Below are 72,089 nucleotides of genomic sequence, written 5' to 3'. Positions count from 1 at the left end.
TTCTATAAAAAATTTTAAATTCCATCTTGGGATTTGCTGCCGTCCAAAGAGACTAAACTCTCTGTCAACCATTTGATATTGTCCAATCAGATACTGACAAATCTGGGCTGACGTGGGCTATCCAACTCTGCACATTTTGGGGCTGTCCACCCGAGACGATCCATCCAACGAACCAAAAAACACCACAGCACAAGGAACCGAGTTTTTTCCTTATTTATCATTTTTTATAATATAGATATTAAATAATATTTTTTTACAAAACTAATTCTTAAATTGACACGTGGAAAATCTCGCTACTCCACGGTGGCTACGAACCACGGTGTCGGGGGTTCGAATCCCTCCTCGCCCACAACCAGCCTAAAGGGGAAGGACCTTTCCCTCTGGGGGTAGGAAAATCATGATCGGAATAGCGGACCCGAAGCTATGGAACTTGGGTATGGGTCTTTTGTCGAAATGGGAAATGGAATGGCCTTACTTTTTTTCTTTTGATTTCTTATTTATCTTATTATTGATCTTATCGTGAATGATGGAATCATTATATTTAATATAGTATGCACGGGCCAATCCGCATATTTTTTTTGTTTTACGCCTCGTAACTCTTCCTCAACCAGGCTTGGGCTGAATAGCGGAGCAAGTACAAGTATTAGTATAAAAAATGCGTCCTTTGTCATTAATATGCTTGCTCACAGTAATTGTGGCCTCTCGGGAGAATCGATGACTGCATCTTTATTTATCATTTTTGGGACTGTCCACCCAAGACGATCCATCCAACGAACCAAAAAACACCATAGCACAAGGAACCGAGTTTTTTCTTTATTTATCATTTTTTAAAATATAGATATTAAATAATATTTTTTTTACAAAACTAATTCTTAAATTGACACATGGAAAATCTCGCTACTCCAAGTAGCGAGATTTGTTTTTAGAAAAATAATTCTCCAGTTGACACGTGGTAAATCTCGCTACTACAAATATCGCTACTTGGAGTAGCAAGATTATATCAGGATCATTTTAGGAAATACTTCCCAGAATGAGGTATTATTTAATATATTCTTTTAAAAAAAAGTTAAAACGGGAAAAAACTCCATACGCAGGGGGCTTTTTGAGAATAGAAGACATGCTGCTATCATGCTTCCTTGAGAAGCCAACTAAATAATAATAAAAGAATACCTTTCCAAGGCATGGGCCCCACAAGGAGGGACTACCCAACGGGAACATAGGCTTCACTACTATACATGCATGGTTACAGAACGAGCTAGGTTATGAGTTCGATAAGCTAGTGCATGAAAATTGGAAGTGAAATTTGCATGGCCTTACAAAGACATGATGCAAATCACTTCATCCAGCACCTTCAACCACCCATACACCTTTGCAGGGTTGCTACTCTTCTGCTAATGCAACCAACATATTTTTCCAGCACCAGGTCAAATGAATGTATGCAACCCAAAGACTTTTTAAAGCTAAAAGGTAAATATAATAATGATCAATCTTATTTTATATGGTGATTAAAATTCTAATAATCTGCAATCCAAAATCTACAGCCAAGCATCCACTTTATGATTCGATGAGAGGGCCAAAAGAATCATTAGTCAATCTTTGGAAGAAATTTTTTTAGTTTGAAGCTCAGTTTCTACCTTTAAAAAGGAAATAATTGGTTTATTCATAAGAGGGTTATTTCACCCAAGAAATACATTAATTGTGTACATGCCATGTGCACAAAACTAATTGGTTAGACATAGTGGCAATTTGCCAAGGGGCTTTTTGCAACAAGAAAGATGGTTACATTTGTAGTAGAAAATAGTGGATGCATGTGTAATTTACATAATGTGGTTTTCAAAATCAAATTTCACCATTACTGAGATGATGTGAAAGGAGTCTGAAAAAATTCTAGCAAGGAAAAAAACTAACAATGAAAGAGAAGAAAAAAAGGGGGGTGGGGGGAGGGGAATATGAGAAGTAGAACAGGAAATACTGATCAAGTTGTTGGAACGCGAAATTTGAGAATTATGAATATGAAAATGTTCATAGAGTTTCTTCAATAACTAAATTAAAGAAACTCAAAGAAAAGAAATGAGAAGACTATGGAGCAACAAAAAACAGTTAGAAATCAATCTGCTGCAGAGCAAGAGGCCGTCCAAGGCTCTTCCCCCTAAAGTGTTCTTTATGTTTTGACAGTTAAAAGACTCCGCTTTCCATCTCTGTCTACATTGTTCTTAGGTGAGTGTATGGAGTCGATTATCTAGATTATTTGAACAAAATTGGGCTTCTTGGAATAAGAGCTTTTGGCAAATTTTTTTATAATAGTGCTTGGGAGCATAGAATTGTGCCTTGTATTCAAATTTATATGGATTTGAATGAAACTCAATATAGTTTTTACTACATATAGTTCAAATCAATACAAATCCAAATCCAAGGTATGAAATCTAAGTTCCGAAGGCAGGGTAAAGGATTTGGAAGGAATAAAGATGCCATGATTTGTGAATGAGTGTGGTTTTGTGGGCGATTTGGTTGGAAGCAAAAGCAAATATTTTCACTGGCAGGAGGACAATTGTTATGGGATAAAATACTATATACGGCTTTGTTTCAAATTTTCAGCAGAATTGGCAGGCATTATTAGTTAGAGTTTGTGAAATTTTCTTCTTGTAAAAAAAAAAAAAATACATTTCTTTTTCCTAATCAGCAAAAGGAGGCATCCACTATCAGCACTCAGCAGCATCCCCCCTCCCAAAAAACAAAAACAAAGAATAAGAAAAATTGCAAATAAAAAGCAGAAACTATGATTTCCCATGTGCATGCTAGTAAAATTTCTGAAAAGCAAGAAAGAAAATTCATGAAACTTCTTTAGGAGTGCACAATTTTCCTTTTTTTTGGGGGGGGGGGGGGGGGGAATTGGAATAACTTCCACTTTTGCATAAGTGACTTATTTCTAAATTATCACACTATACATAACTTACAATACATTTTCATCAAATAGGTATAACAAGAACGGAAGGTAACCTAAAATCCAATAGCAAGCAAGTGGAGCTCCACAACTAATATGTCACCAAGTGATGACTTCAGTGCTTAGATGGCTCCCAATTACTACTTTGCATATAGGGCATCAATTTGGAAGAAAATTCCCTCACTTCGTAAGAAAATTAATGGACAAAATCTTGCCTAAGAGGCCTTCCATCAGAGAAAAATTTAAGTCCTCCCAAGGACCAGCGTGGTCATATGGTCAGACCCTCCCGTATAATGAAATCATTCCAAACAAGTCTCACTGATCTACACGTAGATTGTACTAAGTGGAACCAGCACAGGACCCACCAATTGAAGTGACTTCATTGATTGGGAGGACTTGACCGGAGGACTGCACTGGTCTTTCAGGAGGACCTAATTTTTTTCCCATCCAAATAGAGACTCCTTAGATGAGACCAGTGGTCTCCAAATGAACTAGTAAGGACAACTCAATCTCTTCTTCGACAAATGCTAGATAGAGGCTCTGATAGAAAATCCACCATCCCTCGAGGCATTCCATTGAAATCACACATCATCTTCCTCAATGCAATTTGATGAAGAAGCTTCACGAACTCTGATATTGCCTCCATTTACCAGTACTATTAAAAATGAGGGTTCATTTCCGCTTAGCATGGTCAAAACACCGGAGCATCTTTATCAACAACAGTGAAGGGATTCTGAACGACCCTTTTTTGAGGCTCCTCCGTAACCAATCTTCCAACCATAACCAAATTCTATTCCCATTACCAGCCATAAAACTGAAGTTCTTATGCCTATCCACCCCCCTCTTCTCTCCCTACCCTATTCTCTTCTGGGGCCAAACAAAAGGATGACTAATTTTAGGAGTAATAATATAGCTCTAAACACTGTTCATCTCCATTGTGGATCTCCATGATTACTTTCTCCTCGGTGCCTTACCAAAGACCCTAACCTGAGAATCCCCAAGACTCTCATTTCTTTCTTGGCTTAAATTCCTCTTTATAGTTTGAACTTCTCTCCTTGCCCACCCCAAAGAAAATCCTTTTTATTTTTTATTATTATTTTTGAAATATATCTGCAACAGAAGCTGGAATAGTATAAATAGGTATGAAAACTGGTATTGCATCAGAACTCATTCTAAAATGATTCTATTTAGAGCTGTTAGACAACTGCCGACAAGGAAACTTTTTTTAAAAAAGAGGGAAGCATTTGGCCAGGTGCCAAGGGTTACCAAACACCCTTAGCACCAGACACTACTGTTGGCATTTAGCCAAGTGCAACTACCCAAAGCTGCCTCAAATCACCAACCACCGATCAAATGTCACTAAATAAGACCGAGGGACCCTACTATGACAATACAGACATTCACCACTTTCCCTCTTTCAACAAGTGGCATATTCCTTTCTTCGAACAGAAGTGATAATATTCTTTTCAATGTCCAGTTTGCACAAGACACCCCAAAAATTACCCCACTTCTAAGACTAGAATCATCACTCCATGCTACCAACATTGCACTTCCTTCAACCAAAGCACTTTGTGAGTTTGATACAACCTTCCATGTTACATCTTTAACCACTAGGCGTCTTAGCCCACTAGCTTGTGAATTCCTACCAAGCTACATAATCTCTAGTCTTTCAAGTGTTCCAGGTTTGGTTGATATATTTGTCATGACTAAAATTAACTTTAATTTTGAACTATAAAGGTAAATCAGTTTTTTAAAATAAAACATATTAAAAAAACCATTGAAGTACATCATAAACCTTGGTCACAACTCACAAGTCAAAACCTCTCTCGCTTTCTTTTTTTAATCATTCATATACACATCTAGTATATAAAAAACACATACCCAAGATGCCCAGGCAAAGCCATAGAACAAAGCCTGTACAGAAAAGCATTGGTCAATGATTATAATTGTAGTGGATGAATATTTAGTGATTAAAATGTATTACTCAAGTCAACTTACATAAGCTATTGATGCAAGCAACGCAGCACAAACATCTAACAGATTGACTAGTGGAAGCACCAACATCTAGAAAAGCACAAAAATACACATTACAGATATAACTTAAAAACTCTCTTAAACCACAATTATAATTTCAGTACATAACACAGATGGTTTTGAACTAGAACAATTTTCATGTGTACAATTCTCTCGACTTCTAAAATCACATAAAGAGAGGATGCATTTGTTTTTAACATCTATTTTCTGTTCTTTGAAGTGTGAAGAAAGCTTTTGCTACAACATAAATTACAAATCAAACCACGCATATCAGAATATCATAACGAAGTTGAACTAAAACACCCTTAAAAAAATATTAAACTAAAAATGTGAAACAATCAAGACAGATTAAGTTCCTATCTATTTTTTCTTCCAACTTCTCAGTAGACAAAGAATCAGTGAGGAGAAAAGTAAAATATTAACAACATACATTCAGGAAATTTGTGCTTATGTGGTTTCTCTTCATTAAAGTGAACTTAGTCTGAGACAATCATTCATTCTTTCAGTACAGATCTATCAGGTTTTCTATAGTAAAGAGCAGGAAAAGAAGAGCTCCAGAATTAAATACCAGAGAAACAATTGAGCCTATTCCCACCATCATCAGAATTTCTGATAACTGATTTTTAGTGAAACCAAAAACTGCCTTCAGATTATTGTTACAGGATTTGGATGAAACTCCATGTAGTTTTATAATGCATATTGTTCAAATCAATACAAATCCAAATCCAAGGCATGAAATCCAAGTTCCGAAGGCAGGGTAAAGGATTTGGTAGGAGTAAAGATGCCATGATTTGTGGATGGGTATGGTTTTGTGGGAAATTTGGTTGGAACCAAAAGCACATATTTTCACTGGCAAGAGGAAAATTGTTATGAGAAAAAAATACTATATACGGCTTTGCTTCAAATTTCAGCAGGATTGGCAGGCAGAGTTTGTAAAATTTTCTCTTCTTGTAAAAAAAAAAAAAAAATACACATCATATCTTCTTTTTCCTTATCAGCAAAAGGAGGCATCCATTATCAGCAGCATCCCCACTCCAAAAAAACAAAAACAAAAACAAAGAACAAGAACACTTGCAAATAAAAAGCAGAAACGATGATTCCCCATGTGTATACTTAGCATTTAGCAAAAATACTGAAAAGCGGACATTCAAAAAAGAAAATTCGTAACACTTCTTTCTCTAGGAGTATACAATTTTTTTTTTTTGGGGGGGGGGGGGGGGAATTTATTTTACTTCTCAATTCCATGTTAAATGGCACAACTTTCACTTTTGCATAAGTGACTTATTTCTAAATTATTACACCCTACATCACTGACATTACATTCTCATTGTATTCCATCCAGTTCAAATAGGTATACCAAGAATGAAACATAACCTAAAATCCAATAGCAAACAAGTAGAGCTCCACAACTAATATGTTGCCAAGTAATGACCTCAGTGTTAGATGACTCCCAATTACTATTTTGCATATAGCACCAATTTGGAAGAATATTCGCTCTCTTCGTAAGATAATTAATGGCCAAAATCTTGCCTAAGAGGCCTTCCATCTGAGAAAAATTTAAGTCCTCCCAAAGGATCAGCATGGTCATACAGTCAGACCCTCCCGTCTAATGAAATCATTACAAACAAGGTTTCACGGATGTACATGTCGACTGTACTGGGTGGAACCTGCACAGGACCCACCAATTGAAGTAATTTCATTGATTGGGAAGACTTGACTGGAGGACTACCCTGGTCTTTCAGGAGGACCTAATTTTTTTCCCATCCAAGTAGAGACACCTTAAATGAGACCATTGGTCTCCAAATGAACTAGTAAGGACAACTCTTATCTCCTCTTTGACAAATGCTAGATAGAGGCTCAGATAGAAAATCCACCATCCCTCAAGGCATTCCATTGAAATCATGCATCATCTTCCTCAATGCACTTTGATAAAGAAGCTTCACGAACTCTTATATTGCCTCCATTTACCAATACTATTAAAAATGAGGGTTTCACTTAGCATGGTCAAACACCAGAGCATCTTTATCAAACAACAGTGTAAGGATTCTAAATGAACCTTCTTAAAGGCTCCTCCCGGCTCCTCCCTAAGCAAACTTCAAACCAGAACCAAATTCTATTCCCATTACCAACCATAAAACTGAAGTGCTTATGCCAATCCACCTCCCTCCTCCCTCCTACACCTATTCTCTTTTCAGGCCCAACAAAAGGATGACAAAATTTGGGAGTAATAACATTGCTCCAAACACTGTTCATGTCTATTGTGGATCTCCATGATTACTCTCTATGGTGCCTTACTAAAGACCCTAGCCTGGGAATCCCCAAGACACCATTTCTTTCTTGGCTTAAATTCCTCTTTATAGTTTGAACTTCTCTCCTTATCCACCCCAAAGGAAATCTTTTTTATTTTTTATTTTTTGCAATATATCTGCAACAGAAGCTGGAATAGTACGAAGAGGCATGAAAACACAAATTGCATCAAAACTCATTATAAAATGATTCTAATTAGAGCTGTTAGACAACTTCTGACAAGGAAACATTTTTTAAAAAGAGAGAAGCATTTGGCCAGGTGCTAAGGGTTACCAAACACCCAAGACACTGTTGTAGGCATTTAGCCAAGTGCAACTACCCAAAGCTGCCTCAAATCACTAAACACCAATCAAATGTCGCTAAATAAGACTGAGGGACCCTACTATGGCAATACAGACATTCTCCACTTTCCCTCTTTCAATAAGTGGCATATTCCTTTCTTCAGATAGAAGTGATAATATTCTTATTCAATGTCCAGTTCGCACAAGACACCCCAAAAAATACCACTTCTAAGACTAGAATCATCACACTCCATGCTACCAACATTGCAAAAAAATTGTGCCTTTCTTCAACCAAAGCACTTTGTGTGTTTGATACAACCTTCCATGTTACATCTTTAACCATTAGCCACCTTAACCCACTAACTTGTGAATTCCTACCAGGCTACTTGAGCTCTAGTCTTTCATGTGTACCAAGTTTGTCCTCTTAGGATTAAAGCCAAAAGGAAGCATTCAAACTCCTCTGAGCAATCCTTAATTCAAAAAGTCAAAAGAGTCTTGAAGCATCTCCCCTCGCACTTCTAATGAAGTGCCACAGTCATTGCATCTCAACCCGAGGCTTTATCCTTGTTCAGCTCTTCCCAAGGGTGCCATGAAGCAAATCAAGCTCCAACCCATCCAATCTCGGTCTTCCATTCTTCCCCTCTGCATTCAGAGTTTCTACAAAAGTGGACAATCTTCTTGGTCTCTTACTCTTTAATCTTCCATTCTCCCTCAATTTTTACCCACCTCATGTGAGTGCACCTCATGTGAGAGTTGCCAAGCCTTTGAAAGAAAAATAGGAGTTCCTCTCGCCTTCAATGCAGCATAATGCTCTGAATTTCTTCAAATTTCCCTCCAACTCTGCAGGTACCCCACAAATTTCTAGGTTCCAATCTGCTACTTCATTGGGCGAGCGAAAGGCCCTCTCAATCTTTTTGATCAAGACAAATGATTCTCTTGATAAGAGATCTACACGCCCGTCCTCAACAAAATGATGCCAAAAATCCTTGTCATCCCATCCTTTTGACTCCCCTAGTAAAATTGAAATGGGAGGCAACTGGGTGAGGGAAGAAAAAACAACATATTTGAGAAGTGCTCTTCCCAGCATTCCAGAACCAGAAGTCTACAATCCTCAATTTCTCCCTTGCTCCTCCCATCCCCCCTCCACCACTTCCCACCCCCAAAAAGCTAATAATAAAAAAAAATAAACAAATAAACCACAAAAAAGCAATAAGGTACTCCCCATGGCCTCCAAGCAAATACAACACATCCCCCCAACACACCTTTTCTCACTGCATTTCTGTAGATCCTTGAAATACAGGACAGAGAACCACAAGTTTCATCTCAAAATAAACAAGAAATAAAAAAAATGCTCCACCTTCTAACCAGTTAGCATCCTTTATATAGAAGACTTTGTTTTTAAAGGCATTTGCAAGGTGCACCTCAAGGTGAGGAAGAGCAAAAAAGCATTGAGGCGTTCCTTAAGATGGTTCTTCCCAAATGGTATATGCATACTTGGACCAAGGTCTAAAATTTTGATTTCGACTCAAATTTCAAAGCTCTAAAAGTACAGAAATTTCGATGTCAATTTCAATTTCAATTTAAAAAAATAACGGAAATTAGTAGTAAAGCATGGAATTCTTTATGAAACTTTAGAAATGGTTAAGTGACATAATTATGTAAGTTTTTGGACTAATATATTACAAGTTAAATACATCTATGTTGTGTATGAGGTGGAAAAGTTGTAATATAGTATGTGTAACAAACATATTTGTAAAATAATGTACATTAAATATATTCATTTAATACAAATGAAATTCATAAATCATTTAAATATTATTTATTATACAAATAATGATAATTTAGCCATGAATGGTTAAATAAAATGCTACTGTAAGTTTATTTTTTTCATATAATTTCAAAAGCACTTGTAATAATCTTTTGTTTCAATAAAAATAAATAAAATCATTTAAGGGAGAAATTTCATTTCACTCCTAAATCTCTCATTTGAATCCTGAGGAAATTTCATAACATAGTTAAAATTTCGACAAGTTTTGCTAAAATATCAAGATTTCAATAAATTTTGGATGATTCATTGAGATTTCAACGGAAATCATGCAAGATGGAAATCGATTGCCGTTTCGATTTCGAGGGTGACAGAAACCAAAAATTTTGACAGAAATTGCAACAATTTCATGGAAATTTATGACCATGACTTGGACAAGGTGTGCATATGCTAGTGTCACGGGCCGATTATTTTCACACCTTTGTGATAGGGTCGTGCAGCGCTAGCTAAAGCACTGTTGCTTAACTAGCCAACCTATTGTTTACCAACATTCATCCACGAAACACTTTCATTAGCATTCAATCAAATAGCAGCGGAAGTCATAAGCAATCATGAAAGCAGTGACAAGCAAGCAGTAAACATTGAATCTACGCAATTCATTAACACCACTTCTGTTGACAATGTGTGTTTAGCAAGGGAGACAGGTAGACTAAACACGTTGACAATAGCTAGTGAGTTTTACAATGACTGATGAACACTCACCCTCCCCTAAAGAGGTTTTCATGTAATTATCATCCTGGCACTAGGAAATCAAAGTGACCGAGGAGTCATACTGCCTTATTTGGCATACAAATAAACTACTAGCAGAAAATAACCCTACACTAGTATTTACATGATGGAAACCCATCCCAAGTACACAAGACAAGCAGTCACAAGCAAGCATAATGCCCTGAACAAGCTTAGCTTGTGACACTCCCCCACTTATGTGATCGACGTCCTCGTAGACTTTGGCACTAGGTACACTTAAACTTTGTCCACGAACGGTTGCATATCTTTTGCAGAAATACAATCGATTTCCTCATCACCGAGGCGTTTCCACTTTACTAGGAACTTCTGCCGCTTCTTTCTTGAGGATATGAACTTTCCGTCTGCAAGGATCTCTTCAACTTCACGTCTGTCAGGTTGCACTGTCTTCAACTCTGCTCCGTTGAACTGACTTCTACTCGGGTCATTGGTGTCGATGTTGAACGGCTTGAGGCAGCTGACATGAAATTGCGGTCTTCTCCCCTGATCTGCCCACTTCTTCATTTGCTTAGAAGCTTTCTCCAGATAGGCTCAAGCAAACTTTGCATTCTATCTTCATTCCTTGGTGAAGATGTACACCCTGGGACTCTTTCGTCCGTACGGCTCATCCACTATGTGAGGTAACAGCGGTTGCTGGCTTGTAACAAGCTCAAAAGAGCTTGTGTTGGTTGTTGAGCTCCTTTGGGCATTGCTACAAAACGGAGCCACATCAAGTAGTTGCACCCCATTCTTCTGGTTATCGTTGACAAAATGGTGCAAGTACTCTTCTAGTAGCTCTCTGAATCTCTTCATTTGTCCGTCTGTCTGTAATGATAACTCGAAGAGATGTCCAGATGTGAACTGAGAAACTTGAAAATTTTTGTCAAGAAGTTGCAGTGAATAATAAGTCTCAGCCACAAACACTATCTTGGGGAACACCCCAATATCTCACAACAGTCACAAGGAACAATTGTGTCATCTCCTTTGCCGAACAGTACTTTAGTGCAGCCATGAACATACCATACTTCCTCCGCTCCCCCTTGTCTTGTTGGCTATTGAGACAAGTCTGGGTATAATCAACCACATCATCACACATGTGCATCCAGCAATACCTCTTCTTCAGTAGTTCTATCATTGGAGTCATTCTCCCCAAATACCCCTCAACAAACTTCCTGTAATAGCTAGTAAGGCCAAGAAAGGAACGCAACTCCTTCATTGTCGTGGGGATCTTCTGTTCTTGAATCATCCTTACTTTCTCCATACCCCTCCGAATACGACCTTGTTCAACCACATGATCAAGGAATTTGTTGCTCCACTGAGCGAAAGAGCACTTCTCTTTCTTCATATACAGACTGTTTCCCCTCAGCCTGTTGAACACCTTCCGTAGATGCTCTTCATGTTTCCTCTGAAACAACATCGATGCTCCTAACAGTGCTTTGGAAGGGCAAACACATCTTGCTTCCAATTCATCAAGCTATTATCCCAACTCTGCTATCTCTGGAGGCACCATCCGACATGGCCCTTTTGCACGTAGTTCCACTCCTGGCAACAACTCGATCCCATGCTTCACAGTCCGTCGTGAAGGCAAATTGTGAGTCCAACACTGCTTGGTTGGTCGTAGGCACCAGCTCTTGGCCTACTTGTTCATCTACCACCACCGTGGCTAGATGTGTCTGCTCACCCTTTCTCAATCCCTCATTGAGTTGTATGGCTGAAAGGGACTTCCTGTCGTCTCCTTTCGTTGCAACGACTAGCACCATGCACAAGCGATCTCCCATCAGACACAAGGAACCAGCCGAAGGCATCAGCACTGCCTTCATCCCCCTTAGGAGCTCCATTCCCAAAATGACTGGAAAGTCATCCAATGGCACTACTATGAAATTCACATGACCTTCCCGCTGTCCAAGCTTCACAGTCACTTGCTTAGCTACTCCCAGAGTAGGTTGGGCTATAGAATTAACTGCTTTCATGCGTCCTATATCCTTCTCTAAAGATAAGTTGAGTCTCTATGCTTCCAACTGCAAAACAAAATTATGAGTAGCCCCGGTATCTACCATAGTGCTAGTACTCTTCCCATTGATCCTCAAGTCCACAAACATCAATCCTTTTGCTCGTGTAACTTCCGATGCTTTTGTCTGCTTTTCCGATGAATTCGCCTGCCGCATTGCACCCACCCTCAAGGCATCATCCTCTTCCCCCTCGCTTTCCACCACTTGTCCCGAAGTGGAAGCTTGTAAGGCATTGAGCAAGCTCTTGTGTTGACACTCACTCACTCTATGAGGTCCTTCACACAAGTAGCACGATATTTTACTCTTTCCCTTTCCATTGGGTGTGTTGATTCCTTTAGACGACGAAGCTTCCTTTGAGGTTGATGCTTTCTATTCGGCTCCCCCACTCTTGGGTTTGCCATTCTTGACAGACTTTCCATTGTTTCCCTCTTCGCCAAACTGTTTGGACGAAGCGGTATTATCACTAGCGTAGTCAGTCAAGCGTTCTGCAGCAGCTTGTGCCGTACACAAGTCTTAAACTCTTTGTCTATGAAGTTCAGTTCTTGCCCACGGTTTCATCCCTTCTAGAAAATAGAACAACTTGTCCTTCTTCGACATGTCCCGGATATCCAACATTAAAGCAGAAAATTGTTTCACATATTCCCTGATCGGCACAATATGCTTGAGATCTATCCGCTTTTTCCTAGCATTATATTCAACATTCTCTAGAAAGAATTGGGCATTGAGCTCTCTCTTCAAGTCTACCCATTTATCCACTACACAACGTCCAGTTTCAATTTCATTGTACTAGGTAGATCACCACAATTTGGCGTCACCAACCAAGTACATGGTCGCAGTATCCACCTTCACCTGTTCTAAGACCATCCTCACAGCGCGAAAGTACTGCTCCATATTAAACAAAAAGTTCTCCAACTCCCTGGCATCATGGGCACCCCCATACATCCTGGGTTCTGGTATCTTGGTCTTGCTAACTCCCGAAGTGTTGGAGCTCCCCATAGCAAGAACCATCAGATTCATCTTTGCATCTAGATCCACCATCCGAGATTGCAAAGTTTCCACTGTATGGTGAAAGTCCTTTGACATGTCGCCTATCAAACTTGCTTGATGCTTTTGTGATCCCATCACTTCATCAACAAGTTCCCTCATCTGGGCCGCCTCAGCCTATGCTTCCAGCACGCTGATCCTCTCAGCATTGTTTGGTGCCATGGTCACTTACCAAAGCTTTCCAAATCCAACAACGAAGGCAATCAAATTCACGTAGCAACCTTTGCTCTGATACCAAGTGTCACGGGCTGACTATTTTCACACCTTTGTGAAAGGGCCGTGTAGCGCTAGCTAAAGCATTGCCGCTTAACTAGCCAGTCTATCATTTACCAACATTCATCCACGAAACACTTTCATTAGCATCCAATCAAATAGCAGCGGAAGTCATAAGCAATCATGAAAGCAGTGGCAAGCAAGTAGTAAACATTGAATCTACGCAATTCATTACCAACACCTCTGTTGACAATGTGTGTTTAGCGAGTGAGGCAAGTACGCTAAACACGTTGACAATAGCTAGTGAGTTTTACAATAACTGATGAACACTCACCCTCCCCTAAAGAGGTTTTTATGTAATTATCATCAAAGTGACCGAGGAGTCATACTACCTTATTTGACATACAAATAAATTACTAGCAGAAAATAACCCTACACTAGTATTTACATGATGGAAACCCATCCCAAGTACATGAGACAAGCGGTCACAGGCAAGCATAATGCCTTGAACAAGCTTAGCTCATGACACTAGGGATGACTTTTTGGGTTGATTTTTTAAAATCTTTACACAATTAAATTACGGCTTAATCTGCAAAAATCATGATGAAAACCAGAAGGGACTGGCCAGTCTGGTTAACATTCAAGAAACAAAAATGATGCAAACCAAGATCGACCAAGCTAACTTGGTCTGAACTGGGGTCACAGGGAATCTGAAGTGAAAATTTCTGAGGTTGCTACTGCTGCTACTTGAAAGTCAGAACCCAGTGGAGATATGGCAGTGGCTACTAGTAGATATTGATTTGTTTACCTCGTAAATAATATATGTAAACGGAAGAAAATACACGTAAGGAGACGCTACACACACACACCAACTTAAGTAAATTTTTAATTGAATCGAGGACCTTTCTTCCCCAAGTCATAATAATAATAGTAGTAGTAATAAGAAAGTACAAATTATATCTAGATGAGCAATTTGACCAACATCTTAGTAAATATTATATGGGACCAGACATTAAACATACATAGAAATAATAAATATATTATGATATCATGTTTCATATCACTGCAGGTCCACCAAACTGATTGCTCAACTGACCTGGTGGTGTCACCAGGTTGGTCACCAGTTTGGGTTTTTAAACCATGGTAAAATGTCCGAGGACCCTTCACTAATTTAAGCTGACTTGATGCTTGCAAAAATTAAGTTTATGAAGAAATATATAGTTTCCTTTGATCATTCAGATCGACGACAAAATTAAAATTGCAAAGCTTTGGCCTCGTTCCCCATTATACTGTTTGTTTGAGGGTTTGAGCTTTGAAATACTAAAACAATGTGAACTTTGGTTTAGAAATTGCAGCTTATGATTATATTTTGACATGCTTTATTTTAGTTTTGAGCTTAAAATGACCTAAAAGTGACTTAGGAATGTGTCTGTGGGTGTGGGTGTGTGTGTGCGTGTGTTCTATTTAATTTTGCACGATTCTAACTATTTTTCCATGTTTACTATATACATATTCATTTTTTATATATTTTAGAATAAAAATATAATTTCCTAAAAAGGCGAATACCTTAACACATTAAAGCTTATGCCTTGCCTCATGGTAAAATACCTCGCTTTATACCTTCACCTTTTAAAACACTCATCCCAACAGCTACCCACCTTGGCTTCTAGAAAACCAAAATCAACAGATCAGCTATCCTGTCCCTAACAATATCCCTAGAAATATGGAGGAAGAGCAAGATCATTGAAATCCTTTTTACTATAAGGCAAGTTTCCATGCCCCAAAACGGTTAATAAATATTGAACTTATTTTTTTTGGACAATAATCAACCCATCTTCAACATAAGCAACCGAAGTTTGAGGAAGAGAAATAGTAGAGCTCTATTTTTATTTTTATTTTTTTTTTATATTGTTATAAAAAAATAAAAAAATAAATAATCAGGGAGAAGAAAGAAAGATGAAATGAATAATCCTTGGCCTTCCACGAGGCAACATTGGCATCTTATCCATTGTCTTGCAATCCAAATTTTCTCTTCAGCATTTTGTGCCAAAGAGAATTAGTTTCCAAGGAAGAACACCATAACCATTTTCCACAAAAATGTTCTTAAAAACCAAATTACCAAGGCTCAGCTTCCCTACTACCTGAACCCTAAATTAACAACGCCCCAACCCACTAAATGATCCCTCCTCTCATCAATACCTAACCCAGGAAACTTTCTAACTGTCCGCTCCAACTTCACAGCAACCCCGTCAAATATCTTAAAGAAAGATGAAAAAATAAAGAGGATCCAAGATATACAAAGCCTGCATAGGAGCGACAGACCCAGCCACAGTTTTTTTTTTGGTGAAAAAACACCCTTCCAGCTATGAAGACATTTATAAACCTTGTCTCTCACTTGGTGAAGAACAAAAGGGTGTGCCAACACTAAAGATGGTTATAGATAAGTTGTAGTTGAATTACTTGATAAAATTGGCAACAGCATCACTGATAATCTTATAACTGTGAGAAGGAAGCTAGGGGATTTGTGTCTATTGAGAGTAGGTCATTCAATCTGGCACTAGAAGGAGAAACTGAATACATGTCTCACATCTTGGAGTATGGAAAAAAAGAGTTTCTCTTTACCTGAAGGTATAAGAGTTCAGATGGCTTTTACAGACATGGGAAGGGCAGTGACAGCACAAGGGCAAGGGAGCTTCGTTTAGGAAGGTTTGATGCAAACATAACTCATTTTCTCATAATAAGAAAAGCTGGAAAGGTAGATTCTTGGAACTAATGGAGATTAACAAAGTGAGATTGAGCATGGTGATATTCCGGAAAGCTCCAAATCAAAAGGGTGGAGACGAATCTCTGAAAGCATAGAGGAACAAGGAAGGTTTGCTGATTCTTCAAAGGGCAAATGTTGTTTGAAGGAGAATGGAAAAAAAAAAAGAGTTAGTTTCCCTAGATGTGGGTGTTATCTAGGACTGAAAGGAGGAGGTAATATTCACAAATATGATATGAGACTGTACACTAGGATTTCAGGCCAGTGCCAATATAAGAAAGGAGAAAGTGTGTGTGTTAGGTGCAAGGAGTGCTGCTTGAAACCGCGCATGGTCCAGTCAACTGATTTTTTTCAAACGTGAACCTTAAGGGTATGAGCCGGATGAAGCCCAAAATAGAAGGATAATAGAAAGGCATAAAAACAAGTAACTGGAATTTTGAGCCCATTTAGAACAGCAGCAGATTCAAACCCAATAACTGTGCTCAACGGAAGTGAGTACCAACAGACATGGCAATTTCAACTCTTAAGGAAATGAACCAATCCAGATTTCAGAATCTATTGGAGAAGGAAGCAGCAGAGGAGGGAAGATGGGCAATGCAATGATATCGAGGAACGTAGACAATGAAGGATGACATATATGGTCGGAATAATTGTCAGGATATTACGATGTGGCAGATTCACAATTCAATTCATATGATTTGCATCAATTCACACGGAATTGATTTGGATCTTACTATAGAATTGAAAAACTGAATCATTGCCGAATCAACCCCCTGAATCTAACGAATCAATTTGAATTCAATGATTCACACAATTTTGAGCCAATCATATAATTTCAGGCCCGAAAACCCTCAAAATAACCTTTCTATATTTTTTTATTTTTATTATTTTTTTGTAAAATTGCCTTCTGTTCATTATCTGCATCAGTTCTGTTCTGAAAAAAGTGGAGAAAGCATAAATTTTTAGCTGCCATCTTGCCTTCACAAAACCATTCTTCACTCTTGGAGTATAGTGTTTTGCCATCACAAAGAAGGGGCAAAACACTCATCGGCTAAGGTGGTACTTACATTTTGTTCTGTTATTACTTACAAAGATTCAAATGTTGCTTTTTTTTAGTAGTTCGCCAATTATTTATGGGTTCTGTTCTTTTCTTCTTCTTTTTTTCAATTTAATTAGAGATAGCATAGGATGAAATAAGAATTTTTTTGATTGTTGATAAACACAAAAAATTCAATTTATTTATTTTTTCTTGACTCGTTCCCTCAAACAAAATCAAGTTCATTTTTTATAATTTTTTCTCGACTCTTTCCCTTACTTTTTATTGTTTAAGGAAAGCATAGACATGAAATATGATTTTTTACTGTTAAAATATATGTATTTACCATTTTTTTTTTTTTTGCTATTCAGTTTATGCAAGTCATTTAGAATCGGTTTTGGAAATTTGTATCAAATATTACGATTCAATTAAATTCTCGATTCTCCATTCCTAAAAGTGGGATTTCGATTCACAATTTAAAATTTGAGTTGACAACTATAGGTCAGATTACAGCCAACAAAAGGAAGAAGTACAAGCAGAGGACCTAGTGTTTTGCAACCACACCCAGAGAACTTGATTAAAGGGCTGGATTAAAGGAAAAGAGTGGGCTGTGGGTAATTGTGAAGTGCATGACTGCAAGCTTCTGGAGATGGTTCTGGCAACGAATTTAGTTACTGTGGAGAGGATCCTTAAGAAGGGAGGAGAGCTTTCTTGCACAAAAGCAATGGATCTTATGCGGGGTCCCAAAGAGGAGACTCATGCAATTGCTACGAAGCTCAAGCACGAATTGGGGCAAGTGAAGGTATTCTTATGGCTGAAGTGATTTCCTGAAACAGTGGAAATACAAAGTGAAGAGATTAGAGAGAGAGAGAGAGAGAGGGCTAAGTTGCTTAAGTGTCAAAAAAAAACCCCTTGAAGAATAATCGGGATTGTTCATGAGAGAGAGGCAAAATGGTGCAATATGTCATCCTCCAATAATAGAGTCAGATCTCAATTAATGAAAAGACAAATTTTTTAGTGAAGTTGGTTATGACAAATGGTGAGGATGACAAAAAATAAAAGGAAAAAGGTGCCACAAATGACACACAGATGCTTGAGCAGCTTAAGAAAAAGCTAAGGGGTAGGGACTCCCTCTAGCGAACCCTGATTCAAGCCAGAACATCCCAATATTGTGATTGGTAGAGACCCCACCACGTGTGTCTATATCCAATCCTATTCCTTGTGTGCACCACCAATCTTGACCTCTTGTAAGAATGCAAACGTAATTATTAATTTAAAATTGTGCACCTACAGAGTTGATCTAGATCTCCAATTTCATAATCTAGAGCATAGTGGTAATTTTACGCATTCACAGTTATTGACCACAGCTATGAAGGCTTTGAAGACCAGATCTTGTGGGGTACTTAAAAAGGTCAGATCAATAGGTAAGATCCTGGAATACCATTGGTTTAGGAGTGAGGGCTGTTAAAACTATTTGAAAATATAGAGAAGAGAAGGATAGTGAAAATAAGAAAGAATGCTAGCAGAAGTTGGAGAGAAAGAGGAACTTAAGAGATTAGAATGCACTATTAATTATAAAGTGGGCGATGAAACGGCAAGTTGAAGAGAGAAAATAATTTTTGGGGTATTAGGGCATAGAGACTGCAACTTCCTTTTATTTCAGGCTCTACTGGAACGACTGGTGGAGTACGTGCGTGGTGGGAATTTTGGTTGTTGATCTGCAGGACTCCTTCAAGGAGAGTTCTGTGTTTCATGTTTGTTTAGAAGAAAAACAAAGGGAATGAGTGGCTGTTTCACAGGAGTGCATGGTCCCAGTGTCAAGGGAAAAAGTACAGCAGTGTAATGAGCTGCTTTCAGACAACATTGGAATAGGGGCCTTGGGTGCTGGGCAATGATTTCGATATTGCTCCACCCACCTGAAAGGACAGGTGATAGGAGAGAGATTTCAGACATGGAGTTTGTTTTGGTAAATTCCTTGATCAATCTACCTACATCTGGAGGCTCATTCACTTTATCAAAAAGGAGAGTTCCCACAGAGTCTCAGATTGATCAGTTCTTGATTCCTGTTGGGTGGGAGAATCATTTCCCAAGTGGCCAAGTGCAGTTCAATAGCTTTTCCCAAGGCTGCTGATCCTATTCTGGAGGAAATGGGGAGGGCAAACACCCTTTAGCTTCAAGAAACAGGTTGTTTAGAGTGGAAGGCTTTTCAAGGATTCAGTAAAGAAGCAGTGGCAAGCAGTAAAGTAGAAGATTGTGCAAGTTATGTTATTTCCTCAAACTGAAGAACTTAAAAAATTGAGTTAAAGAAATGGAATAAAGAGGTCTTTGGAAATATAAAAGGAAGTAAGGAGGAAATTATTTGGGAAATTAATGAGGTGGATATAACAGGCAGCAAGGGGATAAATTTTGAAGATAGGAAGCCATGATGCTAGGTCAAAAGAGAGCTGGTCAATGTTACAAGGATGGATAGGATCTCGTGGAAAAACAAAAGTCAAGAGTTCTTTGGCTTAGGGAAGGGAACGAAAATAGACAAGAGTTTTCAAATAAAAAGTTGCAAATATGCATAGTAAATGTAATCTAATTAGCAAGGTGAAGGTAGAAGGAAAAGTGTACGAAGAAGAAAGTGAGATAAAGGAAGCTATTTGCAACTTTGAAAAAAAAAAAAAAAAATCTTTAGTGTGAGATCGATTGGCTGGAAGCACCTTTCAAGAAGAGATTGTGACAACCCTTGAGAGATTGTAACACGAATAAAGTGGCAGCCCTGATGGGTTTAGCATTGGCCCGTTGCTTGCCTTTAAGAAAATTGAGATGTTGTAAAGAGTAATACTCTCAAAGTGTTCATTGGCTTCCCTGAAAGAGGGAACATAGTGAATTTTTTAAACAAAATTTTTACGGCCTTGTTACTAAAAAAAGTAGTAGCTACAAACTTCAAAGATTTTTGGTCAATTAGCCTAGTGGGCTGTATTTATAAATCACTTACGGAGGTCTTGACAAGAAGATTAAGGGAAGTAGAGGGAAAGGTGGTGGGACATTTCCAAAATTTTGTGGAGGTATGTCAGATTCTTGATGCCACATTAACTGCAAATGTAGTTGAAAGAAAATTAAAAGAAGGAAGCAAGGGAGTCAAATTGGATATAGAGAAAAGTTATGACGATTGCAGGAAGTTTCTCATCTACCTCGTGGAGAAAATGGGTTTTGGGAAAAGTGGAGGAGGTGGATTTGGAGGTGCATTTCTTCTCCAAGCTACTCCATTCTTATCAATGGTGTACCTTCTAGATTTTCCCAATCCTCTAGAGGATTAAGGCAAGGCAATCCTATTTCCCAATTTTTTTTTTCATTGTGATGACCCTCCCCTTACACTCACGAAGCGGGAAGCCTTATGGCCCGAGGACGCCCTTTTTTTGTTATGGAGGTTTAAAGCAAAGATGTTTTGTTGGGCAATATATTGTGTGCTGATTACTTGATTCTTGGAGGAGAGACATATGTGAGATAAAAGGGTCATCTCGCATCTCTTATTTTCAGATAATCCTACTATCTTCTGTAGATCTTGATGAAATGTTGAATTTGAGTGCTCCATTATAAATTTAAGCAAATTTGAGTATAAGCACCACATCGAAGGTGGAGAAGCTGCTTTTGGCTTGTGCTCAGGGGTATAAAGTAGGAAGACCCCTGTTTTCCTAATTGGGACTGCCAATTGGAGTAAAATTTAAGAACAAGAGAGTTTGGAAACTGGTGGTAAAAAGGTTTGAAAGAAAACTGGCAGGGTGGAAAAAAGGGATTATCTATCAAAAGGGGAGGCTTGCTCTATTAAAGAGTATGTATCCCAATTTACCAGTTAACTTTTTAATATAAAAAGAAGAAATTTTGTTGCAGAAGAGAGAATATACAAAAAAAAAAATTACCATTTCACTTTATGTCCCATTTTTCCATACTAAGATTGGTGGTGAGGAGATACTAAAATATTCAGAAGAGATTCATTCAAGCAGCATGGGGGAGGAATTTAAGTAACAGTTTATGAGATACTGAATGGTGAAACAACCCTTCATAGGATAAGTTCAAGAACTAAAAGCCTACAGGATTTCAACAAGGCATTGTTGGGCAATGGCTTTGGAGGCTCATGGTAAAATGGAGTTTTGGAGAGGTAACGGTGACAAAGTATCGATGGGAGTGTAATAGGTGGGCAACCAGGGAAACAAGACACTCGTATGGTGTGGGGGTCTGGAAATACATAAGAAAGGGTTGGAAGAAATTCTTTCAGCATATTATATTTTAAACTGGAAGAGAAGATACCGTCCTGGTCCCACATGTCATGTGTTGAGCATTACCTTTGAAAAACCAGTCCCTAGATCTATTCTTGCTGGCCAGACACAAGAACATTTTGGTGAGCTCTTGTTTTGTGAATTCAGGAGGGGTGGTGCAGGAAGTGCCATTTATAAGTAATGGTCAGGATTTGGAGTGGAAAAAGCTTGGCAAATTTTTAGCCAATAATCCCCACAAAGCAAAAAGTAAGAAATAGAAAATCTCAAGGGAAGGCTGCTTTAAGATTAAATATTCTTTTCAGGATTATTAGGAGAAAGGATCTCTTCCTTCCAACAGGAAGCCATTTGGAAAAAAGAAGCATTCAATAACCCCCTTTTTTCTTTCTGCTCAATAAGCTTATGGGCCCCTATACAAGCTGCAGATAAGGGGCATCACGGAAGCAAACAGGCGTTTTCTATACAAAAAAGAGGTTTGAGCCAGTGTATCATAGTTTAATTAAGTTATAACTGGATCAGAAATCCTTGAACTGCTCTGATAATACCGGGAATTCTCTGAGAAACAGCAGGCTCAGTTTTGGAAGAAATGCGGGCATGGAAGGGCATTCAAACAGACAGACAGAAATAGTGAATGAGCTAATCCCCCTAACCATCATTTGGATGGTCTAGAGAGAAAGGAATCGTGAAGTTATAGGAACTTCTATTAATAGTGTAAATGTGGATGGTTTCAAACTTTGTACTTTTGGTTTAGTATTTCCATAATGAGCAGCACTTTGTTAATGCTCAGGTTGCCCTAGTTCTTTTTCTTTTTTAAATTCTTTTCCTCTGTAAATATTGATTTTCTACAGGGGCAGTGCCTTTTGGTGACCTTGGTGGTCTCTCTTTTGCTAATCTCAATCTACCAAATCTCTTTCTTCTATTCTGTTTCTCTTCTCCTTCTCTTCCCTTCCCCTCTTATTTCTAATTCTTTCCCATAACCCACTCTCTCTCTCTCTGATTTCTGATACTCTCTCTTTATTATCTTTCTTTCTCCTCTGTTGTACAAAATCTGTTTCTGCTTTATCGCCTTCTTCTTCTCCTCGTTGCCGTCAGACCAAGCGTGTGATCAGCTGAAAGCCCTTTCAAAACTTCAACCTCCTGTTATAGCATATCTTCGCCTGAAATCTCATTGCCAGAGGACCCTCACTGGAGGCTCATGCAATGTGCACGAGGAACTTTGCTACTCCATTCTGCAATTTCCTGTCGAAATTGTCCCAGTCACAATATTTTGACCTGGAACAAGATATTTTTATTACGGACATCATATTAACGAAACAGGAGTGATAATTTGCTACGATCAGTGAGAAATTGTCGCTGCCAGCACTAAAATCAGGTTCTATTGCTGCATTTTTTAAATTTTTGAAGTGAATTTGTTTCATTTCAGCATGACAATGAAGATCTAAGGTAAATTGAAGATAGTTCATGAAAATTTGGAGACAACTTTATGGTTTTGCCTGATTAGATTGAGAACTGTGGGCAAGTGTGTCAAGGCCTAACAGTGATATATAGTTGCAGTGTATATATGTATAAATCCAGCAATATGGTGATAAATTATTGGAAAAAGGAACATCATTTGTCATATTTGGGTACAATTTTTTCACACCTTCCTCAAATGTTCGCAAAATCATCATTAATGGAAGATGCCCAATGAATGCAGTTTCCATAAATAGGGTCACTGGAATGCAACTTCATCTAGAACCTCCACTACCTTATATGTTGGTAAAAGACGCTTGGTTCCTGTGACCTAACTTGAAGATAGGTCTCTCCCTCGATTTATAATACAAATTTTAATACATTCTAATGACAATAATACCCTTACTAACTCTCACTAATTAACATACTAACACACTCAATAGTAATAATACTAAAAGACATGTAACAACACTCACCCTCAAGCTGGAGCATAAATGTCATAAGCTCCTAGCTTGTTACAAATGATCTAACATGAGCACCCCACTAACGTTTTTGGTAAACAAATCAGCAAGCAGCTTGTCCAACTTCACATAACAAAGTGGCAATCAACTTTAATGTTCTTTGTCCGCTCATGAAAAACCAGGTTGGATGCAATATGAAAGCCAGCTTGATTATCACACATTAACTTCATAGGCTGAGAATGTGGAAGACCCAATTCTTTCAACATATTCTTTAACAAGATAAGCTCACAGGTAGCGTGAGTCATAGCTCTATATTCTGATTCAACACTTGACCTTACCACCACAGTTTGTTTCTTACTTTTCCAAGAAATCAAATTACCACCAACCAAGATACGGTACCCAATGATGGATCTCTAGTCAAAAGGCGATCCAACCCAATTTGCATCTATATATCCATGGATGTAAGTGTGACCCTAATCACGATATAAAAGACCTCTCCCAAGTGCACCTTTGAGATATCTCAAGATGCGAATTACTGCGTCCCAATGATTTGCCCTCGAAGAATCTAGAAATTGACTCACAACACTTGTCGCAAAAGATATATCCGGTCGAGTAACTGTGAGATAATTCAACTTTCCAACAAGTCTCCGGTATTGTCCAGGATTAGGTAGCAAATCACCCATATCTGGCATTAACTTGCTGTTAGGATCCATGGGTGTATCAACCGGTTTAGATCCCACCAAGCCAGTTTCATCTAACAGATCAATAACATACTTCCTTTGTGACACAAAAGTTCCAATACGAGATCTCAATACTTCTATACCCAAGAATTAAGAGTTGCAATCACCCTCCCTAACTCATTTGAATCTTGCCTCCTGCCTCCAACTTCCCACTTTCCTAAAGATTGACTCCTCTAACCTATGTTTCAACAACACCCTATCAAACCTTTCACCCTCCAAAAGGATCCCTTATTCCTTTGTGGCTCTTTCATTTCAAACAGATGGAGCTTTCCTAAAATATTTGTCTTCTTTGCCCTAATACCCCTAAAAACTTCAGCATTTCACTTCCTCACACCTCTTTAAGACACTCAAGTGGTTTCATAAACCAAAAACCCTTCCTATCCCTCTCTACATCCTCACACGAGGTTCTTCTAACCAAAGAATAAAAAACGGCTGATCCTCACATGTTCACAGACCTAAATGGAGTAGACTCCACCCAACCTCACTGAATTCTTAACAAAATAGGAAAATGAGTCGACACTGGTCTCTATAAAACCAGTAGAGAAAGCAAAGAAAACTCATCTTCCCACTCACTAAATAACAAGAACCTCTCTAAATGACTGGCAACCGCTCTCTCCCCACCCAATGACCAAAAAATAAAGCATTATCAGTATGAAAATCACTCAACCCACACTGCCTAATAAACCAATGAAAATTTTGCATATTCAAAGAAATCCTACCCAACGCCCCCCACCCCCTCTTTTTTTCTCCAAGAAACATCACCACAAGAAGATCTTCCCCTAGTAACAACCTAGGATTACAACCTATACACTGCAAGTAACTCATCCCAAAATACAACCTAAGAGCAGGCCTAGTTGCCAGGCCATTAACAGAAGTGACCAACCACTAACCCCTACACCTAACATCTAACAAAACTAAAAAGGGGAAAAACTACAGGACTATCAAACCTACAAACACAATGAGCATCCCACATAATCAAAATCCTTATTCCCCCCCCCCCCCCCAACCGCCCCCTGAGAGCGAGGAGCCACTCCTTGCACAATAAAATTTTCCCCTAATAACCACCTAAGATAACACCCCACACACCACAAATAACTCATCCCAAAATACAACCTAATAGCTGGGCTAGTGGTACAGCCATATACAAATGTGACCCACCACTAAACCGTACCTTTTAACATCCAACAAAACCAAAAGGGAAACCCCCCCCCCCCCCACCCAAAAAAAAAAAAAATCCCCCAGTGCACACTTTCAAGTTTAGTTTCTCAAAGAAGAACAACATCATGGGAATTTTAACACAACTTCCTTGGTCAACCCCTTCTTTCTCAAATCTCCTATTTATTTACTTTTACCCCCCCCCCCCCCCCCCACCCCTCCACACCCAAAAAAAAATCCCCCAATGCACGCTTTCAAGTTTAGTTTCTCAAAGAAAAACAACATAATGGGAACTTTTAACACAACTTCCTTGGTCAACCCCTTCTTTCTCACATCTCCTATTTATTTACTTTAAACCGCCACCACCCCCCCGCCCCCAAAAAAAAAAATCCTACACCACATACCAAAACTAGCTAATATTTAACTCTTTTTGCACCCTCTTAGCAACCACTTTCAACTCCTGTCCTAAAGGACTTACAAACTTAATACCCAAGCCCTCAGGAGCCTCTGTGGATCACAATTGTCTCTCCCAAACCCCAGATGGATTAATGGTTTTCTCCCTCATTAAGACCCCTCCCCTTGACACAATGGAATATTGGTAATCCTCCACCCTGAGTTCATACACAAGCACTATCCCCCTCCTTTTCCAAGGCAGATTTGTTTAAGACATCACTAGAACAACCCTTGATATGCAGAATAATGGCCAAAGACCCCTTATCATTTTACTTCCCCGCTTGATCGTACGAATTTTTCAAATGCCAAAGCCAAACACCAACCTGTACCTCAGAGGAGCTCCTAGGAGCATCAACCCCCACTTCCTTCTGCCCAAACAACGAACATTCACCAAATGCTGTACAATCTATGGCCCCACATAATCTTTCTGTGGAGGTAGGAGAGTATCAAGCTTGTTCTCCACCCCGTCTTGTGCCATGAACTGATCCAACAAAAATCCAACACTAAGGTTTAGTTTAGCCAACATGTGGACCTGTGGCTTATGAAAATGAACTTCTAAAAAGAAGCTAATAATGGAGCTGGTTGATGTTGTAACAGAAATTGTTACAGCCCCTGTAAAGGAGTTGTTAGAAATAATATTTAAAAGGTGAAGGCATAAGGCGAAGGCGTTTTACCCTTGAGAAGGCAAGGAGTAAGCCTTGAGGCTTAGAGAGAATATGTAAAAATAAATTGTACATGCTAAAAATTATATGAATTTTATCAAGAATAGTTAAAATGAAACCTATTATGTAAGAAAATCTGAAGAGTCTAAACTCAAGAAGTCAAGCTGCCAATGGGGGTACCTGCCATACTACACTTGCCTTTCCTGTTACAAAGGGCACAAATAAAAACATTTGTTCAAACCTGCAAACAATACTTCCCCCGTTCCCCTATTCAGCTAATCTCAACACATTGCACTGTTCTCACTCACTGCTGCAAACATTCAGCAAACCAAAGTCTCAACTTCAAAATCTTTTCCCTGCTCCCCTCTTCAACTCATCTTCCCTTTTGTTGTCGGACATCCTCTTCAAAGCTGTAACTTCCACCACCTTGACAGATCTTTTTCTTCAGGAACTCTAATGGAGCGAATTGGACCTTTCTCCCTAACTTTCTCTGAGATAAGAGATGACATCCCTGATTAACAAGCAATCTCAAAAGTAGAGAATCCTCCGACGGCCCTCCATATCAAGCCCCTTGAACCCTTACCTAACCTGACAGACCAAAACTCAACCACCTGTAAGACCGTGCATTGAAATCCCTTAATTTTAACCAGAAGAAATGAACTGCATCTTCCTGCAAAGTCACAGATTTGAACTGAATCTTCCTCAAATCTATCCAAATTAAATATCTTTCTATCTGCTTTAAAGGAACGGTGATTGTTAGATTACCACTTTACCTAAAGGCTTAAGCTGTTAAGTTTTGGGCCTTAACACTCCCCTGCACATGCAACCTAACAACACATGGAAAGATAAACAAAGAATAAATTTACACTCAATAGGGGGAATACAATAATTCTTTAAACACCATACAATAAATGCAGGGAACAAGACTAAAACCTAGGACCTATTGGCAACCATGGCTCTGATACCGCGTTAGATTACGACTTTACCTAAAAGCTTAAGCTGTTAGGTAGTGGGCCAAAAATATATATCAGGCCTTAACAGTGATAACCTAATGAATCCCTCCCCACTTGTCACTTGAGCTTCAGAAATAACTCTGGTGCAACCTTTGCAAGCGAGAATAGAACCCTAAAATTCGAAATGGCTCATCAGAAAAGGTAGCCTCTGGTAAGAAGTTAAGGCCCCTTGCATTCTTTCATAAAGTCAGAATATCAGTTGGCCGATCAAGAACTACTCAGGGTCAAATTCAAAGACATCAAAACACTGCAATAGAAATCACAAAACGCTTAATTTCAAGTGTATGTCTTGTTCAAGTATTGGGTAAAACGGAAGACCTAATCACAACAGTAGGTCTCTCCCTAAGTAGAGTGCATACCAGAGATCATAATACCCTTACTGACTCACGCTTACAATATAACACTAGCACACAATCAATGCTACACACCTAAATAACCATTGACACCACGACACCCCCACCCCTTTAACAAGAGCATCCCCCAAAGCTTTAGTGAATAACTCAACAAGCTACAATTCAGACTTCACCTAAGTGGTTGTAAGGAGCTTCTGCACATGAATCTCGTAAACAAAGTGGCAAACAGCTTCAGTGTGCGTTGTCCTATGGAAGACCAGGTTCAAGGCAACATTAATACCAGCTTAATTATCACCACATCAAATCCATAGACTGAGAATGTGGAAAATCCCATTCTTCCAACATATTCTTCAACCAAACAAATTCACATGAAGTGTGATCCATGGCCCTATACTATGACGCAGCACTTGATCTGACCACCAGAGTTTGTTTCTTACTCCTCCAGAAAACAAAATTACTCCAACAAATATTCAGTACACAATTGTTGATGTTAAGGTGACTCAGCCCAATCCACATCTATATATCCCTGAATATAAACGCGACCTTGATCCTAATATAAGACACATCACCCAAGTGCACATTGAGATATCTCAACATGAAAATTACTGCAATCCAACAACTTGTTCTTGAAGAATTAAGAAACTGACTCACAAAATTTTTTGCAAAATATATATCTAGTCAAGTGAAAATGAGATAATTCAACTATCCACCATCCTAGGTTGGGCAAAAAATCACCCATATTTGGCACTAACTTACAATTAGGATAAATTGGTGTATCAACGGTTTTCGATCCCAACAGCCCAATCTCATCTAAAAGATCAAGAACATACTTAGTTTCGTACGATATCTAGATACCTCCATACCCAAGTATTTCAATAGTCCCATCTTCTAGCTAAAACTTAGTTTGTAGAAAATGCTTTAGACCCTAGATACCTTGATCATCATCAACAGTAATCACTATATCATCCACATACATGGTAAGCAGAATCCTACCTAATGGAGTGAAGATTAAAACTATAGTGATTTACCACACACAGTCGCTCACAAACTCAGGTACTACGCCACTGAATCAACCAAATCATGCTCCATACAGATAGTTGATTTAAGGCATATAATGATTTCTTGAACCGACAAACTAAGCCTGACTTCCTCAAGCAACAAACCCAGATTGTTGCTCCATACAAACCTCCTCTTGAAGATCACCATGTAGGAAGACATTCATATACCTAGTGCAGAAGCTAGTGACAAGTGGAGGCAAAAGAGATGAATAAAAGGAAAGTTTGGCAACCGGGGAGGATGTGTCTAAATAATCTGAACCAGTGTTTTAAAAGGCAAAGGCATAAGGCAAGGTGTTTTACCATCCGCGAGGTGAGGCGTAAGCTTCAAGGCGTTGAGGCGTAAGCATTTTGAGATTATATTTTTTAAAATAATTAATAAATAAAAACAATTTATATATAATTAAAAAAATATAAAAAATTTTAAAATAATAGAAAAAAATATAAAAACATAATTTTTAAATATCTTATAGGCCAATTTTAAGTTTTAAGTAACACACACAAACAATATATGTTAAAAAAATAAGTATGAGCCATAAGAAAAAGCCAAATTAAATATGTCTAGATTCTAATTTCTAAAAGCCAGCTGCAGCCAACAGTGGCAGAGAGAACAAGAGGGTTGCGGACAGAGGCGAGAGACTGCAGCGGGACGCTGCAGAGAGACGACAGCTCTGAAGGGTTTGTAGAAGGGAAAAAATACGTCAGAAGGAGTCACCAGAGGCAGATCAGAGTTGGAAGGGAATGTCGACTTGTCGGATAGAGAGCAGAAGCTTCATCGAGGTTTCAGAGAGAGAGAGCAGAGGCTTCGTCAAGGCTTCGAAGGGAGAGCAGAGGCTTCGTCGAGGCTTCGAAGGGAGAACAGAGGCATCGTTGATGTTCAAAGAGAGAGCAGAGGCTTCGTTGATGTTCGAAGAGAGAGCAGAGGAGAAGAGTTTCAATGCGTTCTGGGTTATATCCTTTTAAATGTGTTTTAAAACAGGAATCCCAAAAGGCGTACGCCTTGAATCTGAAGTGTAAAAAGGCGAGTATTTTTGCCTGAGGTGTACGCTTGTGCGCCTGAGGCGTACGCCGTTGTGGACTTACGCATTTTCACTAACGCCTTGGTGCGTTTTAGGCCTAAAACGCCTTGAGGCGCACCTCAATTATGCCTTTGAAATCACTGATCTGAACCACACATGGTACACCATGGGTATATCTCTAAGCAACAAGATGGGCCTTCAAACGAGCCACAGAACCATCAAGATTGATTTTCACTATATATACGCTGGGACAACAAATGACAGCTTTATAAAGAGGAAGAGATACCAATTCCAAATTATCATTTTCATGTTATGCATGCATCTCTTTAACAATTGTAATCCTCCATTCAGAATGGGTTAAGGCTTCAAAAATAGATCTAGGAAAGAGCAACAAAATATTTACTAACAAAACAAAAATACAAGGGCGACAATAAGTCATGGCAAACAAAGTTAGCGATGGGATGATGTGTCTAAGTGCATTTACCTTTTCAGACAACAATGAGTGGGTCAACATCATAAAAAAAATAAAAAAATCATTATACAAAGAAACCCAAAGCATAGCAATAGAAGTAGGAAGGGACTCACCTCCCTTGAGGAGCCATCGTGAATACACCTGCAAATTAGGATGATCAAGGTGACAAGAAAAACTCAACCTACATAGAGACACAGATAGATGACTGGGCAGAGATATTGTTGACTTTTTGAATCCGATCCCTAATTTTGATAATGACAAACCGCATGTTACTAATGTGTGCCTAAGTACTTGAACAAATTAATCATTCAAAACACACACATGAAAGTGAAGTGGATGTCAGAAAGACCTTAAAGAGCACATATTCCTGGTATATTCAATAGGAAAATGAAGAGCAAAAGAAGAAGACATGTTGTGCCCCACTGTATTGCATTTCAGCTTATTTTGGGTCTGTAATATTAATATGGTCTGTAATAATGCATCTGCATGCATGATAGGATTATATGCTCAAGACCATAGATTGACCTTAGGGATTCATCTTCGGTTGACCGATGCCGGATTTTTTTGGTTAGCTCAAATGACCTTAGATTGATCCTAGGTCCTTACACATTACTTGGAAAATCCCCTCTATCTTACAAATCATAACTATGCAAACAGGGATAAACTATACTCAAAATTAGGACAAATTTTTAAGTTTGAAAGGCCTTCGGGCGACCGAATAGGTAAAAAGTCAAAAAGGTTGACTTAGCTCGGGCGACTAAACCCAAAATGAACGCACTGTTCACGGTCGACCGAACCATGAATGCTGACTTTTTCACCTTCCCCGAATGCCCGAACTTTAACTGACAAGTTCGGCAGACCAAACCGTTCACCGGGCAACCGAACCTTGAACGTTCGTAAAATTGCCTTGGCTCAACCACCCGAACCTTTCCCTGGACACCCGAAGCTGAAAATTCAACTTTTCCACTTGTGAGTGTTCGGACAACCAACCCTAAGGACCTAGCGACCGAATCTCTCAGGTTGTCATATTTTAACTGCGGTAATTTTTAATTAAACAAAACTAAAAATCCCTAATTTGTCCCTAATGGTCAATTTTCCCTCAAACTCTATATATACCCCTCCATTACTATATTTTAAGCAATGAGATTAGATTGAAAATCCTCCAAAATATTTTTGAGCTTTATTTTCAAAATCAAGTAAAAGGCTTTATACTCTCTTACTTTATTCATTTGAAAATTTGTTTTGAGAGTTTTGATTTGTTCTTTTACACTCTTCATTAGCAAATCCATTGCTATTGTGGATTGTTTAAAGAATCATCTATTTGGGTATATATATTTTAATATTCAAAGTATTTTCACTCTAATTTAAGCGTTATTTATTGAAAATCATTTTGGAGAGTTGTTCTTGAATTATTCCCATATTATTTTCCTTGATAAAATATTTGTTTGGGAAAACTCCTTTTAGCTTGTGAGCCTTTGCATTATCATTGCAAGACTCAAAGGCTTACACTGAATTTATTTCATAAATATTTTTGTAAGCACATTCTCAAATATCTCGTACACTTAACTTTGCAAAATATTTTAGAAGATATTATTTGGGTTTTAGATCTTTGAAAAACACCTATTGAATATCTTGTATTTAGATCAAAGATCATCATTATTATTTTCTCTCACATTTTTACATAAAAATATCTTTGAGAGAAAATCACACATACCCACTTGAGTTTATATTCATATCATACTTGAGTGCATTGACTGATTGTGCATAGTTATACATATGTGCTTGTATTAGGAGCAATCTGGTTGTACAAAATATTTCATTTGAATATCTGTTGTATTTCCGACGTATGATCGAAAGAGGGAGACTAGCCCTGTGAATAGTCCCGGACTTGCTCAAACCCGGTTAGGAGAGCGCCGAACTAGTTCAGACCCAGTTAAGAGAACTAGGTACACCATCCTGTGCCGCTCCACCCGCAAATGAGCATTCATAGTGGAATCCTCTTATTGTGAGCTTGAGGTGGGGGGCGTAGGCAGTATTGGCTGAACCCCAATAACATATCGTGTGTCTACTTCTAATTTCCAGCACTTTATATTCCTACACATGTATGTTATATTCAATATAGTGTGAATGCTACACATGATTTAATTTCTGCATAATAATTTTATCTACGCAATTGGTATATGCTTAGAAAAACCCTAAGTTGTGTATTATTGTTGCTGGTTTAATTGAACATAAGAGATAATTTTTTAAATACCCAATTCACCCCCTCTCTTGGGAATACACCAATTCCAACAGATAGTACGGTGTAGACTGAAAGAAGGTGACATCTGAGACAAAAAAAAAAAAGTACCTCCGCCTCGGTACAGGTGGTCTCAGGTTCGAGACTTGGGAGCGGCCTCTCCAAAAATGGGGGTAAGGCTTGCCGACATCCACCTCTCCTAGACCCCACTCAAAGCGGGAGCATTGTGCACTGGGTAGGGCCTTTATCTAAAACAATGATATCCCTTATAAGTGCAAGAGTAGCCCAGAAAAGACAATTTTGTAGCATAAGGATCCAACTTATCCACCTCGGGCATTAACTAAGAACAAAGGACACGCACTCGAATATACAAGAAGGCAAAGAGAACAAAGGCACATTTTGGAAAAGAATGAAGTAGGAAATTTTACCACTAAGAACAGAGCATTATATTTTGTTAAGTCATATAAGTAGTGAACAGGCAAATTAAATTAGTATTTATTTCATAATAGAAGACACAAAAGACATAAAAAACTCAAGAAATATCTTTTATTAAATGAGGCCAAGTCATCCTTGAATAATCATCAACAAAATTACCAAGCATTAGAAACCCAACTTGGATACACCCCGACTAGGACCCAAAACATGGAATGGAAACATGGAAGGGCTTGTTACCTTTTTATTAACTCGAGAAGCAAATGGAACACAATGATGTTTTCCCAACTAACAAGAGACACACTCAAGATTAGACACAAAACTCAAAGTAGGAACTCGTCATTCTAACTTTTCTAATGAAAGATGACCAAGGTGGTAAAGTCCACAAACTTCACGTCCTCTGTCAATTGTCTCCCTCATCTTCAAATCCTAAATGATCAAAGAATCAAAAGGAATGTTACAGAACAAATCATGGATTTTGTAATCTTGTTGACATAAGATCGAAGGGAAACTTGGAATATACAAAACAGAAGAAAGAGAAACAGAGGAAGTGAGATTTACGGCTCCTATTCCCTTCACGAATAGTAGACCCATCAAAAGGGTAACAAGAGGTAAGCTTTTGAAAATACTAGAGAGAAGAAAAAGGAATCTGGTATGCTTGTCATGTGACAAGCAGTGGCTGAATCTAGAATCCAAGGACTAGGGCAAGAAATACTATAGGACAGGAAAGCTGTGGGGTTGGCTGTCTAAGCAAGATACGCATGGGGGAAGAGAAGTTTGCTAAGATGCTTGATATTGCTTGAATTTAGAATAATCTAACATAGATAGAGTAGGTTGCTCCCTACTTGAGCCCAAAACAGTGGAAACTGTGGTGACTGAAATGGTGATGCAAGGTGGTTTACTGTGAAGATTCCAACACTGCTCAATTGTATGAACTCCTCACCCACAATGAGTGCACTTACAAGGAGGGCCTCTACCTTGTCCACCTCCACCACAACCACTTGAACAACCTCAAGAACTTCCGCAACTTCTTGGTTGAAAACTAGAATGTCCTAGTGCAACGAAAGCAGTGCTCTCAAAGCCATCAATTGAAGATGCAGAGGCTAGGGATTAGGGAATGTGTTAAGAGAAAGCATGAAGAATGTGAGCATAAACTTAACAAAGGCTGGCAACTCTGCATTACCAAGAATCTAAACAGAATTGCCTCAAACCCAAGTTTCATACTTGGTAGAACCCAAAAAACTATCATCTGCACCCTCTGCTGCTCTTGCATCTTGCGAACATCAGTGGTTATAGATTGCACGATGTTAAGTTCCTAATGGATATGCTCATCTTTGCAAAGTACTCTATGACACTAATGTCTCCCTATTGTAACTGAAAGTGCTCTAGGCATAGATCGTACATACGTATAATGTTACTAGAATAAAGAAGCCTGACATAATCACAAATCTCCTTGCATACATCAGGATGCATGCACATATAATCTGGGGTCTAGTGAATTCAACAAGAGGGAGACAATCATGTGTCTTCCTAAATCCACACTTTTTTCCTTTTATCATCACAGGTCCCAGATAAAGCGTTCAGATTTACCTAAGCATATCAAATAGATCCATACAACCTTAGACCACTGAACGTAATTATTTCCATCCAACTTTTGGGTTGCTATCTACGATAAACATGAAGGAAACACACTTTTGGTATTCATCGATTCCATCCCAACACTCACAAACGAGACAAATAACAAAACAAGGTGAACAGCTGGAAAAGTCTAAAAGCCCCAAAATACTAACATACAAACACTGCCACCAGCTGGAAAAGTCTAAAAGCCCCAAAATACTAACATACAAACACTGCCACTGCAAACACCAATTTCAAATTTGAAGAGGAATTAATCAAAGGAAGCAAAAGGAGATCAGCACTACGTCACCACTCTCCATATTAACCATAAATTATAAAAATAAAATAAAAAACAGACAAAACAAAACAATAACAGAGCACCGAAACATTTTATGCAGTCAAAGACAAACCTATCAGTGTCCCCCCTCTTAATTCTCCACATCATCATGCTCTCTAATTAACCCAGAATAAGCTCTTTATTTTTCCAAAACATAAAATGTATGCTGCCATAGCACGAAATTATCATCGATTAAAAATCCAAAACCATAAGCAAGTTCTATGCATAAAGTTTCAATGACCAATTTCAAAATTTCAGAAGCTTCTTTTTTATATATCAAAAGAAATTTATTAAGAAAGAGGAGAGAATACAACCAAAAAGAGGATGGGAAAACAAAAAATAGAAAAAATAACATCAAAACTGTTTTCTTTCTTCACAAAACATAAAATGACACCGCTTCACAACACTCCTAACACTGCCCTGCATCATACTGCCCATCACCCTTCATTGGTGGCCGGCCCAGAGAATTGCTAAAATTGATATCTATAGTGGTATTATCGTAACACTCAAAAGTAAAACTAAAGCAAAAACAACACAAAATTTGTTCAGCAAACAAAAAGTACAACAGGAGTCACTGTACTACCCATTGCTGCTTCAAAACTCATGTGATTATTCAAACATTTTCCAGCACTGGCACCCTAAATGAGATTCCCCAAACCATCAAAACACAAAGATAAATAGCAAATCAGAACCAGCAGTCCAGGCAACATATTTTTTGATGCATCAATTAAAGGAAATTCAACATATCAGTATTGAAGCATAATAACAATATATTTTAAACAAGCATATAGAAATTACGAAAAATAAAATACATCAGTATTGAAACATAAAGCCAAGATACAAAACAAATACCTGCCCCATTGAAATCATCAATTTCACATTTTCCTGTTATAAACATAAGAACAATAATAATGGGATGCAGTGAGACAAACATATGCCGGCCATCCTCCACAAAGCCAAACTGCAAGACAGAAGAACATGGGAAAACCAAATATGACATATATTTCCCAAAAAATTAACCAGCTAACACGAAATGAAGCAGCAGCACCACCATGCACAACCGTGACACATGGAGAATCAAGATTCATTAGTCACAGGAATAAAGAGAATAATTTGCAAACACTATTAGATGACAATTTCTCACTCAGCTTGCCAATGGTACAGAATACTGGTAAGCTCACTTGATACAAATGTCCGCTAATGCACCCTTCAGACTTCATTAGTCACAACAAAAGCCACTGGAGAGTCAAAAATCGGATGACAGTTTGAACCACAAGATTATATCATAAAACTGACCCATATTAAATAATAAGAAGAAGAAAATGCAACTTAGGTGCTTCAGATTTGCCATAAGCATAAAAATTAATGTCAGCTTCATTTGCAGGATTTAAAATCTAAAGTGTCTAAACAATTCCCGAATAATTATATTGCCAACGCATCACAACATCCTTCGAATACGATTGCTCAATGAATAAAATAGATAAATTGTTAATAGGAAGGATTGAAAAAAAAAAAAACCTTTAGAAGCTACCAGTGCACAAGCCTGAAGTACTATTAACCAGCTAGGACAATAGTTTTAAATTTGAGGCAATTATATAAAGTTATATTACATCCGCTCCATATTATAAAAATCTCCTAAAAACATCAATGAGCAGCTATGAAGCAACTGAAATTAAAACCAAGGAAAGAACCAAGAAGTATAATAGTAGTAAAAATAATTTTAGATCAGTCCAAGGCACCTTTTCTCTGTAGGAACAGATGTGTCCAAAGTAAGGGCCAACAGGAATCTATTCTTTTGTAGAACCAACCAGTGCACATATTATTGATGCTTCAAATATAAAAAGAAAATGCACCTGAAAGCATTTGATTGCAATTCAACGTACCAACATGCTAGTAGCAATATAGTTTTCGCATCAACCAAGACCATCATATAACATGATACTCAGACACATCTAAAATACAGGGTGGCACATTAAGGCTTCAAACTTTTATTTCAAAAGCGGGAGGAACATTTAGATTGCATAGAATATAGAAGCTAAAATGTACAACAATCTAGGTGCCAAGGAAGCAATCCAAACATGGAATGATGCAAACAAAATAAGGCACTTGAAAACCACTACAAGTAGTTACAAGGAAATCAATCTATGGATCAAAATGATTCTTCAATGACTTCTTTAAAGCTTTAAAGTATACAAAAAGAATGGCCATAATTACACGTTCAAATTTGCCCAAAACATAAGCTGATTGTCCCCCCCCCCCTCTCCAAAACAGCACTATCATTCACATCTAAACAGCTCATGAATGTACAGTCTACTGTCTTTACATAAGCATATTTAACTCAGATAAGTCATCCATAGGTATTTCTAGGCCCATTGAATCATGGTCTTGCAAACCATCCTCGTCAAAATTCAACCAAGAACTGAGATCTTGATGCCCACTAAGGTCATTGCTTACACCTAGTTCTTCTATTGAGTCCAATTCATGCAGCTGCAAGTTTGCGAAGTCCACGGGTTCCTTGATCTCCTTAGATGAATCCTGGGGAATGTTACCAGGGGATGTCAATCCAATTTCGTGTTTTTTATTGCTACTATTAGTAAATGATTCACTGGAACCACTAGCAGAAGGATGCACGGAATGCGCTGTCTCAGTAAACCGGCTAGCAAATCCATTTCCTGAAGTTGATAGCTGAGCTGTCTTCTGCTGCTTGGGTTTTGATTTTGTTTTACGCTCACCTCTAAAGTTACCAACTGTGGGACGGCCAGCTTTGGCAACAGAATTTCTGGTTAGCATATCCTTATCCCTATCTCTTTCACTTCTCTTTCCCTTAGCTCCACCGGATAGCGTGCTACCAAGAGCTGATGTGGTCCTCAAGGCAGCACTGGCACCAACATCATCAAGAAGGACTTCCTTCTTTTTCCCCCTGTTAGATATGGGCCCATTTTTGGCAAAAACCTGGTCAGATGGGCTGGCAAGACTCTCAAATGCATCTAATGAACCCCTGTCAGTTTGATCATTATGAAGATCATGCCTGTCTGCACCAGAGAAAAGGGGACCTGTAACAATAGATAACCTATTATTAAACAAATTAAACAACAAAAAAATGAATTTCTTAAATCAATTTTTTTTCATAAGCCATAGTGCCTGTAGCATAACTCCACATCATGTGCAAATAGAATATAAATTTTATTGACTTTTGCTTATATAAACGGCCCATTGCAAACATATCCACTACTCCACCATTTAGTTTCTAACAGAACTTGGTGTGGTCTCAAGCGAACATCGTAAGAACATGAACCATTGGTCTATAAGGACATTCCTCAACATCAGAATAACATTTAAATAACAAACCTGAGGTCCTGAGCTCTCGTTGAGACTTCAGTGTTACAGGACGCAGATCAGTAGCAACTGCTAAGCCAACACAATTCAAAGATTCTGCATCATTGGCCCTGGGAGGAGCAGAAAAAAGGAGATCCCGAAGGGGCAGCTCACTAAAGCAACTTTTGCCAGACTCTTCAAATTTTTTACACCTAGCAAGAGTCCTCTTGACAAAACCCAATGCAACATGTCTTGAGACCTTACTGATCCCACTTTTAGAAGCATTACTTCCTCGAGTGGCCTGTAAAAAATGATCAAAGAAGTTTAATAGCCACATGCAGCCAAGTTGTTTTATCTAAAATTCGTACTTAAAAAACTAGTTGCATAATGTAGTTACAAACATATATGCAGGTCCTCTTCATCCACCAAAATAGACATTTAATCCAGATAGCCTCATTTATGGATATTAATGTTTAATCACACTCAAATATGGTGGTTAGGACAATAATTGCCTTGATTACACCATCTTATAATACATATGGAATCACTAGTAACTACACTCCATCCACAAGGAAAACGTAATAAATCAATAACAGAATCTATTTATGCCCATTATAATTAAAAACAAATGAAGTTCAAAGCGCAAAATTACAGAAGTCCGCTTACAACATATTTCAACAGTTAATGCTACTTCAAGACCATTTCTCAACCAGAAAGCTAGATGTCAAGAAAAGAAACAATGAACGCAAAAGGAGAGCTGAACATAACATTTTGTGTTCCTTTTTTATTCCAAGGAAACAAGCAATCCTCTGTGCATGTGTGTGTATATAATACGGTAGTACTGAAGACTAAGGCATCAAGAGGCTACCACCTACACAGAATATTAAACGTTGTGTAAGCATACTTATGAAGTGAGCCTTCATAGGGAAGCATGTTGACAAGCTTCCATCTAATAAACATGTTAAATGTATTTTAAATGGTCAGAATCTTTCAGGGACCGGCAATACCATATAGGATACATAAAATTAGAGAATTCTAAATTTACTTCTTTTAGCACACCAATCTCAGAAAATGAATAGCTAGCAATTTTATTTAGTTGAATTCATCTCATCCACACCAATCTTTACACTATCAAAATTCAATATGTCAGCCACTTCGCTGGAAATTTCCAAATTAGAGAGAAAAGAAACAATCTAATAAGCACAAGAATAGATATCATAATCTTTGTTTGACACTTTTGAGCACTAGCAACAGAAAATTATTGGCAAGCAATGTTCCTTCATTTAGTTTACCTCTTACAAAGTAATAATCTACGGTGAATAAAAATGTTTCCATAAATAGAAAATAAAAACAACCCATTCATTGCATGGGTCTGCAACTAGTTTAGAAAAATAAGTAAAAGCCTACAACTACGGATGAGACTGCCTTCAAAATAAGAGCACATAATGAACCAAGGCAATACAAGACCAAACCAACAAGAAAAGAACTTTGAAATGCTGCCAGACTCCAAAATCATCAAATCACAATAAATCTTAAGCCATTAAGCTGTAGACCAACAATGTAAATCAAGCCCTTAACATTCCTCTGCAAGTGTCTATCCAAAATGCACGTAGAGATAAACAATTAATAACACCATAAGGGGAATAATGACTGAAACATCCAACTAGTGCAATTTAACTTGTAGAAAACAAACATGGACAACAAGAAGTAAACCAAAGAGCTCCAGCCTACTGTGGCTTTATTTGATACCATATTAAGTCACAACGTGACATAAAGCTCAAGCTGTTCATATCAAGGCTTCAATAGGCATAGATCGACACCAAATTTATATGGTACTTAATAAGAGATTCATATGTTTCACATTATTAAACCTAAAACTCAATCAGCACCAGAAAGCTATGAGATAATGATACAAAAATAACACATGAACTTGCAAAAATTTTATTTAAAATAACTTTTTCAAAAGGGAAATGATATAGGGCAGGTATAGAAACAGAAATGGAGAGGAAGAGAGTCGAGGGAGAAAATCAGAAAGAATAGAGAGCAAAATGAAGATGAAAAAAGAAGGGAGGAGGATGAAGAAGGAAGATGAAGAAACAGCAGTATGGAACTGCCCAAGGGGAACATACTTGAAGAAAGAGAAGTAAGGAGAGAAGAAAAAGGGAGAACAAAGAAGGGGGGAGGGAGGGAGACTCCACAAAACAGAGAGGGTGGTACCAAGTTTGAAATCTGAATCCAAATATGTAACTATTCAATAGAATACAGAAATTACTTATACACCCAACATTATAACTAAAACAAATAACTACGAAATAACCAAAAAATACTCACAGCCTCGTTCACTTGTGGAAAATAGTTTTATTTTCCATTTCCAGTTTTTCAAATAACTACAGAAAGGCCACCTTGTCCTACAGTTTACAAATTTCTAGAGGAAAGTTGGAGAAGCTTTTTTAATTGTTTTCTAGATTTCTTTATAAATTTTGGAAAACTACAAAACAAAGTGGCATTTTTTGTATTTACTGGAAATCTAGATGAATAACGAAAACTGTTTTCCACAACTAAACAGGTCCTAAAATACACTAAATATCCCTAAAGTAACTAAATTTCAAAACGACAAAAATTTCCCGAAGTAAGACAAAATTCTTAATTTCTAAATCTATAGCTACAAAATCTCTACTGTTATTTAAGGGAAGCCTAAGTGGTTTCAATCATCTTTTTCCTTTTTTTCCTAAACCATATTTCCAAAATTCCCTCATTTTACAAGTTAGCTTACAATTACAATACTTACAAATCATGAGTACATAAGTAAATTTAATAAATTATTTTTTTTATTTTAAAAGTTAACAAAATCTTTATAACTTCACATTAAATTCTTAAATCCCCATTGTCCATAAAAAAAATAAATTTTAAAAATGTGAAAAAAATTAAACAAATCTATATAACTTCCCATTGTCTTCTTAGCTCCCCTAATTATCTTGAAAAGATAGTAAATTGAAAAGTGCTAGGCCTAAAAACTAGAAAACATCTAAAACTCTCCACCTCCATCAAAATCCCTTTTTAGAGAAAACTCGACCTCAAGTTTTACAATTGTCCAAAAAAAGCAAGCAATATACCCATGAGTTATTCAACCTGTAAGTTCATATCGTCTATTCTCATGTGACATGAAAATATCATCAACAAATTACTCATACTCTCCTCGAGATTCCCCATCCAATAAAGTTAGGTGGAGAGTATCACACTTCATAAGATAATTCAAGGCTTGGGACCTATATGTCACAAACCTATCAGAAGATTGAACAATTTTGTATTCTAAAAAGCCCTTGGTGAGAATTAAATTCAAATTCTAGTATTGGACTATTCTATGACTTGAACACTTTGTTCCATTGTATTTTCTTGATCTTCAAAGATTCATGTGGTCTTCCAACCACAAAATCAATGGAGCTTTGAATTCCACATTGATAATCCATGACAACTGTAAATTAATGTTAACTTTCAATTTCCTCCCATGTGATCACGAGTCGTCCATTGCAACAACAATTTTTGTTTATCTTGAATATGCTGTTCTGGATCTTGTCATAACGGAGAAGGGAAAATTATGATATTAATAAACTTTTCATTCTAAACCAAACGAAGGTTTGAATAAATCATGTTGTTTCACGAAGTATTGTACTCCATATAATCATTCAGCCGCATAGCCCACAAGAGTATAAGATGTAAATCGTGTCTTTGTTTCCGGTATCTCATTGTCATCCCATCACTCAGCCGCATAGCCCACAAGAGTATAAAATGCAAATCGTGTCCTTGTTTCCAGTATTTCATTGTATTCAAAATACAGATCAAGATAAACAGCCAATATATGAAGTTTCTCTTGGAAAAATTAACATTAAAACAAGTGGGAGAAAAAGCATAGAAACCCATGTAACATTTCCCAAATTCATATCTAGCAAAGTACTAAAAATGTTAGCTTCACAGTTCTAGGTTCTCCAATTTCTCAAACAAATTCGGCATATCTTGAATAAATTCCAAAAAATTCAGAATTGAACCTGACCTTGGTGCTAACAGCGCTGAATATATAGTTATATGTGTGTGTGTCTATATATATACTGAACACTCAAAGTTCAATTTCTTCATATCAGTAAACATCACAGTAAATATCAAAATATTGCAGTGAGTACAATCTGGATGCTGGCAGACTTATTTCATCCTCCAAAACTCTGAAATTTGTATTGACAGTCTAATATCTTACAGTATAGGCCAAACTATCACACATCAAAGTCAAACATATTGCAAAAATCCAAAATATCATGGCTAAAACCAATTTCTCGTGATTCTTGAAGTTGTAGAAGCCACTGGCAGTTTTTCTCGTAAGTGTTGCCAGCACATAGGGCATCTCACCAGAAAAGGAACTCCAGCAATGATATGCAGGTTGGCAGTAGATCAAGGTGGTGATTCCAGTGGTGATGTCAGTGGGAAGAGAACAAACCAGGAAGTTTAGAATTTTGATTGGGCATCAGACAGAAAAGCTTCAAGTGGCACATGGGGCTACACCCCATGTGCGACGGATGAAATTTGGGGGAGGGGCTTTTCGGATGTCTGCCTTCAATGGTGATGGTGTGCTGCAAAATCTTCCAACCTAGTTGTTCAAAAATGAGTGGTACGAAAGCAATTTACAATACCCTGATTTTACAATTTTCCTTGATTACTTGGTGTAACCAGTGGAAATTCTCTGTTTTGAAACAATGTTGGCGAGGATACAAGTTAATTGAAGGGGCTTTGGCTAATTGGTTTTAAATCGCGGTAGCCGGTAGCATAACATAAAGGTAACAGGTGTAACAGGAAGCGGCAGTAGCATATGTTACATAATGGGAAGTGGGTGTAACGGTTATGAATTTTTTTCAAGCACACATAACCTTGTGCATATTAGCGTACCTACATGTTTTAAGCTTTTAACCTTTCTTAGAAAGAGTTTTTGTATATTTTGGATCCTTTAGTTTGACTAAGTAAGTTATTTGGTAGGGGCAACAAGTTTACATTTGTTTTAAACCACCATTGATAGAAAAATTACGTGTGCGCGTATTTATATTTCTCATTGTTCTTATGTGATAAATTCTTATGTGCGCTAAATTAATTAATAAAACAAAATACATTATACACTCCATTAATCTATTATACACATAAGACATACGAATAATACAAATATAAAATAACTAGAAAAGAAGAAGGTTGAAGTTGAAAAATATAGAACATAAATATCAAATTACTAATATTATCAAAATAAAGTATTTCCCTAACAAGTTAATATTTTCAAATTGTTAATTAATGCATCTCTTGTGAATATTTAAAGAAATAATAAATTTTGTATCATTATCATCCTCACTATAATCTTTTCCCCCTCTCACCACATGGTATATTGAGAATGATTTATGAAAGAGAGGGAAAAAGTGAGAAGTAAAAAATTAAATAATTTTTTTAGTATAACAGTCCTATAGCGGTTACGTAACAGCCGTAGCAGCCTTTACATAATGATCGCGGTCCGTAACAGCCGCTACAGCTGGGATTTTTCTTCCCACCGATTTCTCTGTATGTACCGGTATCGGTAACTCAAAAAACCGTTACGTAACGGTCGTGGCCGTTCTTTAAAACCATGATTGGCTTTCAAGAATGACTGATGGCCAATCAGTTACGGAAGATAATAGAGGAAGATAGCAAGGAGTGGGGCTTGCTTTGATATAATATTTATGTAAACCAGAATGAAACACAGGGAGAGCAAGAGCGAGAGCGAGAGCGAGAGAGAGAGAGAGAGAGAGAGAGTAGAGGAAGGAAAGGGAAAGAAGAAGATGATGATGAAAGAAGGGAGACCGAAGAAGGAAGAAGATGGAAGAAGAAACAGCAGTAAGGGTGAAGTGTAAACAGCAGTAAAGGTTACTGCCAAATATAAAGGGAGAAATAGAGGAAAGGAGAGAGAAGAAGAAGATGACCAAGGGGGGAGAAAGAGTGTGCGACAGGCTGTACAGGAGAGACAGGGAAACAAGCCTGAAATCTGAATTCAAATCTGATGACTGTCTAACAAAATCACAGACAAGGCACTAATACACCCAATCTTACAGCTACAACAAACAATAATAAAACCCCCAAAATACTTAAAATGCACAAAATATCCTTAAATTAACTAAAAACTTCTAAAAAACCAAAATTTTCCAAACTAAAATAAAATCCTAAATTCTAAAATTATAGCTATCAATATAAACATCTAAGAGTCAATAACATTTTCCATTTTCTATTGTTTATTTTTCAAAATATTATAAAAATTTCAGTTTATTTTTTAATTTTTCAGGGTTCATATTAAGAAGGTAGAAAACGAAGAGTTTGTTTAGTTTTGCAAAAAAACTTTTAATTTTCATTTTCAGATATCAAAATAATTACAAAAAAGACAACTTGTTTATTAATTTTCCAAAAAATATATAAGGTAGTATTTAAAATCATGGATTTTGGAACTTAAATTTGGATTTGCACGAATTTGGAAAAAAAACTCAATACTGTTTTTCACTATATTTTGTCATAACCCACACAAATCCAAATCAAAGATCAGAATTCCATGCTCTCAGACACAAAGGAAGAAATCAGAAATTTAGAAAAGAATAAAAAGATGTTTTCCAACTTTTCTACACCAATATAGAAAATTGGAAAACAAGGTGGCTTTTTTCTTAATTTGAAAAATTGGAAATGAAAAGTATAACTATTTCCACAAGCAAATAGTGCCAAAACTTTTTATTGTTCTTCATTTCCAAAATTAAACAGGCCCTAAAGTTCTCCATTAGTGGTCCTTCATCACTGAATCTTCGAAAATGAATTCCCAAATCATGGTACGGATAAAACATGTTAGTTTGACAACTACTTCTCTGAACCATGTTGAAACCTTAAAATAATGTCCTTAACTTCATCACAATTGAAAGTTTAGTAGCTACATAACCAACTAAGCAAATTAAAGGCAGACTGATTACATGAGTCCCACATTTTCCTCACACCTCAGTAATAACCTCATGTTGTTGCTTATGTGATATCTACAACATTGTTTCCATAACAAACAGGATATCACATAAGAATTAGACATCAAAACTAACAGCAACTCAACAAGCATAAAAAACACAAACAAAGAATTAGCCAAGGAAAAGAAATATACCAATAGCTTTTTGCAAGCCAACTCAAGAAGTCTGTCCATCGCAACCTGCTCAAGGTCCCTGCACATTAAACAGAGCATACCAATTTCAACAAGGTTCAAGCATATAATGAAGATTAGCTTTCCTATCAATTCATCAAAAAGGTTAAAAGCCTGATTCAAGAACATATACAATATCACTCATTATCATACCGTTCTTCCACCTCCTTCTCTTCCTGAATGGTCCGAAATAATTTAATTAAGTGTGCCTTCTTTTTACCCATCTATATAATTCAAAAACAACAAATAAGTACATTTAAAAAAATATGAAATTAGAAACTAAATAAATGAAGGCTTGCACAAACAAGATTCCAATTTGTAACAAAATATTTGCAAGCAAATCAAGTTAGTGAGGAAATCCTTCAAAATTCTGCCAAACATAGTGATACATAAGTGTTGAAAGCAAATATGCTTTAAGAAAGGAAGCATGAAATGTAGCATAACCTCTTGTAACAGCTTCTTCTTTAGTTTAACAATCTCCTGGTTAATCACCTCATCGTCTCCCTCAGCCAGATCGGGCTGTAGTAATGCACAAAAAATAGATGTTGGTGGGGCCAAAAAAAGATACAAGAACAAATGACGTTGAAATAAAAACAATGCAGTCACAAATGTGCAACAATAAAAGACTGTGGCCCTAACGAGAATTAAGTAAAGCTTAAAAAGAACAATTAGATTTAACCAAAATAGAGTAAACAGGAAAAACGTAAGAAACTAAATAAGACCTTTTATTATTAAAAAAAATGAAAATAAAAAAATCATTTTCCATATATTTTGTAGATAGGAAAAAAGAAACTGCATGGACAAACAGAATAGAGAACTTCTCACTCAAGGATAAAAGAAAATAAAACTACATTAAAGTAAAAGCCTACCACTGTCTCTGGATATAGGCCGATACTTTGTAGCTCTAGCAAGATCTTTTCATCCAGAGGCATCTGCTCATATTGGCAATCAAATGGAGAGCCGCCAGAAATGTTGGCATGTACATCATTTAAACCATTCTGAGAATATTCATTGAATACCCTGATGTCTGAATGAACAAAACCCTGTTCCCCTTGCAACAGTTCATCATAACATGAAGGACTGCAAATGCTTTGGCTTTTATTTAACCCAGTAACCCCATTACAAGAAAATCTGTCAACAGTACATTGCTTCTGATCCGCCTGGCCCAAAATAGAGTCATACTCAAACTCCATCTTGTCCCTCTTTCCAGGTTCTACAGCATTATGAAGACACATACCACAAGCAGAGTCATCTCTAGAGCATTGAGACAACCCATTTCTTCCCATATTAATTTCTTCAAATCCTTCAATTTCATCTTCTACAATCAGAGCGGACAATACTCTCTGATACAGAGGAGCATTGAAGTCGCAGCTTTCTGAGTCTAATCTACCACATAAATCAATATCCTGCAGTTGATCAACCAAATCCAAAGACATTGCAGACCCAACTTGATTCGATAAGCTTTCTCCAGAAATTAAAGTTTGAGATGGAGAAATTTCCTCACGTGCAGGATCACACTGAGAAAGCAAAACAAACGTTAGTACTACAAGAGTGAAAAAACTCCACAAACCATATAAACAAATAAAGTCATTAATTTGCAAATGTATCTATTTTCTTTTAAGGCAACGGAGGGGAGGATGCTCTCGTTGTGTCCTATTTTTTTCCCCCACAATTCGATGAATTTGGATCACAATGGTGAAAACTTTTTCTGTTCTACCTCTCCTATCGTGGGTTTTCTAGCCACACATTGGTGTTCAGGAAAAGGTTTTTTTGGAGGAGTTTCTTTATCTGAATGCAAAGAGGTTGGAAGAGCTCTATTTCACTAGCTTTTTTTTGTGATGTTAAGCCTAAAGTCTTTTTTTTCTGTTTACTTGAGGATGCCTCATCCTCTTTCATATCAATAGAAAATAATGAAACAAAAGAAAGAAAAGAAAAACATTGCCCGCCAAGCATGAGAAGCCCACAATATATCAAATTCACCGAGGATGTCTTAAATGAATTATAAAAAGAAGCCAGTCAAAAGAACAATATGGCCAAAATGAACACATTAAAAGAAGAGCAATTGTAAACTACGAGAACTGATTCATATTCAAAACATAAAGGAAGAATGACGGTGACACTAAGACATGAGCTAATGTAAATTGAAGGCATCAAAATTTATAGCCAGGGACTGAATAGATGGATAGGCAGAACAAATGTAAATTCCATACCCTACCCAAAATAACAGCTCTAAAAAGAACCAAAATGTTGAAAAGGATCTGTGTTCCATAGAGCAGAGACATACTTACATCCCACAGAAATCACATAGCAGTGTTTTAGACAGAGATGAGATGTCATAGTTCCCATCTTTCAAAACACTTTGGATACGAAACAAAAGTGATTTCGAATAATAAAATACTGCAACAAATCCATTTTTTCTGCTACGGGCTCCTTAATGTATGGTTTGCCACCACATGCATCAGAAAACAAAGTGAGACAATAGAGGAATACAGCCTCAACTTTGCCCTCTCAAAAGTAGTGAAGCGAAAAATATTTGTTCAAGCATAACTAAGCATATATTGCAAATTAAATTACCAAAGTGTTACTGTCATGCCCAAAAATCTTGGATTGGCCTTTAGGAAGCTCCTCTGCAATTTTCAGCTGATTTAATATTGCAACAGAGAAAAAGAGAAAGAACTTGTAAGTAACCATATAAAAAGAAATAAAAATATTACAGAAAATACTACTGAAATCATCTTTACACTTAATAATTTTCCCTACACCTGTTGCTTCAAAAAAGATATGTCCTCCATGCAAGAAGCAAAATATGGTTCCATTTTCTTCCAGAAAGGACCAGAACATGCAGCATCTGCAAAATATGAATTATTCTTATCCAAAAGCACACCCATATATCATTTGCATGAAAAAAAAACTAATTTTCTAAGACACATACATCTAGCACTAGAAGCATATTTTGCAGCAGCTAAGAGTTCTTCGCGATCGTCATCCGATTCTCCTGGAACACCATATGCTTTGAATATTAATGCTTCACATTATAAATAATTCTCAGCAAAACAAAAAATGTTCTTATATCTCTTCCATCCTTTTTTTTCTTTTCTTCACCAATAGAAGAATAAAAGAAATAGTAACTACACATTTTTTGTTAAAAAATAGGAAATGTGTATTAGAAATAAGAAAAACCTAATAAATAATTCTCAGCAAAACAAAAAGTGTTCTTATATCTCTTCCATCTTTTTTTTATTTTCTTCTCCAATAGAAGAATAAAAGAAATAGTAACTACACAGTTTTGTTAAAAAATAGGAAATAAGGAAAACCTAAGTGTGTCCACACCTGTGAAACAGAGGAAGGGAGTGAGAGCTCAGAAACCCCAGGGATTACTGAAGTTCTCTCAAGTTACAACAGAAACCTTACACAAATTTACTCATATCAACTATGTGGAGTTAAATTTGAAGGATTGTGTATATACCTGTGAAATCTGGAGATCCATTATTTGGTGGATGCCCATGACGACTAAAGGCCTTACGATCAGACAGCTTTTTCAAAGGAGGACGGCCTGACTTACTATAAAATATTAAGAAGTTTTGATTAACAAAATATAGAAGCTAGCAATAACTGGTACAATCAAAAATTGTGAGGGAAGGCATCAACACCTTCCATTCTTATCAGTACTGGGTCTTGTGCTTCGAAGTGGTTTCATTGTGGCTGGAGTCTCCAACTTCTCCCTCATTGGTGAAATGCTAGCCCTAGAAAATGATGAGCCCCTTCCAGTCCGTCCTTGTCTTCGCACACCATCCCCAGTTTCTTCCTTGCTTAGTGTTTTATTTTTCTGCGAGGCCAATACAGGTCCCACATTTTGAACAGCATTTGCAGCTCTTTCCTCTCCTTCACAATTACCCATTCCTTTTTCCTTCAGCCTGTTCTCTCCAGCACCAGATTCTTCACTTTCAGATAATCTCGCTGGAGATGAAACATTTTCAAGTTTCACCTTAAATTGTTGGGTGCCATTAGCCACACTCTTTGCAAGATGTGACCCATTGGTCACATTAGAAGTTATTCTAGCACCAAAATCAGTTGGTGGACACCCTTCAGATGACATCTGTAGTTCATCATGGTTTGAGACAGGTGACACCAAATTTGCTCTCCTAGTACGAGATATCTTTTGTGGTCTCTGACCAACCCATTGAGCCATAGGTGGAGAGGAGGATCTTGTAGGCATAGGACGCTTGCGATTGCTAGTCCCACCCACTGAATGAACTTTGTTTACGTTTTGAGGCTGTTCCCAACCTTCAAGTGCTCCAGTTGCACGGGGAAAATTAGGAGACGAGTTTGCTGCCATTACAGGGCCAGTTCGTGGTGCTCTTGAAGCCTTTCCTTTCATTACTGAACCAGGACTAGTTACATGATTGTCCTCGCGAATGTTTGACCTGTGTAACAAAGGAACAAAATATTGTAAAGCTAGAAGAATTCAGAAAAACAACAGGTCAGATATTGACCACAAGCATGACAAATCCAACAACATAAATACATACTTATTGTTTGCTTTCACTATATGCCTTTCCTTGTTTAATCCAGTTGTTGGATCCCTTGAAAGGCAGACCTTTTCCAAATCATTTTTGGGTGCTGTACGGTTATTTGAACCAGCAGGCAAGGAATTACCATCCATCTTATTAATTCCACTAGTATTGTTGTAAGACCCCGATCTGTAAAGTTTCAACATCAAAAAAATTTATGTTTTCATAATAACAATTATATACAAACAAACAAAAAAGCAATAACTATGATTGGCATTGCAATTGACATCATTTGAAAAACTAAACAACTTAATAACTTCCCAGGACTCAAAAGGCTAAATAAATCAAGACAAGTAAAACAGACACTTCAGCAACAAAAAGAATAAAAAGATCTGGAGTCAAACAAGGCAGGAACGTCAATATATTTCCAGCAAACCCAAGGGACAGTAATATCAGCCCAATAAAAATAATAGTAATATCAATTGGGGACACAACAATGGCAACTAAACCTGCATCCAATACATTCAGATACACTTTACCAAATAGGGGTTAAGCCTCAATTTATAGAGAGAAGCAGGCTCCCCCCTAGGAATCCAACTCAACCCAAGGCAACAAATGTGTGCACCATCGTGAGATGTACATATTACGTAGAATACAACAATAATAAATAGATTACATTGTTGACAGTTATTATTAAGCCAAAACTAGCATATACGAATTGCTATCAGAAGTTAGCTCACATCATTTTCCAAATTCCATCCATCAAAATTTATTTTAGAACTTTTTTATCCATATAATTCTAAAACCAAACCAGCCATTGATCTGAAAGGGGTCAATGACCTAATTGTCAGGCCTATGAATTAATGTTTCACGTGTCTTTATACATTTTATATATCTCTTTACATATTATAAATTATTCTTTACATTTTATGTACTTTCTATGAAAAACTAATCATTTTATATATTTTTTAAAGATTAAAATAAGTTTTTATTTTCAATCAAATATCTGTAATAGGTCTGAATCTTACTTTAGAAAGTTCAAATACAATAATTGTTCCATTTCTAAACGTGTAAGATTTGTTGGCCCAATGGTTAGCCATAAAAACTAAATTTGCTTGCCTGTGGCAGGATCAAACCTTTCTGGCAGCATCTTCAACATCTTTGTTAATTTTTCATGAACTAGTGGGTAATTCAGGCGGAGTTAGGCTGAGTCACCTTTGGTTGCCCAGATTGATCTGGTTCAAGAAAATTTAAGCTTTCGTGACTGACACAGACCAGCCATTTGAGAATATTCAGCCAACTGTTTCGAGCCCTAAAACTATGTGTTCAAAAGCATTCCAATATCTCATAATTTTTTCATACTATTTTTGTGAAGAGGGCAGAGAAGTCCAGCACAGCTCAAAAGTCCCAGCCAGAAAGCCCAGATTGAATCTGATGTGAGGGAAAACTAGCTTTGCTGCAATATTAGCAACATTTAGAAACTAATCTCCCAATATTGGGCTTAAGGCTGTCTTTTAAGCCAAGCCACCCATGTTGCAGCTCATAAGCATAAATGATAGCAATAATAGTTAACTTAGGCACTTCAAATATTTGAAAAGTAAGAATAATCTAACACTTCAACCCGCCTTAAATTTGGATTAGAATTCCTTCACGTAACATTACAAGTTATGTGCGTACAAAATATTTTAAGTATTACCTAATGAATTCAAAATTTAATATGAAACTGAGATTATTAGATTTAATTAAATGAATTTCCTTAAGAGCAAGACTGATGTGGAACATGAACATAAAGTCAGAAAAGAGAGAGAGAGAGAGAGAGAGAGAGAGAGTTACAAATAGAAATAGAAAGAATAAAGAGAAGGGAAGGAGAAGAAGAGGAACTGCTGCTGGGCAGAAAGTGGCAACCGCGCAAAGAGAGGCAGACAGAACGAAGAGAATAACAGAGGGAGAACAGAAAGAGCAAAGAAGAAGAAGGAAAAATGAGGAAGGAGGAGAAGACAAGTGAGAGAACCTGGACGAGAGGGAGAGGAAAACAGTCTGGAATTCTGGAATTCAAGCCTGATAACTGATCAATACAATACATAAGAAACTATTTATACATACACCCAACATCACATCCAAAAGAAACAATAAAAAATAACACCAAAGCACTTGAATTACTTTAAGAAAAACCTAATCAACTAAAATTCTAAAACAACCAGAATTTTCTTCCAGACTAAAATAAAATCCTATGGCTACAATACAAACATATAGGTCCTCTTTGGAACTTGGAAAACATAGGAAAAGGAATGCAAAATATGAAAGAATCTACTTTTTTTCATGTTTAGTTATTAAGGAAAGTGAGAAAGAAATTAAAAAATATATCAAATCAATAAATAAAACTTGATTTCAGTTCTCACTAACATTTGACTTTTCATAATTTTTAATCATAATAAAATAAGTTTTCTTTTTAATAATATTTTATATAGAAAAAAATATATATAATGGAAAATGAATTTCTTTCTTATTTTCCTTTCCTTTCCTCAAACAAAATCTTTGATCCAAACAGGTCCCTAAAGTTCTCCATTGGTGGTTCTTCACCAAAGACTCCACTATATTTGGAAACAGTTCTCACAAAATTCAATCAAATCAGTGAAAATTGCCAATACCATGTTAATTGGTTAGTCTGTTTAACATTATAAGAATCAAACAGACATAAGCACACCACCCTGAATGAAGTGCACTTTCAAACTCGAGCACATTTACACTAGCTAAAAAGATTACCATGTCAAATGCATTTAAACAAATGCAAAGCTAATGCATTTGAAACATATATTTTTTTTTTAAATAGTGTTCATTTTGTCAAAAATCGTATATACACTAATCAAATAATCGTCAACAATAAATTGAAAAATGAGAGAACAAGGCCCAAACTCAAATCAGCATAACAACAAAAGAAAATGGAATGATGTCCTAAACTACAGAGAAGTTACCTGAAACTGTGGGGATCAATGGATTGCAAGCCAGGTTCATTGCTAATCTTATGGTGCATAGCTCGTTTAAGTTCTCCATCACCATCAATGGGTCTCGTAGAACCAGCACCTACAGAGCGTTTCCTTTTCATTTTTTTGTCCCATCCTTCCCCTCCAGCAGGCAATCTGCGAATCTTTTCTTCAACCGGATCAGAACAAGCATTGCTGTCCTTGAGTGTATCTCTGTTGTCTTTCCCCATAACTGAAGGTGGCCTTGAGAGACCATTGCTCCGACCTTCCGCCTGAATCTATTTGAAAGAATACACTAATAACTCATACAGTCAAATAATTCCAATAAGAAGTTAGTTATGCCATCGAGGAAGTAATGAATTGTATACATGAGCAAAGATATTAAAAACCATTGTAAGGAACTAGGATGAATGGATGAATCTATTTGAAAGATACACTGATCTCTCATAATAGTCAAACAATAATAAGGTACTTCTGCCATAAATACATAAGTTATGAGATTAAAAACAATCGTGAGAATTTGTATGACCCAAAAGAATATAATTTTGAGAAAGCTCTATTAGAATTTTTAAATGAATCCTCATTTTCATCACACATCTCAATAGACAATCAAAAATCATTTTTGTCTTGCATCTCAATAAAATAATCAAATTTGCATTTTTCTCAGTGCAGCAATCATGATGTCTCAACTTTTTTCACTAAAAGAACATAAATAAACTTCACTGTAAGGGAGCCAAGGTATCTTAGATCAAGCACATATGAAGGTCAGGTAGGATGTCTTTCCATTACAAATCCTATGTGCGTTAAAGGTTATGCAAAAACATAATGAGCAGATTCAACCTCCAAAAGATGTCAACACCAATCACTTAACCCTTAAAGTAAAAGACAGAATATTTTACTTTTGGATTGCGGATTTCAGAACAAAAAAGCATTGCCTTTTCAAACATCTATATTGCATAAGACTAATAATAAAACAGAAAAGAAATGTTGATTAAATTAGAATGTGATGAAATATGATCAAAAGAAAACAATGTTAAATTACAAATCACACAAAAGGACTAAAGATATTGTACATTAGTCTACTGAATAGAAGATAACAGTTTTAAAGATATTATTCTCAATTAGCAACGACGTTTGCTGAGAGATAAAGCAAGAAAATAAAATAAATGTATATATATAAATAATTTTCAAATACAAACCCGTGCTTCCGCCATTGATGTGCGGAGACGCTTATTCAGACCAACATTCTTAGTCCTGTCTTCCACTCTTTGATTGCCAATATCTGGAGAATTTCGATGAATCTGGTTTCCAATCTTCAACAAGTTAGATCCTCCATTTCGTTCACTTGCTGCCATATCATTTCGTTGCTGCTTCTTGGTGGCCATAGCATCACAAAGCTTGCTTAATTTGCCTAAGGATTCATCAAACCTTTTTACTCTAACCCTGCAACACATGCAGCACACTCAAGAAAAAAACTACTGAAATACAGCAGATTACAAAACAATTGTAATAAGCTACACTTCTTATCTGTGACCAAAGGTAACATACAGACAACGAGTTCCTTTACACGCCAAGTAACAGTTTCAAAACATCTTACACCAATGCAAAATATTATTAATAAGGAGCTGCTACAGCAGAATTCAAAACATTGCAATAACTCAATATATGAAAAAGTTTGAGCTTACTTGGCCTTGGAACAAGTATCCGCAACACTTGTTCTGATCCGTTTAATTTCTTCCGTGGCAACAGGAGGGGTAGGCTTAGAGTGTGCAGCTCCAAAAGAGTTGTTTTCAGCAGTACTCCCAAAAGAAATCCCAAGTGCGCGCCTTAGCTCACCTGACCTGGTGTATTTCTGATCCACCATGGTAATTGGCTCCAACATCAAACATTGTGAAAGCGAGGGCAAATCCCCTGTCAGTAAAGAACTCCCCCGGGAAATGCCGGTCCCAGAACCAAACATTCTGTTCTCACCACCCTCTCGAAAGCTTCCAGACCTATCCAAATTGGGACCAGGATAATTTCCCCTCTGTCCATTTGGGTAATTTCCCACAAAACCTGATTCTTCTGGGCTACCAGAAGTCAACTCAAATCTCGTGTTTCCTGCCATTACTCAAATCCAAGAGTAAGTAGTCTGTAACAACTCATATCCACACAGTTTTCCCAAAATCTACCTCATCAGATTTTTCAGTATCCCGATCAACTATATTTGTTGCAGCAACCTATCAACCAAGAAAGAGCAACAATTAAAGAAAGTAGAGACAGCAAACCATGTAGCGGTCTAAACTAGAACAACCATGAAATAAATATACTAATACTATAATAATAATTCCCCACGCCCCTCCCTTAGAACCAATAGCTTGACGCATTCCACCGGAGAATTGCAACTAAGCTACTGTTCACTAGAACTTCAAAAGCACCATTTTCTGCTTTAAAGCTAAAAAATACAATTTTCGCACTCACATGCAGCAAGAACATCACTTCAACAGACAGCTTCCCAACCCGCGCCAAAACTCTGAAGCATAATGAATCAAAACTTTACATCCTTGGCATAATAACAAACAAAACTAACAGTAACATCAATCACCCAACAAAAACCTTTCTGCAACTTCACTAAACCCCAGCATCGTCAAAAAAAAAAAAAACAAAACTCCGTACAGGGTTCAAGCAATAAAAAATTGAAACTCAAAAGATTCCCAATAAAATCACAAAGAACGCATCAACCTCCGCAAGTGAACGCAGTAAAAAAATTACCAGAACCCTACTGCTTCGCGAATCCCAAAACCCTAGTTCGAGCAAGAACCTAGGGTTTTGTCCACGAACTCCCTAAATTCGAACCGAGACCCCCCCGACAACGCGAATTGCACCGCCGCCTCACTGTCGAATAGAACCGAAACGCACCTGCATTGATCGATCGCGGAGGATCGCAGACGGGGAAAGCGCGCGGAGAGAGCCCGTAGAGACGGAGTACGATACGAGTGGTCCGATACGTGTTGTGGCCAGAAAGCTTGGCGTCGTAGAGAATAGAGATTCTCCCAGAGGAGAGAGAGAGAGAGAGAGAGAGAGAGAGAGAGAAAGAGGTGGAGTGGGGCCAGCATTCGAGATTGGAGGGTCCCCCCAAATTTAGGGGGCGTGCCGCTGAAATCACAGCCCTTTATCCGAAGCAGTGTTTTCGCGGATGATGGGATTTAGCGGTGCTGTGCTGTTTTTGGATTGGATTTGGAATATCCTACTGTGGTTACCCTCCTTGCTCTTTTTTTTCTCATTGGGCGATGATGGATTGACACATTTGACATGTGCAATTTGTGTATTACGTGACATGGCAATTTAGATAGCCGATGGGGGACCAAGGTTGTGTGAGTAACGTTTGAGAGACTGAAGGTGTACCAAAAATATTGATCGTGTTTGGGATTGGGATTGGGATTGGGATTGGGATTGAGGAAGGTGGGAAGACCAAGAGTTGACTTTTATTTGACTGGGTATTGAAATTTAGAATTGGGTTGAGGGGTTTTACTTTAAATTTGATAGGTATACTAGGGGTGTGCAATCGGTTAATTCGGTCAATTGATCGAATTTTTTCATTAACCCATGTCATGACCGAACTGAACTGACTGAATTGAGCTTTTTAATCGACATGTACCTGACTGAACCGAATTGTCGAGTAATTCGGTTAATCGAGTAAAATTAAAATTAATTATAGAAAAAATATATATAAATATATAATTTGTATGACGAATTGGGAATGGCTAAGTGAGAAGGGAATTGAGAATGGCCGAATGGAACATGAGAAGTTTGGAACCCTAGCCTAAAATCATATAATTTAATAATCTATATTTAATTATTAATTAATTAAAGTCCAGGTAATTTGGTTAACCTATTTATATTTTTTCCATAACCGAACCGAAAATCGAATACCCGAATTTATCTCATTCTGAAACTGAACCGAACCAAACTACAAAATAACCGAACCAAACCGACCGAATTCAATCGATTAATTCGATTAAAACTGAATTATGCTCACCCATGGGTATAGTCGGGGTTCATGAAATTGTTTGTATTATTTTGAGTATAGTTTTAAGTTAGGCAAGTTGGATGGTTCAATATTTATTTTTTCTAAGGTTCAAATGCAAATTACCTTTTTATAATTGTATTTTTTCGTAGAATTTTTATGATAAAACAAACCAATCAGGCTTTGCTGATATAAATAAAAAGAAAATGAAAATATATCAACCCAAATCTACGAATATTTGAAATCAAATTAAAGTTACAATAATTTTGAACATTATAAAGCATAAATATTTGATAAAGAATATTGACAATTACAGACTATGTTGCACCATTAAACATTAAATGGCTTTATTCTTGTTAATCACTGATTGTACAAAATTTACTATTAGTTTCATGAATACTTTCCTTCGTAAAGTATAGTTGTTATGTATCTAGTACAATATTGCGTGAAGTGAAACAGTATAAAAGAAATTAACCTAGTAAAATAATATAAAATAAATTTACTAATTATCCTAAAATACATTTATAATTCATTGCAATTGTTTATTTAGACAAATTTAAATGGCTTTCATCTCCTAATAATTTTTCTCAAAATAAATACAATTTTTTATTTTAAAAAATACATATAGTGTTATCATGTCTTATGTAAATTCTGTTTATTATGTTGAGACGGTCAAAATTTTTCTATCATATGCTTATGTTGCTCTTCTAACGCTATGTTGAGTTTCAAAGGTAAGGACGTAAGCTAAGTGTACTAACAAATTTTTCCTATTAATGTTAAGATTACAAAGTTGTTTTTTTCCATGTGCTAGTATTTTTTTATCTTATTTTTTCTAAACAAAATTGTTTATATTATACATGTAGTGCCAACCATAATATGAATATTATAGTTGCATGTTCTTGAATTTACAAATATAATTAATTACATGAACACGTTGTTTTCAAATATACACGTGTATGTATGTGTGTGTGTCTATATATATATATATATATATATATATATAAAATTTATTCTTTAATACTATAAAGTAGATTTCTTTTGATGTCATTTTTTTACAAATATCAAATTTATTCTTACTTGTCATGGGCACGCACTATGTGTGTACTCTACGACTTTAAATTTTTTTAAATATTTTAAAAAATTATAAAGAAAAAATAAAAAATTAAATAATGCAATGGCATTTTAAGATAGTTGTAGATAGTTATAGGGGTATTTTGAAATAATTATGAGTAGTTATTGGGATAAATTTGACATAATTATAATGGTATTTTGGAAAAGTTATAGGAGTTAAAGGAGTATTTGGAATAATTATTAGTAGTTATACCGATAAATTTGACATTTTTAAAAGATGACACCAAATAGAAAATCACTTTTATAATAGTATAGATATAGATACAAATAGCTAAGAAATTAATTATTTAGGATGATTCACCTTTTTCGTAAGTACTGTAAGTCTTTATTTCAGTAAGGTTTTCTAACTGTTCTTCAATTCTTGTTGATTGAGAAACTATTGATCTTAACATTTGATTTGTCAATTACCTTGCTACACAAGGTAATTGATTCATAATTTGTTCATAATGTCTCTTTAACACGATCTCTAACTCTTTGAGCAAAAAGTTTTGGTAATCCACTTATAAATTTTTCTTTCTAGAAGCCAGATCTTCCATTTGGTCTTCCCATAACTTTGGCAATAAATGTATCTTTGTACCATTGAAAGTCTGATAATTTTGGACAAGTAAGATTAAGAAGAATAACACTATTCTTCTCATGCTGACTACTCTGTTCACCTATGAATTGTCTAAAAATTGACCAAATAAGTGCTGCAACAGCATCACTTTCTTGTGTACCAATTCCATTTTCTTCTTTAACTTTCTTTGATTCGTAAATTTGTCTTTTTTCAAAAGGAGTGAGATAATGATCCCACCATTCTTTAAGAGTTCCAGTAAAACCATGAGTAAGAAGAGAAACTATTTGTTCCTCAGTGGCCTTATGTGAATGTAGTTTGTAGGCAGTTGCTGCCATAGCCATTTGATGTAAAAAGGAATGAAGTTGATGTTCTGTAAGACCATCAATTCTGTAGTAACCGGAAAAAAAAAATAATAAAACTAAAAAAAATAATAATAATAATAAAATAAAATTAATTAATTAAATTAACAAGTAAAATGAATAGTATGATAAGGAACAAATATATATATATATATAAATATTAAAGCATGTATATATATATATATGTGTGTGTGTGTGTGTGTGTGTGTGTGTGTGTGTATATATATATATATATATATATATATATAAAGTATGAAAGCTTCTTAAAGAAGCTTTACTTTATTTAAGGTTTATTATTATATATAGGAAATGGAAAGCTTCTTCAAGAAGCTTACTTTGATATTTTTTTTTTTGGAAGTGTTCTCTCTCTCTCTCTCTCTCTCTCCTACGACTCTCTCTCTCTTCGATTCCGGGCTAGTTTTACGCCGGATCGACAAACCGAAGCCACCACGACGCTCCCGGCGAAGTTCTCTACAAGTCTGCCGGAGTGGATCGTCAAGGAAACAAAGTTGGATTTCATCCCAAATCCAAGGTAAGACTTTATATTCAATATTTGGAATTTTGACAGTTGAAGAAAGTGATATACGCGTAAAAATACTGAACTTTAATACTGAAAATTTTCAGTTCCAGGGTATTGATTGGGATCGTTGGGAATCATCCCTAAGTTGAGGTAAGACTTTTTAAGTCGAATTTGACTTAGTGGTAGTTATAAAAAATATTGTACGTACGAAAATACTAAACTTTAATTCTGCGAGTTTTCATTTTCAGGGTGTTGAGTTGAGAACCTTGTGGGTACGGGGAAGATTTTCTTAGGGGCTTTTCAGGAATCAGGTAAGGGGATAAACTAAGCTAGTTTTGTTTTGAGAAAATGTATGTATATATATATAGCATCTGGTTTCAGGAAAAATAAATATATTTATATATATGATTTATATTTGGAAAATACTGTTTAAATGATGATATGTTGAATACGTAGAAAATTTGTTTAGTGTGGCATGAGTATAAAAATGTTGTGAAATACTGTTTTTTTTTAATGGGGACGATATGGATTTCTATGATGGAAAACCGGCGTACGGGCCGAGATATTTTTATATGTATATGTGATTTGCCGGCGTATGGGCCGTGCTATATGGATGAGATTTGCCGGCGTACGGGCCGTGCTATGTGATTTGCCAGCGTACGGGCTGTGCTATGTGATTTGCCAGCGTACGGGCTGTGCTATGTGATTTGCCGGCGTACCGGCCGTGCTATGTGGTTTGCCAGCGTACGGGCTGTGCTATGTGATTTGCCGGCGTATGGGCCGTGCTATGTTAAAATGTGTAATACCGGCGTACGGGCCGATGATTTTCATGATACACGTATATATGTAAAATGATATGATTGATGTGAAAATAAATGATATGAGATATTTATGTATCACGGTTTTAGTATATGTATATGATATCAGAACCTGGTTGGCTTGGTCTAGGCTAGCACTTGCACGGTACCGTTGCTATGTGTCCATGGTCCTCGTGATCATGATATCTGTGTTAACGCCGCTGTACGGAGTGGTGTGAGATTGGATGGTCGATGTGGTTATTTTCAAGAAGTGTGCTGTTATCGCCCCTGGTGTACGGACCAGTCTGGGTAGACCCATCGGACCTACAGACTACTGTTTGACTTGGTAGTGGTCGGCCAACCATTGTCAGGTCCCGCCTTCGGGCCACACAACCCAGTCATGTGGGGGTAATACATGACAACAGCCAGCTAACCTACCAGGATTGTTTTATGTTATTATTAGTGTATGAGATGAGATATGTTTATGAAAATGCAGTATATTCTGCTATGTGTTGATATGCATATGTTTTCCCATATTTGATAAACAGTATTAAATATGTTATGTATGGTATATGTAGAACACAGAATACTCATGTTGCCACACACTGGTATTAGTTTATTTCCCTTACTGAGAGATGTCTTACCCCTAAATCTTATACATTTTTCAGGAGCCCCTGATAGGAGAGCGGGAAAAGCCTCGTTGATCTAGATCAGTTGTTTGCCCTCTTTGGAAGGGTAAGTTTTTGGTAGGGACAGTTAGGTTTTATGGGAGATTGTCCCTAGATTTCATTTTTGAGATGTATATACTGTGAGATAGTAATTGTAGTGACTCTGGTATGTGTTATGCACAATATGATGAGATGCATATGATTTTATACTTTCTGCTGCGTAGGCTTCTGCTGTATGTTTTGTTATATCCCTGGTGCCCACGGGCCCAGGTGGATTGTGACCTGCTAAGCTGGGATGTATAATGTGATGATAATTTATTTAAAAAAAAAAAATATGTGAAAAAGGAGCAGGTCGTTACAAATTCTCCATTCATGAATTTCATTTCCTTGGAAGTTTCTTTGTGGAAGCAAATCATTAGATTCTTCTGATAAAAGACTTGGTGGTGTAGGCTTTTTATAATAAGTTCTTTGACTTTGACTTCTTCAATCTTTGATTTTATTTATGTCAAAGGTCTCTTTCGTAAAGTTTGACTCTAAAGCATTTATGGCTTCTTCTTTAGTTATTGTATTGATTTTTAAGTTTGAGGTTTGGCTAACTAATTCGTCAATTCTTTTGATAAGTAATTCATTTTGTTTGTCAAAGTTGAAGTTCTTAAGATTATGATCAATTATATTGAATTCAATTGGTTCTTCAATCTTTTCTTTTGATCTACTTGATTCACCTTTTTCGTAAGTACTGTAAGTCTTTATTTCAGTAAGGTTTTCTAACTGTTCTTCAATTCTTGTTGATTGAGAAGCTATTGATCTTAACATTTGATTTGTATAATTGTTTTGACTAATTAATTGATCAATTTCTCCTTTACTTTTGGATTCTTTATAAGGTGAGGCCAGAATTTCGTTTCCTTTATAATTAAATTTTATTGAGTTTTCTAGAGGATGTACAGCTTTGACAAAGTAATTGTCGGTGGTTTTCCAGTTTTTAATAAGATTTTGAATAACATTTATTGTTTGTCTATCTTTAACAAATTTGAAGAAAGGGATATCTTCTTTTATCTAATTCATTCTTTTTAACCATTCTTCTCTAATTTTTTCTTTTTCTGTTTGGTTATATTTTTTGAGAAATAATTTTCTATTTTTTGCATTTAGTTCATGATAATAATCTTTCTCGATTTTTCCCATATTTGGCTTAAATTCTTTATTAATAACCATAACATTTTTTCTTTCTTCGTAAAAATTTTCTCTTTGTTTTTCTGTTAAAATTTGTGATTTTGTTGGGGAATTTGACTCAGGGATTTCTTGATAATAACCCTGAGGTATTTCTGGACCAAAGTCAACTCCTTTACGCTTAAGGTTCATTTGATTTGGTTCAACATAAGTATAGAGGCTTGAAATACTTTTTCTTCCTAAATCAATTGGTTGTCTAGAAGTTTGTCCTAGACTCTGGCTTCTTGTGAGTAAAGGTTGGAAGTTGATTTTAACGTTTCCCTCGTTGTCTTGAATAATTTTTGTGGCAACTGTTTTTTGTATTTCAGGAATAATTTGATGGTCTGTCTTATTTAAATTTGTGAATTCCCATTCTCCCCCAGCCTGAATCTCATTCCATAGAAGTTTCTTGGGATGAGAGGCAAAGGATTTTCTATTATAATTGGCTTGTAACATAAGAGTTTCTCCTTTTTCACTTGTTTGAATGGAATTTGGTAATACTGTTGAAGTTGTTGCTTTGTAATAAATTTGATAAATAAGTTCAAGATTTGAACTTCTTGAATCCATATTGTAACCCTTAGTTTGAATGTCTAATGTTAATAATTTGTATAATGATTCATCATTAAGATTTGCCCTTATATTTGGATAACATTCAAAATAGATTGGACCTTCTGCAATATTGGATTCTAACATTCCTAAAAGTGAGTCATTGAATTCATGATGTCTGGCATCACGAAGAACAACACAAACTAATCGTCTTTCAATTTTGCCAAGTGATATTTGTAGTTCTTTTTTATCAGATCTTTTGCTTGTTTCTATTCGTTCAGTCTTATCTTCTTTTAAGAATTTTCCTTTGTTCATGATACTTTGAACTAGTTTATCCATCTTCTTTTCAAAGCTTTCAAAAGTATGTATGTTTTAGTTTTTTCCTAATCGGGAACGGCACCGGGACCACCCTATACGCTCTCCTGGCTTCAACGGGCTGACCAACGGATTTTCACTGCCTTACCAACGCTTAGCGAAAATCAAAACGTACAAGTTTAGAGAACTTTAAAAAGATCAATGAATAAAACTGGCTCTGATACCAAGTTTAGCCCAGATCACTCTTAAAACAAGGAAAGTTTAAACGATTGGCAAGCAAAAGGACATAAGCATCATAAATAGTTTGACAAAATTGAAAGCAGTTCTTCTCAGATTTAAGGGATGACTAAGAGTCCGCAGGGGGGATAGGCTATTACGTATGTTTAACTGAACAAGTCAGGCTTAACAGACAACACTTGAGCAATCTTGAGAATATATGATTAAACAGTTTTTCTGATGCACTAGATCAAACAACGTTGCAAGTGCAGAGCATACTTAAGTAAGGAGATATTGAAAAAATTTAATAAAACAACACAACTTTTATTAATATTTGTTAAGAAGGACTTACAGAAGTTGAGAGGGATGGGAGAAGAGAGAAGTTGAGTGGAGCTCGAAGACTCAGGCTTTCTTTAAGAGAAATTAAACCCTCAACTTGGTGCAAAAAACAACTGTGGCAGAGCCCCCTATAAATAGATAGAAATGGCTCGGACTTCAAACAATTTGGAATCCGGGGAAATAAGTGTGGGTGCTCATTGGGCCCCATCGACCACTTAAAAGACACGTGGAATCCTTACAAAAGATGAGCCGACGCAACACGATGAATACTTTAAATAAAGGTGACAGCACATGGACAGCTGCATTTGTGTGGGGGTCCCACCACCTTTAAATAAAATATTGGTTTTAAAAGAAAATAATTACAACCCTGGCCAAAAGGTGAACAGGTGTAAAAACACTCAAAACTCACTCATAATTTACAATATAAAGTGACAGAATAATCTGTCGTAGATGCCAACGAGGTCATTGTCTTGATAAATAGCTTTGAGAAAAATGACAGGGTGGCCTGTCCATGAATCCATATCTTGATAATTACTTGGAACAAGCTTCATCTGGATCATTCATAAATTTGTACCAGGATTCGATGTCGGATCCCAGCAGATTGAAGTTCAGAGCCTATGGTGAGTCGAGTTCGGATCCAGACTCATCAGATGCAAGTTGAGCAATTATCTTGAGCAACTTTGATTTTGTAGAAGACTTTGACTTTCTTGAGGAAAGAGAAACTGTGGACATGGCGTCATCATCTTCTTCAATAACAATTTTCTTTTTCTGAACTTGAGAAACCGGTTCTGGGCAAGAGGATTTTGAAAGCCATGCACGAACTTTTCCTTCAGGCATAATAAACTTATCCCACCAACGAATTTTAAAAATCCTTCGTAAAGTCTTTGAATGTCCAAATGAACTATCTTCTGGAGAAACTAAGACATAGTCCCAGCAGAAGATCCAGGTAATCATGAAAAATAAGCAAAAGAACATGAGGCTGGCCGTTTCTTCAAGACGACCTTTTGAATAATCAAGAGGGAGCTTAAAATTTTTTCTGAATAGATCAAAATCATTTTTGATTTCTTTTGGGAAGATTCCTGCTTCTGCTCCGAAATAAGAAAACCAGGTTAAAAACCATTTTGGAAAGGTTTTAACAATCTTTTGATCAAAATGCACGAACCAAGAGTGAGTAAAATTTCTGACGTAAAAAACAAAATACCAGGCTTTCTGGTAATCTTGATAATCGTAGGTTTGAGGAAGATAAACTCCTTTAAATTCCTTTGAAGTTCGGGATGTTGACCCCAAACACCTGGAGAAATAACTTTGATAATCTTTATTTTTGAAAAATTAATCTTTTAAGGCTCTTGCAGATCATAAGTATGATCTATGATAACTGAATTAGTTTCAATAAGAATTAATTCGTAAAATCTTCTGTCTTTGATAATGTCAGGAGTGTCAAAATGACATCCTCTGAAGAAGTACTTTTTAATAACCTCAAATGGTTGAGAAGCCTCCCATTCGAGTTCTACTGGAAATAAGTCTTCATAGATATTTTTAGTAAAATATCCCTTTGAGGGACCTTTTGATGTGGAAGATCGGGAAGCAGATTTCCCTTCAATAACATCTTTGAAGCTTGGGGTTTGAGGTTTTGAAGGGTTCTCCAGTGGGGAGAATCTATTTGATAAATCAATGTCTGAGGTTTTTGAAGAAGAGGCTTTGGAATAAAAGTCACTGGCCACTTGCCTTCTTGCCATAATTTCCCTGTAAAAATTCTCTTGTCAAAAAATCTGGAATTGAATTTGATGTTCCTTTGATAAATTCAATTTTGAAGTCAAAAACTGAAAGAATTGCTTGCCATCTTGCAAAAATTTGTTTTGAAACAAGGTTTTTGACGTCTTTTTCAATAATATTTTTTGCACTAGCACAATCAATTCGGAGTAAAAACTCTTTGTTAATTAAATTGTCTTGAAACTTTTGAATGCATAAAACGATTGCAAGCATTTCCTTTTTAATGGTGGAGTAATTGATTTGAGGTCCTGACCATGCTCCTGAGTGAAATCTAACCAGGGTTTCTTTTGAATCAATTCTTTGTTTAAGTATACCTCCAAATCCTTCATTAGAGGCATCCGTTTCAACAATCATAAAGGCTTCTGGGTCAGGAAGACTAAGACATGGTAAAGTTTTAACAAGAGTTTTGACTTTAATAATGATTTTAGTACATTCTTCATCCCAGTTTGGAGGATTTTTCTTAAGTCTTTTAAACAATGGTTTGATTAAAATTCTAAGATTTGGGATAAAGTCTGAAACATAATTAAGACAACCTAAAAATCTCTGTAGTTGATTTTTATTAATAATTTCATTTGGGAATTTTTCAGCGAATTCTAAGGATCTTTGTATTGGAGTGATTTTATTTTGATAAATTTGATGTCCAAGAAATCTAATATTGATTTGAAATAACTTAATCTTTGGTTTGGAAACAACTAAACCATTTTTCTTAATTATGTTATAAAATATGTTAAGATGCTTAAAATGTTGATTAATCGATTCAGAGTATACAAGGACATCGTCGATGTATACAATAGTAAAATTTGTGTAATTGTTAAAAATCTCATTCATAATGTTTTGGAATTCTGAAGGAGCATTTTTGAGTCCAAAAGGCATTACATTCCATTCGTAGTGTCCGAATGGTACTGTAAATGCTGTTTTGTATTTATCTTCTTCAGCAATTTGTATTTGCCAAAATCCTGACTTCATGTCAAATTTTGAATATATTGATGCTGTATTGAGTCTATTGAGTAAGTCTCTTTTATTAGGTATTGGATATCTAATCCATTGTAATGCTTTGTTTAAGGGTTTATAATTAATAACAAGTCTTGGAGCACCTCTTTCTATTTCAGCTTGGTTCTAAACATAGAAGGCTGCACAACTCCAAGGGGATTTACTTTTTCTAATAAGTTTTTTGTTAAGTAATTCTTGTATTTCTTTTTTGCAGTATTCGAGTAATTCTTTATTCATTTGGATTGGTCTAGCTTTTGTAGGTATTTTTTCATCACTAAATTCTTTTGTATAAGGTAATTTAACAGAATGATTTTTTCTACCCTAAAAGGCATTTGGTAATTCTGAGCAAACATTTTTTTCAAGTTTTTCTTGGAATTGATTAATTTGTCTTTTGATCTCTGGAGTTTGAATTTGTTCTTCAATTTTTTTATGATAAATTTCTCTTGATAATGACTTAATATGTTTCTGTTTATTTTGAATAAGATTTATTTTGCTTGTTCCTAAATCTTTAAGTGTATTGATTTCTTTCTCATGCATTTTATCAATAAATTCAAACGTAATTTCTTGATTACATATAGACGTAAAGATTCCTTTTTCATTTACTATAAAAGGGTATATCATTGTAAAGAAAGGTGTTCCAAGAATAATTTCTTGTTGCATATTTTTTACAAGTACAAAAGTAGTTTTGAGACAAATGTTATCTTTACAGATATGAGCATTAGAAATTTTATATTGTATTTTGAGCGTAGAGTTTGTTGCACTAAACAATTGAACTTTTTATTTTTTCATAATAACAAGTAGGAACAAGTCCTTCTTGAATACAGTTTAGATTATTCTTGGAACACCTTTCTTTACAATGATATTGAAAGAAAAGTGATTTGACTGGGTATTGAAATTTAGAATTGGGTTGAGGGGTTTTACTTTAAATTTGATAGGTATACTAGGGGTGTGCAATCGGTTAATTCGGTCAATTGATCGAATTTTTTCATTAACCCATGCCATGACCGAACTGAACCGACTGAATTGAGCTTTTTAATCGACATGTACCTGACTGAACTGAATTGTCGAGTAATTCGGTTAATCGAGTAAAATTAAAATTAATTATAAAAAAAATATAAATAAATGTATAATTTGTATGACGAATTGGGAATGGCTAAGTGAGAAGGGAATCTGAGAATGGCCGAATGGAACATGAGAAGTTTGGAACCCTAGCCGAAAATCATATAATTTAATAATCTATATTTAATTATTAATTAATTAAAGTCCAAGTAATTTGGTTAACCGATTTATATTTTTTCCATAACCGAACCGAAAATCGAATACCCGAATTTATCTCATTCTGAAACTGAACCGAACCAAACTACAAAATAACAGAACCAAACCGACCGAATTCAATCGATTAATTCAATTAAAACTGAATTATGCTCACCCATGGGTATAGTCGGGGTTCATGAAATTGTTTGTATTATTTTGAGTATAGTTTTAAGTTAGGCAAGTTGGATGGTTCAATATTTATTTTTTCTAAGGTTCAAATGCAAATTACCTTTTTATAATTGTATTTTTTCGTTGAATTTTTATGATAAAACAAACCAATCAGGCTTTGCTGATATAAATAAAAAGAAAATGAAAATATATCAACCCAAATCTATGAGTATTTGAAATCAAATTAAAGTTACAATAATTTTGAACATTATAAAGCATAAATATTTGATAAAGAATATTGACAATTACAGACCATGTTGCACCATTAAACATTAAATGGCTTTATTCTTGTTAATCACTAATTGTACAAAATTTACTATTAGTTTCATGAATACTTTCCTTCGTAAAGTATAGTTGTTATGTATCTAGTACAATATTGCGTCAAGTGAAACAGTATAAAAGAAATTAACCTAGTAAAATAATATAAAATAAATTTACTAATTATCCTAAAATACATTTATAATTCATTGCAATTGTTTATTTAGACAAATTTAAATGGCTTTCATCTCCTAATAATTTTTCTCAAAATAAATATAATTTTTTTATTTAAAAAAATACATATAGTGTTATCATGTCTTATGTAAATTCTGTTTATTATGTTGAGACGGTCAAAATTTTTCTGTCATATGCTTATGTTGCTCTTCTAACGCTATGTTGAGTTTCAAAGGTAAGGATGTAAGCTAAGTGTACTAACAAATTTTTCCTATTAATGTTAAGATTACAAAGTTGTTTTTTTCCATGTGCTAGTATTTTTTTATCTTATTTTTTCTAAACAAAATTGTTTATATTATACACGTAGTGCCAACCATAATATGAATATTATAGTTGCATGTTCTTGAATTTACAAATATAATTAATTACATGAACACGTTGTTTTCAAATATACACGTGTATGTATGTGTGTGTGTCTATATATATATATATATATATAAAATTTATTCTCTAATACTATAAAGTAGATTTCTTTTGATGTCATTTTTTTACAAATATCAAATTTATTCTTACTTGTCATGGGCACGCACTATGTGTGTACTCTACGACTTTAAATTTTTTTAAATATTTTAAAAAATTATAAAGAAAAAATAAAAAATTAAATAATGCAAGGGCATTTTAAGATAGTTGTAGATAGTTATAGGGGTCTTTTGAAATAATCATGAGTAGTTATTGGGATAAATTTGACATAATTATAATGGTATTTTGGAAAAGTTATGAGAGTTAAAGGAGTATTTGGAATAATTATTAGTAGTTATACCGATAAATTTGACATTTTTAAAAGATGACACCAAATAGAAAATCACTTTTATAATAGTATAGATATAGATACGAATAGCTAAGAAATTAATTATTTAGGATATAATTAAAAAAACAAAACAAAACTCAAGCCCTTAAAAGTATGAAACTGTGATGACATGAAAATTTCACTGCTCTGATACCACCTATAATAAATATTTTCGTACGACATAAAACCTCAGATACAAATTACCAGAGTAATAATCTACCTCGACATGACAATAATATTTTCGGGTAGCACAATTAATATCCCTAAAATTCTGGACTCATCAAAACATAATTTATTTAATATATATTCTAAATAGAACCTTCTTATCCCACCCACGTTTCTGTTGTGCTATTCTGACTTCGGCTAATCTTCTCATGACATCTGAAAAATATTATGTAATCATGGGGTGAGACGCTTCTCAATAAGACATAATAGATTATTATTAGTGTGTGGCCACATGAGTTTTAATGTAGCAAAAACACATCCATTAATTAAATTAACTTTAACTGAGAAAACATGTAAAACTATACTCACACCTATATATTTGAAAATACTTACTCTCTTCTCAAAAATATGCTTTCACTTAATAAATTTCCCTATGTACGTAAATTCACATATATGCATAAAAGAACCTCCTTGAATGGACAATCATATAACATCATGTATTAACCCCACATGATCGGATTGTGTAATCTAAAGACTGGACTTAACCATGGATGGTCTACCACTAGGCTAAGTCAACGTAATATATGTATATAAGTACGATTTGCCTACCCAAGCTGGTTCGGACTCTAGGAGGGGACTCTACTCTTCTCTGGCCAAATCGACTATCAACCGCTTACAATTTCACAACATTGTGGTTGCACTAACAATTTCCACTAGTTACAGTACCAAGCTTCTTACATATATGGTCCATCAGGGTTCTTATACCATTAAATGCCATTTGTAAAATAATACTGTAAGAACCCGAACCGTGATAAATGGGTTAAATAAATAAAAAGAGGGGCAAAATTGGGAATTTGGCAGATTTTGTCAAAGAAGCCATACTTCGTCGACAAAACCTTTGTTCTTCTCATCAACAAAATTCAGAGACTCGTCGACGAGGAGAAGCCGAGGAGTCTCGGAAGAACCGAAGATGCCAGATTTGTCGACGAGGCCATCGATTCGTCGACGAAGTCAGTGAAGGATTCGTCAACGAGAACACCATTTCATCGACGAAATTGTCCGGGTCAAAGGGCTATAAATAGAAATTTCCTTTACTTACTTCATTAAGAAAACTTCAAATATCTCTCTCTCTCTCTCCAAAACCTCTCCCTACTCTCTCTCTCTCTCTCTCTAGATTTCTTCATCGATCATTGCTAGAATCGGAAATCGAAAGTTACCACGAGGATTGTGGAAGGATTCTCTACAACTTCTACAGATCGGAATCTCATTTAAGAGGTTTTTCGAGTTTTGGCGAAAAATCGAGGTAAGACTCGGTTTTCATTTCTTATCTGGTAGTTTTGTAGGAAACTGTTTTGTGAGTATATGCTGTACTGTGATTTGTAGGTTTTAGAACTCAGTTTGCTGTTTAGGGGCTTTGGAGTTCGGGATTTGTTATTTGAGGAAAAGGTAAGGGGCACTATGTTTATATTGATTATTTTTTAAATCGTACTCAGTGGAACTGTGGTTCACGGTCCTGTGTGTGTTTTGGCTACTCATTTGGGGGGGATCTAACGGGGAAATGTAATGACCCGGCCCTTTTTATATGGACCCGGGTGTCATGCACTTAAACCAAATACCTATACCTGCTCAAGATATGGAAATAACCCGCCTAATCAGGGATATACGGGTATAAATCATACATAATCACGATGTAAATGTCGCGAAAAAACATAAACATCCATTGAGATTTCTACTAGACTTATACAAGAGCTTACTAATACATCCATAATTTACATAAATTCGGACTTAGAATAATTCTCATAATTACAACCCTCCAAAAAGGAACTTCATCCAAGTTTAATACAAGATTCATATGCTTACGTAAGCTAACCAAAATAATCTCCCCAGTCCCTTTAGCTATTAGGACCGATGCACTGATGGACCTGAAAACAAAGGTTGTATTATAAGGTGAGACACCTCTCAGTAAAGAAGAAGGAGTTATAACAGTGTGTGACTGCATGCATGCATATTTTAAATAGCACTCATGCATTCAAACATTTGTTTATAATACTGTATCACATGACATTTATCTATACATCAGTATTTAAATCATGCATATGAATATTAGAACAACCCCAGCTTGGTATGACAGTTTGCCTATTTACCCAGTGGCACGGGTTATGCACTGATTGCCTTTGATAGTGTCCTGTTCGTGCAGACAAAAGTCGAGCATCTTTTATGATTCGACCGCCCCCTGGTTTATTTTTAGCAGTAACCTACTAACTCCTCGTAGGTCGACCATCTAACGTACCCATACTGATTTCTCATGTATGGTTGCACTGTACTGCCAGCATCAGTACCTAGCCCTAGGAGTTTATTTCAACCCCCGAACTGGAGTATTTTTCAACCCCTTTTACTGAAGTTTCTTTCAACCTCTTTTGGTCACAAGTTGTGGTTCCAGTATCATATATATAATTTATAGCAAAACAGTAACCTGTGCAATTCCAGTATTTTTCACAACTTAAGAAAATCACATTAGGTTCAAACTAGCGCCTTCCACTCGGTTTACCCCTCTTTGTTTAGTGATTCAGTTCAGTGTATCACCGGCCTCCGTTTATCACATCCTCAGTATAACAAATTGGAACTTCGTTCCCATATTCTATATCAATAATATAGAAAAATCCATTCATTTTCATTTCAACATATATCACACAAGTTTAATCCAAAAACTCGTTAAATGATAGAAATCAAGTAAACATCATTTAAATGAATGAATAAAGGATTCGAGCATCTCCTACTATAGTATAAATGCAAATAAATGATTTTTGTAAAGTTTGGAGATCATACGGCGAAAT

General features: G+C 36.2%; 1 protein-coding gene across 6 annotated transcripts; it reads right to left on the bottom strand.

Moving 5' to 3' along the window:
- Nucleotides 1–37,037: 37,037 nt before the first annotated feature.
- Nucleotides 37,038–56,028, bottom strand: LOC131165336 (uncharacterized). 6 transcript variants are annotated; one of them, XM_058123020.1, is made up of 18 exons: nt 55,665–55,990; nt 55,374–55,425; nt 55,085–55,132; nt 54,599–55,013; nt 54,113–54,356; nt 52,905–53,191; nt 49,951–50,121; nt 49,072–49,845; nt 48,888–48,982; nt 48,354–48,416; nt 48,184–48,269; nt 47,996–48,061; nt 46,291–46,938; nt 45,866–45,940; nt 45,575–45,645; nt 45,386–45,443; nt 38,239–38,506; nt 37,038–37,943 (listed from the first exon to the last, which is right to left on the bottom strand). In XM_058123020.1, the coding sequence occupies exons 4-18, from the start codon at nt 54,871–54,873 to the stop codon at nt 37,210–37,212; spliced, it is 3,915 nt and encodes a 1,304-aa protein (XP_057979003.1). In that variant the 5' UTR covers nt 54,874–55,013; nt 55,085–55,132; nt 55,374–55,425; nt 55,665–55,990; the 3' UTR covers nt 37,038–37,209. The 6 variants fall into 6 exon arrangements, with proteins under 6 accessions (XP_057979003.1, XP_057978998.1, XP_057979002.1 ...); XM_058123015.1 differs by having other exon boundaries at nt 54,599–55,132; XM_058123019.1 differs by lacking the exon at nt 55,374–55,425.
- Between the last annotated feature and the right edge of the window lie 16,061 nt (nt 56,029–72,089).

This window comes from Malania oleifera, chromosome 10, assembly GCF_029873635.1.
Source record: "Malania oleifera isolate guangnan ecotype guangnan chromosome 10, ASM2987363v1, whole genome shotgun sequence".
Classification (NCBI taxonomy): Eukaryota; Viridiplantae; Streptophyta; class Magnoliopsida; order Santalales; family Ximeniaceae; genus Malania; species Malania oleifera.
Note: the sequence above shows the minus strand (reverse complement) of the source record. Positions and strands in the feature narration are given on the sequence as shown.

Bases quoted from the DNA above. Each gene is read 5' to 3' on its own strand.
- LOC131165336 (XM_058123016.1), bottom strand. From the start codon at position 55,020: ATGGCAGGAAACACGAGATTTGAGTTGACTTCTGGTAGCCCAGAAGAA. The intron at 50,122-52,904 runs GTAACTTCTCTG...GAAACTTTACAG, and splicing joins ATTGATCCCCACAGTTTCAG to ATCGGGGTCTTACAACAATA. The intron at 45,941-46,290 runs GTAGGCTTTTAC...GCATTACTACAG, and splicing joins GCCTATATCCAGAGACAGTG to CCCGATCTGGCTGAGGGAGA.